Genomic DNA, 72089 nt, shown 5'->3' with positions numbered 1-72089 from the left:
GCGAACCGGGCAGCTAACCGGCAGCGTAACGGGAGTCCGCCATCTTGTGTTTTTGGAGCGTCCGGTTCGCGTACCGGGTAGCGTCCTGGTAAGCGTAACAAGGGGAAAACCAAGAGAAACAGTAAAAAAAAAATTAAGGGAATAGATTTCCAGCAAACTTGGCAAAATTGTAGGGACTGTTTGTTTGATGTGCCTTTGCAAGGCCTCAAGATATGTGCACGTGTGGATTTTGTCTAATTAAGGTTAAAAAAAATATATATATCTGTAAGCGTGCTCCGGCACGCTTACGTTACGGGTTTTGTTTGCGCTGCAGAGCCGATACGTCACGGTTATGCGACGCGTCATGAGGCGTCTCACGTGGCTACGTGATACATCACGTAATAAAGAATATATTTTACAGCTATAGATATTAGCTTTTAAAAAACCAATGAAATTCACTGAAAAAACCATAGGTTATAGACCATATATAGTTAGGAATTTGCATTTACAAAACCTTGAAAATTCACTGAAAAAACCATAGGTTAGAGATCATATATAGTTAGCTGGACATTTTATTGACATAAAACCAATGAAATTCCATATATAGTTAGTTGCACTAACTATATATCGCGCACCCGCAATCCACTGCTGATGATGTCACATATTACATCATTCATGACATGGTCAGTGACATCACTGATGACATCACTGATGACATCTCAAATGACATCACTGATGACATCATGACACACCAATACCAGTTACTACATACGCACTCACTGATTCCTACGTCTACACACACATTCACTCATTCACCCATACAATCACTCATACATACAGTCACTCATTATTACAACACTATCATATGCACTCATACACCTATGCAGACACTCACACACTGCCACTCATCCATGGAGTTACTCACACACCTAGTCAGTCCTGTAAAGAATCAATCACACTTCCATTTCCTCATCTATACAGTTAAACACAGAACACCATACTTCAGTGACATCACTGATGACATCACTGATGACATCTCAAATGACATCACTGATGACATCTCAAATGACATCACTGATGACATCTCAAATGACATCACTGATGACATCATGACACACCAATACCAGTTACTACATACGCACTCACTGATTCCTACGTCTACACACACATTCACTCATTCACCCATACAATCACTCATACATACAGTCACTCATTATTACAACACTATCATATGCACTCATACACCTAGTCAGTCCTGTGAAGAATCAATCACACTTCGATTTCCTCATCTATACAGTTAAACACAGAACACCATACTTTTCACACATATACTAACACATACTTACTCTCTTATACAATCACTGATACAAGTACACATTGATATGCACAGAGTCACACACCTCCCAGCCAGCCATACACACACTCAGTCTTCCATACATCCACTCATTCTTCAATATGTAAAACATATTTAAACTTTACAAAAACACACAGACACTAGAAGATGTCATCAGTGATGTCATTTGAGATGTCATCAGTGATGTCATCAGTGATGTCATTTGAGATGTCATCAGTGATGTCATCAGTGATGTCACTGACCATGTCATGAATGATGTAATATGTGACATCATCAGCAGTGGATTGCGGGTGCGCGATATATAGTTAGTGCAACTAACTATATATGGAATTTCATTGGTTTTATGTCAATAAAATGTCCAGCTAACTATATATGATCTCTAACCTATGGTTTTTTCAGTGAATTTTCAAGGTTTTGTAAATGCAAATTCCTAACTATATATGGTCTATAACCTATGGTTTTTTCAGTGAATATATATATATATATATATATATATATATATATATATATATATATATATATATATATATATATATATATATATTACCTACTGGCGGTCGCCAGTAGGTAGTTATAGTTAGGATAATTTTCAATGTTAAATCTCAACATTCTATTTTGAATAACTTTGGCGCCGGTTGACGAATCTGCCTGAAATTTTCAGGAAAATGGTCTCATGGCGGTCCGGTCCTTCCCTGAAAGTTTGGGGGGGATTCGTCAAGCGGGGGCCGAGATAAAAGGGGGGTCCCAAAACGCGTTTTCCCCATGTTAATTTCCATAGGGCGGTCGATTTCACTTTTAGCCCGAACGGCTGAATGGATTTCCACCAAACTTGGCAAAATTGTAGGGACTGGTAGCCCGATGTGCCTTTGCTATGTCTCAAGATATGTGCTCCAGTGGATTTTGAGTAATTTAGGTTCAAAAAAATATATATATCTATAGCCGCGCTCCCGTGCGCGCACGGGAGTGCGCTCCAGGCGCGACACGCGACTTGCGCGCAGGAAGCTGATTGGATCTCAGTTGTCTGTAAACATTCTAAACAGTGCGGAGCGGCCGCCATCTTGTGTCTCGGTAAAATCGAGACACAAGGAGTTTGAAAAAAAAAGGGGCAAATGACCATAAGGGGGAAGAGTAGACCCCCTCTGACCCCCTAGGTTTGATGTAGGGACTAAAATAGGGTCCTGCAGGGCATTAAAATTTTTTTTTCGTTTTGCGCGGGGATAGCCGCGCTCCCGTGCGCGCACGGGAGTGCGCTCCAGGCGCGACACGCGACTTGCGCGCAGGAAGCTGATTGGATCATAAGGGGGAAGAGTAGACCCCCTCTGACCCCCTAAATCCAGGACTATATTTATGAAGGCCTTGCGCTGTTAGTTTTGCGCTTCCTGTGCGTCAATTTTTGTGACGCACCAGCGGTGTAAAAAAATGCGCATTGTTATGCAATATTTAAAAAGTGACGCATCTATCTAGATGCGTCACTTTTTAAATATAGTGCAACGAGGTACATTTTATTACACTGCTGGTGTTATACGTCACTTTTCTGTGCGCACTCCTTATGACGTTCCAGATGTGTCATATTTAATGTATGACGAATCATGTTGCAGATACAATATGGCGCAGAGTTTTAAAAAGTGACCCATGTACCTAGATGCGTCACTTTTTAAAAATAGCGTCAGGTATAATGTATGCAGAGGGGGTGTTCTCCTGCAAAAAGCTTTGTAATAGCGACGCAGTGAAAGGCCGGCGCAAAATTTTGACGCAATAGCATCCTAAAAGTGACGCAGGGAAATCTCATAGATTTCAGTACGTTGTTATTACCAAGCTTTTTGCGAGGGATTGCCCCCTCTGCATACATTATACCTGATGCAGATACAATATGGCGCAGAGTTTTAAAAAGTGACCCATGTACCTACATGCGTCACTTTTTTAAAAATAGTGTCAGGTATAATGCATGCAGAGGGGGTGTTCCTTTCAAAAAGCTTGGTAATAATGACGCAGTGCGTCACTTTTAGGATGCAGTTGCGCCAAAATCTTGCGCCTGCTTCACAGCAAACCTTTCACATGGTGCTTTTTCCATGTGAAAGGACACATTACTGGAGTTGCGTCACTTTTGTGACGCACTCCAGCAATGCGTTACTTGGAATGTCATAAGGAGTGCGCACAGAAAAGTGACGCATTGCACCAGTAGTGTAAAAAAATGTGTTGCGTTGCGTTATATTTAAAAAGTGAGGTATCTAGGTAGATGGGTCACTTTTTAAAATCAAGCGCCACATTATATCTGCGTGAGGTATAATGCATGCAGAGGGGGTGTTCCCCCACAAAAAGCTTTGTAATAGCGACGCAGTGAAATGTTTGAGATTTCACTGCGTCACTTTTAGGATGCTGTTGCATCCTTTAAATATAGTGCAACGAGGCACATTTTATTACACTGCTGGTGTGATGCGCGCAGGAAGCTGATTGGATCATAAGGGGGAAGAGTAGACCCCCTCTGACCCCCTAAATCCAGGACTATATTTATGAAGGCCTTGCGCTGTTAGTTTTGCGCTTCCTGTGCGTCAATTTTTGTGACGCACCAGCGGTGTAAAAAAATGCGCATTGTTATGCAATATTTAAAAAGTGACGCATCTATCTAGATGCGTCACTTTTTAAATATAGTGCAACGAGGTACATTTTATTACACTGCTGGTGTTATGCGTCACTTTTCTGTGCGCACTCCTTATGACGTTCCAGATGTGTCATATTTAATGTATGACGAATCATGTTGCAGATACAATATGGCGCAGAGTTTTAAAAAGTGACCCATGTACCTAGATGCGTCACTTTTTAAAAATAGCGTCAGGTATAATGTATGCAGAGGGGGTGTTCTCCCGCAAAAAGCTTTGTAATAGCGACGCAGTGAAAGGCCGGCGCAAAATTTTGACGCAATAGCATCCTAAAAGTGACGCAGGGAAATCTCATAGATTTCAGTACGTTGTTATTACCAAGCTTTTTGCGAGGGATTGCCCCCTCTGCATACATTATACCTGATGCAGATACAATATGGCGCAGAGTTTTAAAAAGTGACCCATGTACCTACATGCGTCACTTTTTTAAAAATAGTGTCAGGTATAATGCATGCAGAGGGGGTGTTCCTTGCAAAAAGCTTGGTAATAATGACGCAGTGCGTCACTTTTAGGATGCAGTTGCGCCAAAATCTTGCGCCTGCTTCACAGCAAACCTTTCACATGGTGCTTTTTCCATGTGAAAGGACACATTACTGGAGTTGCGTCACTTTTGTGACGCACTCCAGCAATGCGTTACTTGGAATGTCATAAGGAGTGCGCACAGAAAAGTGACGCATTGCACCAGTAGTGTAAAAAAATGTGTTGCGTTGCGTTATATTTAAAAAGTGAGGTATCTAGGTAGATGGGTCACTTTTTAAAATCAAGCGCCACATTATATCTGCGTGAGGTATAATGCATGCAGAGGGGGTGTTCCCCCACAAAAAGCTTTGTAATAGCGACGCAGTGAAATGTTTGAGATTTCACTGCGTCACTTTTAGGATGCTGTTGCATCCTTTAAATATAGTGCAACGAGGCACATTTTATTACACTGCTGGTGTGATGCGTCACTTTTCTGTACACAGTCCTTATGACATTCCAGATGTGTCATATTTAATGTATGACGAATCATATTGCAAGGAGTTACAGATACGTCAGTATTTCTGACATATGTGTAAACATAAAAGTGATGCGAGGCCGGCGCAAAATTTTGACGCAATAGCATCCTAAAAGTGACGCAGGGAAATCTCATAGATATCAGTACGTTGTTATTACCAAGCTTTTTGCGAGGGATTGCCCCCTCTGCATACATTATACCTGATGCAGATACAATATGGCGCAGAGTTTTAAAAAGTGACCCATGTACCTACATGCGTCACTTTTTAAAAAATAGTGTCAGGTATAATGCATGCAGAGGGGGTGTTCCTTGCAAAAAGCTTGGTAATAATGACGCAGTGCGTCACTTTTAGGATGCAGTTGCGCCAAAATCTTGCGCCTGCTTCACAGCAAACCTTTCACATGGTGCTTTTTCCATGTGAAAGGACACATTACTGGAGTTGCGTCACTTTTGTGACGCACTCCTGCAATGCGTTACTTTTGTGTTTAGAGATATGTCAGAAATACTGACATATCTGTAACTCCTTGCGAATTGATTAGTCATATATTAAATATGACATATGTGGAATGTCATAAGGAGTGCGTCCAGATAAGTGACGCATCGCTATTTTCACGTAGCGATGCGTCACTTTTCAGAAATGAGGCCTCCAGTTTATTCACTGTGTCATAAATTTCTTTTCTAACACTCACCTTCTTTCAGTCCTCCTACTTCACTTCCTTTCACCTCTCATACCTTTCTGTTCTTTCTTACTCATTCTCCTTTCAATTATCAATGCACTATATTTCACTTACTCTTCATTTTTTAAGATTATAGCTCTTTGATGAGAATTGGAGGTAGTTCTGAAAAGAACTTTTGGTTTTCTTCTTTTAACTGAAGAGGAACAAAAACAGGGAATAGAAACTGCTCAACAGGAGCAAAAAGAAAAGAAAAAAATTAGGGGTGGGAAGGGCAGTGATGGTTCTCTAATGCCCGAACCATGAGCAGGACACTTTGCTCCCCATAGGTGAGGAGTTGATTGCAGTATCTGCATCTGACGACCCCATGGTTGAATGCAGGTTGGATGTTTGCCACCTGCCCCTGAGATTGATCTCTTCCGGAAGAAGTTGCTCCTCCTGTAGATGTAGAGGCCCCATCTCTAGGAACCTCCTGTGCCAGAGCCCTGACACTTTCCCGGGCAAAATTCTGGGGGTGCCTGGTCTCCACATGTCTGATCATCGTAAAGTTCCCAAAAGAGTACTTTTTTTGGGGGTTACCCCGTGACAGGACCTTTTTGCAGATCCTGCACTCTACTTTTGGTGCATTCACCTTTTTCTGGTCTGCTGGAAATTTAAAGAATTTCCAGATGAAATGTCCCTTCTTCTTTGGGGTAGGTGGCTCTTCATCAATGAAGTCATCTTCACTGCTGGATGATCTGGCAGCCATGATGAATCCAGGAATATGGAGCAGCAAAAAAGGCAGGTCTTTCAGTCACAAAAGTGAAAGAAGAAGTGAAGGAAATGGGTGGGGATTTCATTCATTGTAACAAAAAACTGTTAGCAACCAATGAAAAGTGTTATTTTAGGGTCACATGACCTGACGCGCTTACGATGCGCGCTCGGGTGCACTTCCGGGTGCGTTTACGCAGCGCGATCGTAGGCGCTTCCGGGGCGCACACGTGGCGCGACCGTAGGCGCTTTTGCGTGCGTTTAGGCGCCGCGCACGTATGCGCTTCCGAGGGCACGTACGTTGCGCGCCGAAGTGACGTCATCAATCTTTAATAGAAATGCATAATCATTTTCCATATTAAAAAAAACAAATTTTATTTGTATGGTACGAAATGTTTTGCATTATTATTAACTTTTCATTCATATTTTTTTTTCACGAACGACAGTTGCGCTCTGGGTGCGCTTTCAGATGAGCGCACGGAGAAGCTTACAGGAGAGCTTAGCTGAAAGCTTCCCCGTGCGCGCACCCAGAGCGCAAAAAAAAAAAATTATAAAAAAAATGAATACTTAAAAAAAACAGCAAATTGTAAAAAAAAAAAAGGTTAGAAACTCGATATACAAAGGAATTAGCATTTAAAAAACCTATGAAATACACTGAAAAAACCATAGGTTTCACACCAGTTATAGTTAGGAATTAGCATTTAAAAAACCTTTGAAATTCACTGAAAAAACCATAGGTTTCACACCAGTTATAGTTAGGAATTAGCATTTAAAAAACCTATTAAATTCACTGAAAAAACCATAGGTTTCACACCAGTTATAGTTAGCTGGAAATTTTACTGATATAAAACCATTGAAATTCCCACGTTATAGTTAGTCGGACTCACTATAACTTGCGCGTGCAATGCACTGCTGATGACGTCACATATTACATCACTCATGACATGGTCAGTGACATCACTCATGACATCACTGATGACACCATCCTTGTGACATAGTGACAGACCTCCTCTCAGTGTAAAGTAACCCTTGAGACACATATTCAAAAATAGAAACTGAAATTTTTAAAAAATGGACATACCTATATCAGTTACAACAAGCAATTCTGTACTTCCACTATCTATATACTCATCCACTCATTCACCAACAGTTCTATATAGTCACTCATACATATACTCACTCATCATATGAAGAGATACACCTATACATTCTGTTACACACCGACATTCATCCAAAAGTTACTCACACACATATTCACACGTGCAAATAAACTATTGAACAACCATTTATTTGAAAATAGAGTTATACACACACTTCCACCTTACTTCTATTGAAAATTACACATATTTATTCTCTTAAACAATCACTTATAGAAACACATACTTATTTAAACAGGAAATCTTACAATCTCTTACTCTCACATATACTCAGTTATATACATCAATATTCATATATACTAGATTAAAACATATGTAGTTACTGATAAAGACACTAGTGAGACAGTCATTCACTCACTAACAAACACATATAGACACTCATCCACCCATACAGTCCTGTACATATGCTGTCTTCAAAACACATACAAACAAAGAGTCAGTCACTCATGCATCTATGTGCTAAGTAATACCTCCACCTAACCATATAGACACTCATACTAATACTAATAAAAATATCAAATAACCCATATACATACGCATGTAGCTACTTATCAACACATGTAGCCACTTATACACAAAGTGAAACACTAATATATGTATTTAAATATTTAAACATAACTCACTAATATTTATTTTTCAGAAAGACACATATTCACTGGATGGTGTCATCAGTGATGTCATGAGTGATGTCACTGACCATGTCATGAGTGATGTAATATGTGACGTCATCAGCAGTGCATTGCACGCGCAAGTTATAGTGAGTCCGACTAACTATAACGTGGGAATTTCAATGGTTTTATATCAGTAAAATTTCCAGCTAACTATAACTGGTGTGAAACCTATGGTTTTTTCAGTGAATATATATATATATATATTACCTACTGGCAGTCGCCAGTAGGTATATATAGTTAGGATTTTTTCTCTATCGGATTTTTGAAAATTCTATGTCTAATAACTTTGGCGTTTGTGGACGGAATTGGCTGAAATTTTCAGGAAAATGGAACATTTTGTTTCTGAGCAGCCCCTAACAATTTGGGGGGGTTTCATCAAGGGGGGGGCGAGAAAAAAGGGGGGTCCCAAAACGCGCTTTTCCCATGTTAATTTCCATAGGGCGGTTGGGCTCATTTTTAGCTCGAACGGCTGAATGGATTTGCACGAAACTTGGCAAAATTGTAGGGACTGTTAGCCCGATGTGCCTTTGCTAGGTCTCAATATATGTGCTCCAGTGGATTTTGAGTAATTTAGGTTCAAAAAAAGATATATATCTGGGCGGAGCCTAACCACACATCTCATCTGATTGGCTGTCAGCACTTCATCCAAGAAGTGTTGGCAGCCATCTTGGGACCAATATACATGATAGCACCTCATTAAAAAGCATTGTAGTTAATAGAGGGTTTTAGGACTTTAGTTACATTATAAATCATTTGTTGATGGTACCATACTCGTTTTAGGAATTGTGGTGGGTTCTAAGGTGATTTTACCATGTGAAAAAACCTTCTGCTGTGATATCATGAATATTGTTTGAAAGAAAACTAATATCTCATGATTTTCCCACAGTGGTTTGGAAGGGGATCTATAAGCTAAACTGAAAGCATATTTTCTGTAAATTCACATTATCTTTCTCAGTCATGTGAAAATGAAGTCTGACATTCTCAGTAAAACATGTACATCCAACAAGGACAGAGACTGTCAGTTGATTCCTTTGTGTTCTACTGCAGCCTCCTAGAGTGTTCTAAAGAACAACTAAAGCGCTAACAGTCCTACTTATTACAAAGGTATGGCACACCTGAAGCCATCTTGATTGGAATAAAGTGGTAACTCTTAAAACATTTAATTTAAAAAGAAACAACATGAGGGGGTATATTTTGCCATAGAAAGTATGATTAGTGCTGCAGAATGAAAAATTAGGGCACATTTTGAGTGACTTCTCAAATCCTTTTCTATTTCATTAAAACATTCTGACATGCAGTCTCCCAAAATGGCCACCAGAGACAAAAGAGCCCAAATGTAGCCCAAATATCACCCAGATGTAGCCCAAGTATAGCCCAATGACAGAATGTCCCAGAGTGTTCTAAAGAACAACTAGAGCGCTAACAGTCCTACTTATTACAAAGGTATGGCACACCTGAAGCCATCTTGATTGGAATAAAGTGGTAACTCTTAAAACATTTAATTTAAAAAGAAACAACATGAGGGGGTATATTTTGCCATAGAAAGTATGATTAGTGCTGCAGAATGAAAAATTAGGGCACATTTTGAGTGACTTCTCAAATCCTTTTCTACTTCATTAAAACATTCTGACATGCAGTCTCCCAAGATGGCCACCAGAGACAAAAGAGCCCAAATGTAGCCCAAATATCACCCAGATGTAGCCCAAGTATAGCCCAATGACAGAATGTCCCAGAGTGTTCTAAAGAACAACTAGAGCGCTAACAGTCCTACTTATTACAAAGGTATAGCACACCTGGAGCCATCGTGATGGGAATAAAGTGGTAACTCTTAAAACATTTAATTTAAAAAGGAACAAAATGAGGGGGTATATTATGCAATAGAAGGTATTATTAGTGCTGCAGAAAGAAAAATTAGGGCACATTTTGAGTGACTTTTCAAATCCTCTTCTATTTCATTAAAAAATTCTGACATGCAGTCTCCCAAAATGGCCACCAGAGACAAAAAAGCCCAAATGTAGCCCAAATATCACCCAGATGTAGCCCAAGTATAGCCCAATGACAGAATGTCCCAGAGTGTTCTAAAGAACAACTAGAGCGCTAACAGTCCTACTTATTACAAAAGTATGGCACACCTGAAGCCATCTTGATTGGAATAAAGTGGTAACTCTTAAAACATTTAATTTAAAAAGGAACAAAATGAGGGGGTATATTTTGCCATATGAATTATGATTAGTGCTACAGAAAGAAAAATTAGGGCACATTTTGAGTGACTTCTCAAACCCTCTTCAATTTCATTAAAAAATTCTGACATACAGTCTCCCAAGATGGCCACCAGAGACAAAAGAGCCTAAATGTAGCCCAAATATCACCCAGATGTACCCCAAGTATAGCCCAATGACAGAATGTCCCAGAGTGTTCTAAAGAACAACTAGAGCGCTAACAGTCTTACTTATGACAAAAGTATGGCAAACCAGAAGCCATCTTGATTGGAATGAAGTGGTAAGTCTGAAAACACTCAATTTAAAAAGGAACAACATGAGGGGGTTAATTTTGCCATAGAAAGTATGATTAGTGCTTCAGAAAGAAAAATTAGGGATCATTTTGAGTGACTTCTCAAATCCTCTTCTATTTCATTAAAAAAATTCTGACATGCAGACTGAAACATGCACTTTGAATACCAGCAGCAGACGTCCCTGGTGAGCAGAAGCTTTACTACAGTGATCTAATGTGCAACTAGAGTGCTAACATTCAGAATTTATGGCAAATGTGTGACACATCTGAATGCCTTCTTGATGGAACCAAAGTAAACAAGCATTGAAAATGCAATAGATCTCGCCCTCGTTTAAGTTAAAGCCATTCTGTTTGTAATGAGGTGGCTTTTTAGCTTTGCTTTTATTAGTGTTTTTTCAACTTTCATGTAAATACCATGCATCTGTATGCATATAAGTATATGTATGCATGCATTTATGTTTGTATTTATATAGATATACAGATGATATATGTTTATATATGTATGTATATATATATATATTCACTGAAAAAACCATGGGCTATAGACCATATATAGTTAGGAATTAGCATTTACAAAACCTTGAAAATTCACTGAAAAAACCATAGGTTATAGACCATATATAGTTAGGAATTAGCATTTACAAAACCTTGAAAATTCACTGAAAAAACCATAGGTTATAGACCATATATAGTTAGGAATTCGCATTTACAAAACCTTATTTTACTCACACAAAACCATTGAAATTCCATATATAGTTAGTTGCACTAACTATATATCGCGCACCCGCAATCCACTGCTGATGATGTCACATATTACATCATTCATGACATGGTCAGTGACATCACTGATGACATCTCAAATGACATCACTGATGACATCACTGATGACAACATCCAGTGACTGTATGTTTCTGTAAAGTTAAAATATGTCTTACATATTGAAGAATGAGTGGATGTATAAGTGTCTGGATGAAGGATTTATTAGGTGCATGACTGACTGTATGAGTGAGTGATTAAATGTGTCTCACTGAGTGCATGGGTTAGTGACTAAACTGTCTTAATTTGTTCATCATTATGTCTGTTGTTCTGTAAACTGTTGCATGTGTTGATAAGTAGCTATATGAGTAACTATATGGGTTATTGATTGGTTGCCCAAGTATTTGTATGGGAGACTGAGTTTGTGTGTGGGCGGCTGGGAGGTGTATGACTCTGTGCATAGATGTGTGAGCAGTTGATTCACTAGATGTATGGTTTCAAAAGTGCATGTGGAAACAGCTGTATGGGCGGTTGACTGTGTGCATGAGTGTATTGGTGAGTGAATGGATATCTCAGTGCTACATGTCAAAGTAAGTACATATGTAAAACACAGTACATGTGAGAGTTGACATATATAAATAACTGCATAAGAGCCAGTGAATGTGTGAGTGGCTGTATGGATCATTGTGAACTTGTATCAGGGATTGTATAAGAGAGTAAATATGTGTTAGTATATGTTTGAATAAGTAAAGTTTGTATAACTGTATAGTTGAGGAAATGGAGGTGTGATTGATTCTTTGCATGACTGACTAGGTGTGTGAGTAACTCCATGGATGAGTGACAGTCTGTGAGTGTCTGTTTACACTGATTGTATCTAAGGTTATATTAGAGTCTGAAGAGGTTCATCGTATTATCACATGAATGATATCATCAGTGATGTGATCAGTAATGTCAAATGAGATGTCATCAGTGATGTCATTTGAGATGTCATCAGTGATGTCATTTGAGATGTCATCAGTGATGTCACTGACCATGTCATGAATGATGTAATATGTGACATCATCAGCAGTGGATTGCGGGTGCGCGATATATAGTTAGTGCAACTAACTATATATGGAATTTCAATGGTTTTGTGTGAGTAAAATAAGGTTTTGTAAATGCGAATTCCTAACTATATATGGTCTATAACCTATGGTTTTTTCAGTGAATATATATATATATATATATATATATATATATATATATATATATATATATATATATATATATATATATATATATATATATATATATATATATATATATTTGGACACATGAACAAGGGCTTACGGGCTTGAAACGTGTTGTGTTTGGGTCACTTGCAAATAAAACATCTTGCCCACTTAAAAAACCTCGGAGGTCTGTGTCTCTTTCTGTGTCTCTTTCCTCGCCTGTCTGCTGTGGCGGAAATCAGGAAGTGGTTCGAGTTTCCAGGATATATATATATATATATATATATATATATATATATATATATATATATATATATATATATATATATATATATATATATATATATATATATATATATATATGTATTCACTGAAAAAACCATAGGTTATAGACCATATATAGTTAGGAATTCACATTTACAAAACCTTATTTTACTCACACAAAACCATTGAAATTCCATATATAGTTAGTTGCACTAACTATATATCGCGCACCCGCAATCCACTGCTGATGATGTCACATATTACATCATTCATGACATGGTCAGTGACATCACTGATGACATCACTGATGACATCTCAAATGACATCACTGATGACATCTCAAATGACATCACTGATGACATCTCATTTGACATTACTGATCACATCACTGATGATATCATTCATGTGATAATACGATGAACCTCTTCAGACTCTAATATAACCTTAGATACAATCAGTGTAAACAGACACTCACAGACTGTCACTCATCCATGGAGTTACTCACACACCTAGTCAGTCATGCAAAGAATCAATCACACCTCCATTTCCTCAACTATACAGTTATACAAACTTTACTTATTCAAACATATACTAACACATATTTACTCTCTTATACAATCCCTGATACAAGTTCACAATGATCCATACAGCCACTCACACATTCACTGGCTCTTATGCACAGTTATTTATATATGTCAACTCTCACATGTACTGTGTTTTACATATGTACTTACTTTGACATGTAGCACTGAGATATCCATTCACTCACCAATACACTCATGCACACAGTCAACCGCCCATACAGCTGTTTCCACATGCACTTTTGAAACCATACATCTAGTGAATCAACTGCTCACACATCTATGCACAGAGTCATACACCTCCCAGCCACCCACACACACACTCAGTCTCCCATACAAATACTTGGGCAACCAATCAATAACCCATATAGTTACTCATATAGCTACTTATCAACACATGCAACAGTTTACAGAACAACAGACATAATGATGCACAAATTAAGACAGTTTAGTCACTAACCCGTGCACTCAGTGAGACACATTTAATCACTCACTCATACAGTCAGTCATGCACCTACTAAATCCTTCATCCAGACACTTATACATCCACTCATTATTCAAGATGTAAGACATATTTTAACTTTACAGAAACATACAGTCACTGGATGTTGTCATCAGTGATGTCATCAGTGATGTCATTTGAGATGTCATCAGTGATGTCACTGACCATGTCATGAATGATGTAATATGTGACATCATCAGCAGTGGATTGCGGGTGCGCGATATATAGTTAGTGCAACTAACTATATATGGAATTTCAATGGTTTTGTGTGAGTAAAATAAGGTTTTGTAAATGTGAATTCCTAACTATATATGGTCTATAACCTATGGTTTTTTCAGTGAATTTTCAAGGTTTTGTAAATGCTAATTCCTAACTATACATGGTCTATAACCTATGTTTTTTTCAGTGAATTTTCAAGGTTTTGTAAATGCTAATTCCTAACTATATATGGTCTATAGCCTATGGTTTTTTCAGTGAATATATATATATACATACATATATAAACATATATCATCTGTATATCTATATAAATACAAACATAAATGCATGCATACATATACTTATATGCATACAGATGCATGTTATTTACATGAAAGTTGAAAAAAACACTAATAAAAGCAAAGCTAAAAAGCCACCTCATTACAAACAGATTGGCTTTAACTTAAACGAGGGCGAGATCTATTGCATTTTCAATGCTTGTTTACTTTGGTTCCATCAAGAAGGCATTCAGATGTGTCACACATTTGCCATAAATTCTGAATGTTAGCACTCTAGTTGCACATTAGATCACTGTAGTAAAGCTACTGCTCACCAGGGATGTCTGCTGCTGGTATTCAAAGTGCATGTTTCAGTCTGCATGTCAGAATTTTTTTAATGAAATAGAAGAGGATTTGAGAAGTCACTCAAAATGATCCCTAATTTTTCTTTCTGAAGCACTAATCATACTTTCTATGGCAAAATTAACCTCCTCATGTTGTTCCTTTTTAAATTGAGTGTTTTCAGACTTACCACTTCATTCCAATCAAGATGGCTTCTGGTGTGCCATACTTTTGTCATAAGTAAGACTGTTAGCGCTCTAGTTGTTCTTTAGAACACTCTGGGACATTCTGTCATTGGGCTATACTTGGGGTACATCTGGGTGATATTTGGGCTACATTTAGGCTCTTTTGTCTCTGGTGGCCATCTTGGGAGACTGTATGTCAGAATTTTTTTATGAAATTGAAGAGGGTTTGAGAAGTCACTCAAAATGTGCCCTAATTTTTCTTTCTGCAGCACTAATCATAATTCATATGGCAAAATATACCCCCTCATTTTGTTCCTTTTTTAATTAAATGTTTTAAGAGTTACCACTTTATTCCAATCAAGATGGCTTCTGGTGTGCCATACCTTTGTAATAAGTAGGACTGTTAGCGTTCTAGTTGTTCTTTAGAACACTTTGGGACATTCTGTCATTGGGCTATACTTGGGCTACATCTGGGTGATATTTGGGCTACATTTGGGCTCTTTTGTCTCTGGTGGCCATTTTGGGAGACTGCATGTCAGAATTTTTTAATGAAATAGAAGAGGATTTGAAAAGTCACTCAAAATGTGCCCTAATTTTTCTTTCTGCAGCACTAATAATACCTTCTATTGCATAATATACCCCCTCATTTTGTTTCTTTTTAAAAATAAATGTTTTAAGAGTTACCACTTTATTCCAATCAAGATGGCTTCAGGTGTGCCATACCTTTGTAATAAGTAGGACTGTTAGCGCTCTAGTTGTTCTTTAGAACACTCTGGGACATTCTGTCATTGGGCTATACTTGGGCTACATCTGGGTGATATTTGGGCTACATTTGGGCTCTTTTGTCTCTGGTGGCCATTTTGGGAGACTGCATGTCAGAATGTTTTAATGAAATAGAAAAGGATTTGAGAAGTCACTCAAAATGTGCCCTAATTTTTCATTCTGCAGCACTAATCATACTTTCTATGGCAAAATATACCCCCTCATGTTGTTTCTTTTTAAATTAAATGTTTTAAGAGTTACCACTTTATTCCAATCAAGATGGCTTCAGGTGTGCCATACCTTTGTAATAAGTAGGACTGTTAGCGCTCTAGTTGTTCTTTAGAACACTCTAGGAGGCTGCAGTAGAACACAAAGGAATCAACTGACAGTCTCTGTCCTTGTTGGATGTACATGTTTTACTGAGAATGTCAGACTTCATTTTCACATGACTGAGAAAGATAATGTGAATTTACAGAAAATATGCTTTCAGTTTAGCTTATAGATCCCCTTCCAAACCACTGTGGGAAAATCATGAGATATTAGTTTTCTTTCAAACAATATTCATGATATCACAGCAGAAGGTTTTTTCACATGGTAAAATTACCTTAGAACCCACCATAATTCCTAAAACGAGTATGGTACCATCAACAAATGATTTATAATGTAACTAAAGTCCTAAAACCCTCTATTAACTACAATGCTTTTTAATGAGGTGCTATCATGTATATTGGTCCCAAGATGGCTGCCAACACTTCTTGGATGAAGTGCTGACAGCCAATCAGATCAGATGTGTGGTTAGGCTCCGCCCAGATATATATCTTTTTTTGAACCTAAATTACTCAAAATCCACTGGAGCACATATATTGAGACCTAGCAAAGGCACATCGGGCTAACAGTCCCTACAATTTTGCCAAGTTTCGTGCAAATCCATTCAGCCGTTCGAGCTAAAAGTGAGGCCAACCGCCCTATGGAAATTAACATGGGAAAAACACGTTTTGGGACCCCCTTTTTTCTCGGCCCCCCCTTGATGAAACCCCCCCAAATTGTCAGGGGCTGCTCAGAAACAAAATGTTCCATTTTCCTGAAAATTTCAGCCAATTCCGTCCACAAACGCCAAAGTTATTAGACATAGAATTTTCAAAAATCCCATAGGGAAAAAATCCTAACTATATATACCTACTGGCGACTGCCAGTAGGTAATATATATATATATATATATATATATTAACTATTATCCTGTTACGGAACATTCGTTTTCGAATGTCCCTAAACTGTTCTTTCCCTCTACTATCATGCACAGAGTAATCTCTTCCTCTACCAGTAACATTTTTGATGGGTCTTTCCTTTCCATTTAAATTACTCTTCTTTTTCTGAACTGAAACATTTTTGCGATAAATACTTTTTTTACTAAAAATATTTTTTAAGAATGATTTTGTGCTCTTACCCGGAGCTTTCTTGGTGTTTTGATAAGTATTTGGGGAAGAGGACTGCTGCAATGAAACATCATCCTGCTGTCTTTGACGTTTTCTAGCCTTTCTAATTCTATTTTTCGTAGGCATTTTTCAAAATAGGAAAAAATCTGCAGTTGAATCTGTGGAAAAATATAATAAAAAATGTTAATAACCACTATTACCAAACAGTAAATGAATAACAGTCATCAAAAACTTAATGCCCTACTTATTATTTAACATAGCAAATCTTTTGCACCAGCACTGCATCACAAAAATGACACACAGTGCTACAAAACATGCATAAAACAATCATAAATCTCTCCCTAATATTTTAAATGATTAATTCAGGATGACGATAAGGTGTGGCCTATCTAAAGGTTTGTTTAGGCCCAGATCTTTGGACTGGGGTGAATGTGTGCAGGGCCGGACTGGCTACCGGACAGTTTGGAATGCTGCTGAGCTGGGGACTGATTTCGCTGATGGGGGCCTGCGTGTACTAAACAAAATTCGTTTTGCTTTCATTATTTCGAAAGCACACGCAGGTTTCCATGAACGAAATCAACCCCCACCGCTGTGAAATGAGCCCCCAGCTCGGCAGCATTCCAAACTGCCCGGTAGTCAGTCCGGCCCTGAATGTGTGTCATTGATCCTCATTCAGTCCATTGCCTGTTTTGTTTATTTAAGGTGAGGCCAACACATGGTTGCAGATAAGATTTTCACTTAACAAAACAAAGGAGATAATACATGTGAAGGCCTACCAATGAAGTAAGTCATTATTTGAAATCAATTACATTTCTGGATATGTACTGCTAAAGCTTCTTAGGTTGTTTTGGGTCATATTTATAAGGCATATGAGTGTGTATGATGTTATTTTTCCTTTTTAAATGGAAAGCGTTCTTCATGGTGCAAGTTTCTTGTAAATACGCCCCCAACTGCGAAACGGAACTTTGCGATGCGAAGCTGATTGGCTCCCCGGTGTCTGTCAACATTGTAAACAGTCCGGAGCGGCCGCCATCTTATCTCTCGGTAGGATCGAGAGAGAAGAAGAGGTGAAAAACGAAGGGGGAATTTAATGAAAGGGGGCAAGATATACCCCTGTTGACCCCCTAGGAATGTTGTTGGGGTTTTTAAAGGGTCCCGTGGAGAAAATAAAAAAAATATATTTTTCACGGTAGAAGCGCTTCCCAAACACCGAACTGGGCCGCAAACTGCTGGCGAAACGGGAATTCGCCATTTTGTGCTTCGTTTTAATTAAATTACTAGGTATAAGCGGGTGCGGGAGACGTATCCTAATCCCTTATATTTTCTGAGGGTGGCTGAGGAGGCTCATATATGTTGATACATGTGTTCCAGCGGCTGTGCGTGAGCTTTTTTTTTTTTTTTGCTGCGTGACGTCTGTTAACGTTCGATTCGAAGGAAATCAGGAAGTGTTGACCACCAATTTGTCAGTGCGATAAAATATTTTGTTATAAATGAATCCTTATTGATAAACATTGTCTGTGCCATCTTGCCTTTTTTACAATGCCACAATTTTGTTGTGCACGGCAGCCATTTTACATGCCAGGCCGGTCCCAGGCTATCACCTAGCCCTGCGGATGTAGTTTATGGCCCCAGCTGTAGAGAATCCAGACATGCCAACCCTCCCGATTCAGGCGTGAGACTACTGATTTCAGTGCTACTCTCCCGCCTCCCGATTCCTGCAAACAAAAACCCGGGGGCATATTACCAACAACTAGCGATAACTTGTTTAGAGACAAAAATTATCGCCGCACATCGGCGATTTTTATCGCAGATAAACCTTGCTATTAGCAAGGTTTATCGCAAATGCGATAAAAAACGGCCGCAATGCATGAATATCGCTGAAAAGTCAGCGATATTCATGCATTATCCAGCAAATGCTCTTAGCCATGTTATCCACCTCCCATTGGATAACATGGCTAAGAACTGCTCAGGGCCCCATGAGGAACGCTTTCCATTTAAAAAGGAAAAAATAACATCATAGAAAAGAATCGTTTTTAAACACAGCATATAAATCAATTGTATACCTGCATTCAAGAGGAAATGACTGAAAATGTCCTTGAGACACATGAAAGCGTTTTCTGGAATGCCCTAGCACCATTTTTTCGACATTATTAACATGGCTATGTAACTCCCATAATCAAAATCTAAATTTGCCAAGCGCAGGTGGGAGCGTATTTACAAGACACTTGCCCCATGAGGAATGCTTTCCCTTTAAAAAGGAAAAAATAACATCAAAGACACTCAAATGCCTTATAAATATGACCCAAAACAACCTATGAAGCTCTAGCAGTACATATCCAGAAATGTAATTGATTTCAAAAATGGTTTTTAAAAACAACATATCTGTTTCAGCTTACATAAAAGACCATGGAATGGGCTTCATATACAACAATAACTTGTATTACTGTATTCCAGAATGCTACACCGAATATGCAATTACAATTTCTCAAAGTAACAAAATCTATTTCTATATCACTACAGACAAAGCCACAGTTTAAAAACACAGCTTTCTTCATCATTTTCTCCTTAATTCATACTATTCTCTATCTAAAATAAATAAATCTTTTCTCACCTTAGCAAATACTTTTTGAGTTTTGAAAACAGTCTCAGAAATACACCAAATTGTCTTCAGCAGAAGAAAAAGGATGCACTCCAGAGGCTGCAGCTATTGAAAGCACAGAAATACAGATATTCATTTCACATATCTCTCATATTAGCCAATCATAACTCTTCCCTCACTTTTTTCAAATGAAAACCCTTCCCCCCTCTGCCCTCTCTGCCTTTTTTCCATAGCAACGACCTCCTGGAAGACCTCTCATGTTTGCAAATTCACACAACAATGTTTCAATTGAACTCTGAACTCTCAGTGCACCTGCGTATCCAGTGCAATCTTTCATTAAAAGTTTCTTCCTTGACCATTCAAATTACATCTTTTGAAGAACACATCCATGCACCCTAACTTTCTGTTTTCAGAAATGGAAATGCACCAATCACTGCTAATGAATCATTAGCATTGGAAATCCACAGTTTTTTTTCTTTACAAACTCCTACTGTTTCAACTGCCCTTTCATTACCACACTTCATCTGACTGCAGCCCAACCTTCTCCCACCATGTTTAACGTCTGGATTGTTGGACATAGTTACATCCACTGGGCTCAAAGGTATGCTGAAAACAGAAATTTACACAACCTCAATTTACAAGATGTGGAAATTAAGTGGTTGGGCCAAAGAGGATTAAAATGTCACCAATTGATACCAATGGTGAAAACCTTTATGCATTTGCCAAAACCTGACCTGTTAATAGTGCACTGTGGAGGTAATGATTTGGGCACTTTGACAGGGGTAGGTCTGGAAATGCTTTTAAAGGACACCTTTGAGCAATTAATGGCACTTTTTCCTCAAACTGCCTTGGTATATTCCAATATATGCCAAAGACAGAAATGGAGGTGGTCCAACCAATTTTCTCCACAAATTGAGAAAGCGAGGAAGCATGTAAACAAATCTGTTTCAGCTTTCATGAGAGACCATGGAATGGGCTCCCTATACAACAATAACTTGCGTTACTACATGCAAGATATCTACAGAGGAGATGGAGTTCACTTCTCAGATGAGGGCAACAGAATTTTCATTCTGAATTTAAGACTGTGCATTGGTACCTACTTATAAGTACCTAAATGTACCATAAACCCAAAAGCTCTTCTCAGAGCTACCCTTCATCTGATCACTCACAATTATTATTTTTTTCTAACTTTTTTCACTAATTTTCCACAAATTACGCTCCCCGGAGCGCTACCCGGTTCGCTAACCGAAAGCTAACCTTGCGGAATTTTTTTTAAAAATGTTTTTTTTCCGCACATATAAGCCTCCTCAGCCACCCTCGGAAAACCTAGGGGGTCAAGATAAGTCTACCATGACCCCTTCTACCCATTCTAAACATTATTTGCCCTCCATCTTGTATCTTAAACCGACCGAAACACAAAATGGTGGACTCCCGTGACGCTTAAGGTTCGCTAACCGGGCCGCTTCCCAGAAAGCGGTCCTAAAAAAAGGTGGGAAAGTAATTTACAGAAAAACGACTAGAGACACTCTCACTAAATATAGATTAGCTCATACTACATAACAATCCCTTTCATTCTCACAAATTTGATTGAAATTTCATTTAGCCATTTAGCCTGTAGACCTATCTAAATACCCTGAGGTAAATTACTTCACAAAACACATCTAAAGTATTGGAATTGACAACCAATGAAAATTTTACTTTCATTTTCAATTTTTATTACCTGACATTTGATTGGTTATATACCTGAATATATATAAAGGAAGAGAAGGAAACACAGCCATTTTCACTGCTACTTCCTGAACTACATTTCAAGAGCCTTTTCACCTCCCTGTAAAGTAAATTGATAATTTGTAAGTGGCACTTTAAATTAATTTGTAAAAACGTTTTTTGATAATTATTTACTGTCCCCCTGCTATAGTTATAGATACAGATAAGCTCCTCTGTTATATTTATTGATTGACTTACACTTCTCTGCTATAATTATGAATTTACTTACTTTAACTTCACTGTTAAAAACAACAGAACTACATGTCTGAACTTAAACCCAACAGTGCCCTAACTCTTCTAATATAATTATTTTTTTTATGCAATTTACAGCAATTTAACTTCACTGTTAAAAAAACAGAACTACATGTCTGAACTTAAACCCAACAGTGCCCTAACTCTTCTAATATAATTATTTTTTTTATGCAATTTACAGCAAAAAAATGGAAGGGGAGCACGAAAAAATCAATGTTTCCTTCGACATTACAACAGAAGAGATTTTACCTGAAGAAAATATGGATGAAGATTTTATGGATGAATCTTTTGATGAACAATTTATTGAAAGCTTACAAGACATAGAAACATGCATGTTTGAGGAGATTCCAGATGATGTAATGCTGGAAGTTTTAATGAACTATGAAAATTCTGACCCATAAATTTTTTTATAACCAAAAAAAATAAATAAATAAAAAAAAACGAACAAAAACAACATATAATTAACATACAGTATTAGAAAAGTCTATCATTCTTTTATCCTTATAGTACGCTGCCCAGAACGCTTTCCGGTTCGCGAACTTGGCGCTTATCACGCAAAAAAAAAAAAAAAAAAAAATTTTTTTGACCCTCCTGGGCCCTTTTAAAACCTCCACATAAAACCTAGAGGGTCAACGAGGATCTACTATGCCCCCTTATGGTAATTTCCCCCTTTGTTTTGGCCTCCTCTTGTCTCTCGATCCTACCGAGAGACAAGATGGCGGCCGCTCCGGACTGTTTAGAATGTTGACAGACACCGGAGGGCCAATCAGCTTCGCATCGCAAAGTTCCGATACGCGAAAAGTTCGCTAACCGGATCGCTGCCCGGAGCGCTGTTACAGATATATATCTTGATTTAAACGTTAATTTCTCAAAATCCACTAAAGCACATATATTGAGACCTAGCAAAGGCACATCGGGCTAACAGTCCCTACAATTTTGCCAAGTTTCGTGGAAATCCATTCAGCCGTTCGAGCTAAAAGTGAGGCCAACTGCCCTATGGAAATTAACATGGTAAAAACGCGTTTTGGGACCCCCCTTTTTTCTCGGCCCCCCCTTGACGACCCCCCCCAAATTTCCAGGAGCTGCTCAGAAACTAAATGTGCCATTTTCCTGAAAATTTCAGCCGATTCCGTCCACAAACGCCAAAGTTATTAGACATAGAATTTTCAGAAATCCCATAGGGAAAAAATCCTAACTATATATACCTACTGGCGACCGCCAGTAGGTAATATATATATATATACATATATATATACAGCCATACACTTCCAAACAATCTCGTCAGGAAAAACGTCAAGCACTCCGGTGTCAGAATTTAAAGTTAATTAATTTCCAAACCCCCTTCACCCCCGACAGATGCGTTTCGCTCAAAAGCTTCGTCAGTGTCAGAAAAAAAAAAATATATATATATATATATATATATATATATATATATATATATATATATATATATATATATATAATGTTTTTTTAATGTATGTGTATTAATACACGCCCCAATTCAGTGACCCAAGATTCTTTACTTTCCACTCCTAAAAATGTTAAACAAACATTCATTTTATGTGCAGACTACTTGGTAGCAGTGGTTTACAGCATCTCACAACCACTGTTGGTGCATCAAGGCATGGTCAGGCAGTAAAATACGTTGAAATTGTTATTACACACCACTGCAGTGCTCACATGGTATCCATTACCCTTTGCTAGGAATCAAGTTTTAATTGTTTGTGAACTAAAATTCACAAAATCAGATATAAAATATTGTTACAGAAGCACAAGCCAAAAAATCTGTACGTATCATTGCATTAATCAGTCTTTCCCAGTAAGTCCATTACATAAAAGAACAAGCAAGAAATAAAGCAAAATTCTAAATACAAAAGTGTTGAATAAAAAATATGGTAGAAGGGATATTGTCCTTGCACCAAACCTTAAAACGAAAGTACCTTCAACATAGATCTATATCAAAACATAAAGATATGGAAAATAACTCAAATATTTCTATCCCTTTTAGGCATCAAGAAATACTGTTAACTTCAAATTCGCAGGACTTTCTATATTTGTTCCCAACTAAAACTCGCCGATTCTGGAAACTTACTGAGAAGGACTGATTATTATAACTATTCTTACAGTTTCTTGGCGTGTACTTCAATATGAATTTTTGAAATTTGCATTTTAAGTCTAATATTTAAAAATTTATTACATTTATTAATACACAAGTATTTTAATGAATACCTTACTTCCCCATCTATTGATCCTTTACATTTCGCTCCATAAATATTATACTTCATATTTCATTACTTTATTTTATATATAAGCTTAAAAAACGAATAAGTATTTTTTTAATATAAATATAAATTAGCGCATAACCCTCTAATAAATGTAATTATAAGACAATATTACAATTACATATGCTTACTTATATGTACCTATACTTGCCATTATGTCTGGTAAAGACATGCAAGGTAAAGGCGTGATTGGTAAAGACTTATGCATGGTAAAGACTTCCGTGTAAAGGTACTTTATGGTAAAGACTGCCTGGTAAAGGCTGTTTTTCATTAATGTTGATGATGTTGGGGAACGTAAACATAAATGTTCTATTAGCCCCCCCCCCACAAGTATATCACCTGCCAATGTAGTCATGAGGACCCTCCTTGTGATCTTTCCCAAAGTTTCATTTCCCAGCACTGTGGTATCTGAAAAAGACATCAAATTTATTCCATCATATATAATGGCATTGTGGGAGCAAGCAGGAGTGACTTACCAATCCCACACAATGTTTCACCACAGATCAATGGGTTAGTGGAACACTTCAATAAAACACTTAAGTGCCTGATAGGAACTCCGCCAGAAAAACTTAAGAAAAGAAGAGGCAGGATTTAGTCCCTTTGAATGATATGAGAATCTAGTGTGTGATTCCCTGACTTTGATAAGTGAGGGATTGGAAGTAACTACTGAGTCCCTTTACCTTGGTGTGGTGGACTATGGTATGGGCCTCATGAACTGATGTCTCACATCATTAGCAATGTAAAAAAGAACATTCAGGCTAGCCAAGAGGTAATGGTACAGTATGGCCGGAAGGTAACACTAACCTGGTAGGAGGATCAAGAAATGTTGGTGCTGAAAATAGTTTGCTCTCCAGTTTTATAGCAGAAATAGACTTTCCTCCAGAAAGTGATCGGGAAGATGTCTGATGTCAGTAACTTGGTTAACACCCTTGTGGCACTCATGTGAACTGGCAAGAACCATAGAGATTACATGGCCGGCATCCTGATGATGGCAGAATAAATCAAGGTGTAAAATGAGCCCCTCCCAAACCTGTTGCGTACTGACGAAAATGAAGGCTGAGTAGATGAGATGATGCCCACCTCTTACATGACACCTGGACAGCTGAACTTAGAGAGTTTTCAGAATGCCCTCCACTTCTCATCCTACCGGGATTGATTCCTGTTAGACTTGGCTTTTTCAGCGGGTTTACCCCCAGACTTTTTGCTTTTTTACCTCCTGTTTTTTTCTTGTTTTTAGGACTCTGGGCACTCTACTACTGATATTCTGTGCTAAAGTGAATATTCTCTCCAAGTAAATTGTGTATGGATTGGTGTTTATATGAATTGCTTGTGTGATTAATTACTAAGACCCTAATAATGTGCACATGTGTGCCCAGGGCCTGTAACTCAAATGCTAGTAGTGGGCCCGCAGCACTGAATGTGTCACCCATACCAGTAGCCTTTCAAAGGGGTAGCAGATCTGCCACTGAAGTGTCTCAGTGCAGTTTTTAACTGCCTTGTCAACCTGGCAAGTGTACCAACTTACCATACCAAGTTGGTGGGTCGCCACCCTCCTAAACTTGAGATGCTTCTACTTTGGGAGGGTGAAAACCCACAAACTTTGTAGGATAATTCCACACTGTGCAACCAGGCAGAGCACAAGTCGAGGCAACATGCTATAACTTCATCACTGAGCAGTTGACAATAAGTAAATCGACAAGTAAAGAAATAGAAAATACGGTGTGCATTCCATCACCATTTGAAAATTGTAAGTGCACCAACTTTTACAGACCCAAACCTTCCCTTTTCTGATATGTAAGGCACCCCTAAGGAAGGCCCAAGGTACCCCATGGGCAAGGAGTGGTATGTGGGAAAGAAAAGACATGTGATGGGGTGTGTGACATTCCCTGATAATGAAATATTGTGTATTTCATTTTCACTATTGAAAGGCTGTCTGTCCCATAGGCTTAAAATGGGAGTTGCCTTGTAATATTTTACAAGTATAACTCTCCATTAGGATAAGATTGAGAAATGGAGTTTAGTATGCCTGAAGTCAACATTTTAAAATGCATCTTTTAGTATAGACGAGTTTGATATTGTGTGTTTGAAAATACCACTTTGAGGAAGTAAATATTTTTTTTTGCCTAACCATCTATATGTTATATATCTATATGCCTGTTGTGTATTCGCTGTCTGGGATTTAGACTGACAGGGATTGGTTTGTGTATTCACACTAGACTGACACAAGGGGGGGTCGAGGTATGTCCTGCTTTTCCTGGGTGACTCATAGCCAGGCTGAATAGGCCTGGCTACATTTAGAGTAGTGGGAAGAGTTACTGCTTGCACCTGAACAGACTGTATCTGTTCTCTACAATGCTGTCTCCACCACCTGGAGTGAGCTTGGCCTGTGCCAGGCAGAACTAGATTATATATATGGCAGTAGAAGTTTGATTGTGCCCACTTCAAAGGAAAATGTGGTATAAATATTGGGACCCTGACCCCAGAACTTTAGATTACTGCTGGACTAAGGAACCTGACAGGAAGAATAGCTGGAAGAGCTGTGAGGAGAGACTACCACTTCGTTGTGTGATTTGTTGGGTATCTCCAAGGGCTTGATGTAAAGCTTGCCTCCTATGGAAGTCTCAGGTAAATCAAAGTCTTCAACTTCTTCTGGGTACTGTCTTCTGGAATTGAATGTTTCAGCTACCACAGAATAAAAAACTAACCTAATGCCATCAACAACGCCGGTATTGGTTCTGTGACCTGAAGGCACCCCTGCACTTACCCTGCAACCCTGTTCTCACAGCAAAGATGCCCGTCGCCGCCACCGAGCCGCTGTTTGCACTGTGACCTGGGGGCACTGACCTCTAGCCAGCCTCACTTTACATGTCTGCCTTGGTATCCCAGATGACACTGTGACGCCGTTACCAATGCTGCTGCCTGCACCATGACCTGTGGACACTGCTCATGGAGAACACGGAGCACCATTCGACTTTGCACAGTATCCCTGGTCTCAACAACGATTCTGCTCCATGCTGATATCAACGCAGCTGCTTGCACCCTGGTTTGGGGGCACTACTGATAAGTTACACATTTCTGCTCTGTCCAACACTGCGATTCAGAAAAGGGGGTGGTGATGGACAGAGTATTCTGAATTAAGCAGAACACTCCTACCCAGTCCAAAGATCAGGGCTTGATCCATCACCGTTTTTTAGCTCACTGCACCATCCCAGCTCAGAACCTGGCTACATGCAAATAAGTCTGTCCCTGGCCCAGTGCATCATGGGAACAGGGCAGACCAAACTACCCAGCCAATTCTTTCACTGGAAAGGAAACAAGCTTCCGGGGACTTGTTTCTGGCATTTCAGCCATCTTCGGCCCGGCTTGCTTGAATCCTGATGGTGCAGTGAGCAAGGGACTCACATCTGAGTATACCCTTCCACGCTTATGGTGGACAAAACGATTCAGAAAAGGGGGTGGTGATGAACATAGTATTCTGAATTAAGCAGAACACTCCTACCCAGTCCAAAGATCAGGGCTTGATCCATCACCGTTTTTTAGCTCACTGCACCATCCCAGCTCAGAACCTGGCTACATGCAAATTAGTCTGTCCCTGGCCTAGTGCATCATGGGAACAGGGCAGACCCAACTACCAAGCCAATTCTTTCACTGGAAAGGAAACAAGCTTCCGGGGACCGGTTTCTGGCATTTCAGCTGTCCCACACTGCAGCCTTGGCCCACCAATTCCAGCACCATCGACTCCAGTTAGTCAACTGACCCTGCTGCCTGCACTGCGACCTGTGGGCCCTGCACGACGCATTGCCCCATCTCGCACCGCAGCCTTGTGTCTACTGACAACATCGCTTCAACAACTATGACACTGCAGCCTGACCATGATATGTCAGCAGCGCAACAAGCATAGCCCTGCTTCACACCGCAGCCCTGGTCTCACCACTGCCGCTAGATGATCATCACTGAGCCATTGCCTGCACCGCTACCTCACCTCACGTTGAACTGCTCAGCTTCTCACTGCAGCCCCGATGACCTGCCGGTTTTCCTGACTTAAAACTTAAGGAATTTGACCTGCAATGCGTGTGGCTTCAAGGACCTGATGTCTCCTGCACTGACTTCCGGAACCGATGCCTGCCGATGCTGCTCCTCCGTAGCTCACTGCAAAGTCCAAAGTCCTGTATCTCCAAAGGTATTGTTTTGCTGTGACAACCCCAGACAGAGCTATCAACTTCAAGTAACTGAACATAAAGTGTATTTTTGCTGTATTGGTATTGTGGACTACTGTATGTTGGATTTTTATTGGTCTTGTTTCACACAGATAAATATTGGATATTTTTTTTAAACTGGTATGGAGTCCTTTTCTAATGTTTTAACTGTATTACTGTTTGTTATGTGCACATGCTTTACACACTGCCTCTGGGATAAGCCTTACTGCTAGAACCAAGCTACCAAGGGGGTACGCATGGTTATTTTAGATGTGTAATCCCCTTATCCTGACAAGACTGGTGGATTCTGCTTTGCTTAGGTGCAAACCCAAGCCAACCAGAAAACCAATTTCTAACAATTCCATTACGTGTACAAGACATAGGCACTGAAAATGGCAAACAAACAAAGAAAACTTAAACAGGGTGTCAGGCTAGGTTCAGGAGTGCATCAAGGCAGAGGTGGCTACGAGTTTAGACCTAGTAGTGATTGAGCACTCTATAGTTTATGGGCACATTCTTTCATTCTTGTGCCCAAGCAGTGGTTGATGGATCTTTGCTTTTGCATGCACTATTGGGCCCTCAATATGAAGACTGGTGCCCATCCTTCACTCTGAGGTGACAAACTGGTTGACATATTGGGTGCAGCCAAGTACCACAGTATATTTGGTCTGACAAGTGGCTTCTAGTAGATTACATTGGCTCTAGATATCAAATAGAAGACAGCAATGTTCGCCCCTAAGGGTATCTCTCAATTAGAGATTATGAACTCTGGGCTAAAGAATACTCCCTCCATCGTTCAATCAATCAGGTTCTATGTGACCTTCTTGGATGACGTTACTCTCTTCAGCAGTTAATGGAAGGCAACCTAAAGAAGCTATTGCTGGTGTTGTTGAGATTGAAGGGGGCCAAACTAATAGTCATGACTATGAAATGATATGTAGGTCAGTCTATCGCAGTCTATTTTGTACACAGATGGGGCTATTCAAAAAGATATGGTAAACTTGTGATAAATTTACACATGTAAATTTACTCTTCCACTTTTGAGTGACTTTATTACTTTTAGCTATTCCCAAAATCTGAGCGTAAAGTTACTCAAAAGTGACTTACTTGTTTCTAACCCTTGAAAAAGGGGATGGAGCCTAACTTGCAAGTGTAGGTTACCACTAAAAAAACAGGAGTACATGTAGCAGCATGCATTGCCAACCCCTAATACTGCAGCACTCTCCCATAGAAAATGATTAAGGCAAGCACTGAGGGGCCGATTCCGATCCGGGTTGGTAGGGCATCGAACACGACCCGGCCGGAAAAACAACGAGCCGTATGCGTGTTTTCCGCCCGACTCGTACAGCTGTATGAGCGAGCAAGTTCGATGCTACGTGAAATTCACCGACCGAGTCGTTTCCAGGTCCGAACCGCTCCGTACATCTCGGCTGTAAGCTAACCGGGGCGTGCAATGAATGCGATTTATGACCAAGACAGTACTATGCGCGCGTCGGACAGCCGGTGCAAGCCGGATTGTCCAGCTCGCAAAAAGTCCGGGAAGTTGCCTTTGGGGGTCCGCGTTGGACCCCTGTCACCTGCTGCCCCACGAGTCGGACACAGGGGGTGACCCAAGGGTCTCCCCAACACAGGCATGTACGATGCAGATGGCACCAATGCGTACCCACTGTAGGGGGCGCCCTTGTGCTAGACGTACCCATTCAGTCAATGGGAGCCCATGTACGCGTCGTATGACTGGCTCCCATTGGCTTCCATGGGAGAACGACCGAACCGAGACCAGCAGCATATGGCTGCATCATACTCACTCGGTCGGACTGCAGGACTATGGCTCGGTAGGAAAACACTCAGGATCCGCTCTGTCGGAGAGCTTTCCGACCCAGATCGGAATCGGCCCCTTAAATGTAAACCTCATCTGAATTAAGGTTAATTTAAATTAAATTTGTTGAAATATAAATTAATATAAATATAAAATAATATATATAATAGTAAAATTAAATTTTTAATTATAAAGTTTTTAAGAACCTTTTTGCATTTGCATAGTTCCACATAGAAGTATTTTTAAAACATTTTCCTTTTTGAAAAACGTTTCTACTTTTTCCATACTTTACTATATGAATCTCTCAGCCATTGAGGTTGAAATCCAACTGTGGTATAGTATAGGCAACTGTTCCCAATACTTTTCTACATGGAGATCTCCACCCTGACTACACAGTCTCCTTACAGTATCATATTGAGAGTAGAAGTAAAGAAGCTCATTCAACTTGGACAAAGTAAGTTAAAATATCTTTTAAGTAAACTATTAATGTAAATTGTTTTTAAATATGTATTTTATATGTAGAAGTGAAACAAATTCTACATAATTATTAATTACATTTTTAAACAAAATCAATTCATTAAAATATATTAAATAGCATTATAACTATATTTCTGAATGTTAAATTAAAAAATAAATCCCACCTAAAGTAAACAATTACATTGTTTTTACTATGAAGTAAAATGTATTTGAAGAGGTGTGCATATACATAATTATTTTAAAGTAATTTACTTATACTTAATGACGTTTATTGTATCAGCATTTTTAAACGCAAAAGAAGAAATTAAAATATATCAGAATTAAATTTAAAATATGTATTCTTTTTATATATTATAAATATTACATATTTGTATTTATATATTTAACTATTTCAATTAATTGTATTTAGCATTATTTCCAATGAGATTTTATTTTAATTCCCTAATTATTCTGATTGCTATAAGAGTGTCGCAGTGGATGGCCATGTGTGATGCTGTACATTCTTCTGCTCTGAGTAAAGTACAATACTACCATTTTAGATCCCTTTTTGGCTGTTGTAACTTTGGAAGGGCAGTTTATGAATGAGAATGGGCTTACTCTTTTGTGGGTAGGTAGACGTCCCTCCGTAAATCTCTTCTAGACCCTCCTGTAACACCCCGTAAATATGCCCTGTTCGCCCTCTTAGTAGTAAGTATTCTCTATTTTATGCCACTTTTCAGCTATTGTCCCTTCTCCTTCCCACATTTAATACTCAAATGTTTACTTACGTGTGCAGAGACTCCACTTAGGGCAGACATTTCTGCATAGAAAATAGGAGAAGCAGAGGTATATACTCACATGTAGGTTCGTGATTAGGGTTTTACAGATTGTTTTGTAGTACTACAAAATTTACTACAAAAGGCAGTTTCTGATTATGTCCCCAAGTGCTTAATAGAAGGATTCACCCTTTAGGTGAAAGTACTAGCGGTAGAACCTGTACTGGATTGAGAGGTTCCCGCCACTCCAATGTGGAGGCTTTCCTACTCTTCAACAGGAATGGCAAGGACATTATGGACAGCTATGGCACGTTAGGTTCTCTCTTGTAAGACTTGACCTCGAAGAAGCAGCCACAGAATTTCATAGAGACTGTTGAGTGTTCGAAAGTGTTTGATACCTTGAAAGATGTGCTGTGCAATGTATTAGTCCTGGATACCCCTCATGCAGTCAGCCCTTACTTGGTCAGATTGACGGTTCTAATAATGGAAATGGCGCCTTACTTGACTATCACAATGAGAGGAGTAAAGAGTGTCTGATTGCCTTCATTGACAGCCTCTTGCTGCTTATGAGCAGAACAAGGAATGCCATTGTAAAAGAGTGCTATGCCACAGTGTGGGCTCTTCACAGATTCAGAATTTACTTGCATAGGGTACATCACCGAAGTGCAAATAGACTTTCTCGCTTGTTTCTGAATCCAATGATCAGGATTTGTTCAGGCTTCTGATATGAGAAGAGAGAGTTCTCCCAGATACTTTGAGGCCCAGAGGGGGGAGACAAACCAAACAAGAAGGACAGAACCTCTGTAGGGACCTATATTTCTTTTACCATTGAGTGTATCCAAACGATTAGTGAAAGAGATGCCAAAGAGAGAAACTTTAAAGTATTATTTAAACATATAAGATTATTTAACTATTTTTTCATTTTTAAAAGAATTTTTAAGAGACATTTGTGCAAGAGTACATATCATTGTCACTGTGAAATTCATCATTTTTACATACATATTTTTTGTGATAAACCTATCATTCAAGGTGCCCTCTAATAGCAATTAATTCTAATGGTCAAACATACAAGCTCATATATCAGTCATACTATTTCTTAAAAAAAAAGGAAGCATACCTAACAACATAAACACATAGGCAAAATTTTACAAAACATAAGACACAGATGGCAGCTCTAAGGTGTACTTAATGGAATACGTATAGGAACCTAGATGGTGTAGTTCTACTAGTTGTGATGGAATTAACCAGTTCGTATCCAAAACAGTAGATGTTGGGCAGATTGGTTGCTGGGTAGACAGTGTGCTTGTGGGGACATAAATGGGCTGCTGCATGGTTGGAAAAACACTATAGCAAGTTTATTTTCTTTTTTGCATTTTGGCCTCTGCCCACACATGTATGTGGGCTGAAGGCCCCTGTGACCGAGAATGAGACCAAGAGTACTCCTCTGTGTTATGGAGAAGCACAATGTATGTACTTTCCTTCACTGAGTGTGACTGCTGTCAGCTCAATGGGATGTAGATGATGGGAAGCTTATTCATGCCATAAACAGATTAAAGTGGTAGGACAGGCTTTTTATACTTGTTGGTTGCCAGGGAAGTTGCCTACTGGATCTCCAGTGTTTTTTAAACTGGTTGACAATCCACTGCAACTGGGTCCTTCACTTCATTTATTTTGGAAAGGGGTGAGTCCTGTCTGGGTAAACCATTCATGTGAGGTACTATGTGCATGGAGTATCTTACTTCCATTTGGATGTGTCCACTAAGGAATCTAGTTTGATATCCTGTACTGGAGTGGTACAGTAGATGGGGGTTTGGTCTCCCCTGACAGGAGACTCCCAACTCGACCCCACTTTCCTGATGACACTATGAGACAAAGACTATGGCTAGACATTTATTTTGAAACTAGTGTATAATAGACAGGGAATGCTTAAAACTGGTACAAGAACTGTGAATGTGAAATACACAAACTCTGTGTGAAACTCAGGCATAACTATTGGACATAGACCACCAGCCAGAGTGCCAAGAAGTCTGCACCCAGTATATAGCTCCCATAGGAGTGCAGATTGAGAAACTCTTCTGTGTTCCATAGTTGGGTAGCTGACTGCCAAATCCTCTTCACCAAGGCACCTTCAAGTTCTTCAACCTTGTAGAAGGAAGGAGCTGACTGACAATTGAGGAGGTGTGTTGAAGGTACCCTTTGTCATAGAAGAAGCTGTGTGAAAGAGAGGGGAACTGCAAGAAGCTGAGGAAGAACGATCTGGAAACTGCCCACTGATGCCCAAGGAAGGCTTTGCACAGCCAGAATTTTTTTTAACCCCTTGCGACTATGGTGTTGAGTTGTCATGCCCAAAATCAGAAGCAACTGTGATAGTGAAGACACTGAAAGAAATTGCAAATGCATCTTACAGGTTTTCAGCAAAGCAATTTCAGAGGCTCGGAGATATGCCCAGATAGCTCATTGCAATCGCAGGGGCTTCGACCACTGCTTCTTGATCACTGCACAATCTGTTTCAGGCTTCTCAATTTATTTGGGTGGCAGGTTTGTGTTTCCTCGAAACCGGTCCGGTCCTCGGATGCTTGATTCCGGTCTGGGAAAGATATGGCTGTGTAGTTCGGACTGGACTGTTCCCATGGGGCACAGGGTCAGAGCTGATTTGCATAAAGCCATTATCTAACCCAGGGTGGTGTGGAGTGCAAAAAACGTTGGATTTAGGCCCAGATCCTTGTACTGGGGTGAATGTAAGACATTGATCTACATTCTGTCCATCAAATTGTTTTTTGTGTTTCGCACCAAGGAAAATGTCACATTGAAGATCCAATAGGTACAGCGGGGCTTCTTCTTCATTGGTGCTGGAGCTGCCCATCCCTTCATCCAGCAAGAACATGCATCAGCAGTCACAGATCCAATGCAACCCCTATTGTTGGACCACGTAAGTTGACACTTTACCAGAAGCAGCACAGCCCACATCTATCTATGATGCTACAGCTGCAGCCTCTGCATACGGTTTTGTGGGGCAGCACAGAGTCCTCACTGCCTGTCATCATGAGGTGTTTTGGCCTATGGGCTTTTTCTGCCTTGGAGAACCTTCTGGAAGGTACTAACTGCTAGGTGCTTTCTGTGTCAGTGGGACTATGGCTACTAGAAGGGTCGCCCTTACCTCTAGCTGACTAAGGGCCTGATTACATTGTTGATGGTCTTCCCACTTCCCATGGTGGCTGGACTGAGTACTCCACTGAGCTGCAGGCTTTCCTGCCCACTATATTACGAGTTTTCCATTGAGCTGATGGTCTTTTTGTGGCGGAGTCATGATGCAGTGACGTTACGCCGCTGGAGCTGCATGTAATATCAGTGTGGCTCTGTAGAACAGGGAACGCTGCATATTCCATTTCTGGTATAGGTGCTGGATGCACTGACAGTGTTGCCCCATGGAACAAGAGAAGTTGCACGCCCTGTCTCCTGGAATGGACACCACACCCACTGTGATTGTGTCGCAACAAGTTACAGACACTCTGGCCAGAATTTGGTGACCGTTTAACTCATTTACTTCCTTTCGCCGACTCGCGCATGGCGGTGTCTTCACCAGGAAGAGCTCAGCGGAAAGGATGATCATAATGTGCATGGCAGGAAGCTTGGTGTGACTCCCTCCATGAACCGCCTTAAGCTCTCTTGCCACTGCAGGAGCAGAGGTTTTGTGGAGGCAGTGGGACAGTGGCGGCCTGGTAGCTGTGTTTAAGCTCAGTTCAAAATCAGGCATGGAAGAAACAGCAGGAACCATCCAGACAACATTGTTATCAGGCCGTACGTCTTTGCAGACCAGACCATCAAGGCTGAGAAGCAGAGCTAGAGACACTTGCAAGTGTTGAGGCTCTGACACTGGCAGGCAATCACCGTCCCACCCTGTAAAAGATTGTAAAGACAGAAACAAGCTGAAGAAGGATGAGACACCTAGAAGGGAACAGTAATATGAGACTAGTCACACTCTACATACCAAGCTCTTTTAAGAGGAGTAAAATGGACCCGGAGGGGTTTTACAAAAATATCACCCCCTTTTTTCCACAAGAGGGCTAGTGCTCTAATTTGTACTACCGATAAAAACTGATTCCATGTAAAATGTAAATGTCATGGTAGTTATAGAGCGCACTGTCACCAGACGGTCACCTTGCGGTGTCACCTATGTGGCTTCCTGGCTCTGATACTCATACCTCTGTGGAACCCCTCCTGGCTTTCCCTGTGAAGTGTCCACTCCTGGGCACCCCCAGTGTGAAGCCAGGCATCCTTAGCGCTGTTGGGGCCAGTGTGGAGGCTAAGCAAGCTATTGCCCAGAGTTGCAGCATGGGGCCCGTGATTAGAATAGGCACCGAGGCGAGAATTAACAGGTCCAAGGAAATTGAGCCCAAGACCCCGCCGAGGTAGGAATCGAACCCTGGTCCCTGGCCAGAATTCTGCATCAGGGTCAGCCGCTCTAACCATTGAGCCACAGTCCTCCACACCAAAAGACGCAGCCTCAGTTAGTTATGGCTGTCTCTCCACTCACAGTGATTATTGCATCGATAGCTCTGTACTGTTTGTTTGTCCTTTAAAAGTAAGGTACTTTTACTTGTGTAAACCTACTGACTAGAAACTGATTTATTGGCTAACATTAGAAGCCTCATTGAATTCTGGGTTTCTACCTCATAACACCGCACAGAGGGGGATATTAGGGTGGCGGACGGACTGGAGTCTGTCCGCCATCCTGGTGTAAACCGGACCCCTGATCAGGATGCGATCGCCACCATGGAGAATGGATCCTGCTTTTTTTTTTATTTCAAAGATTTTATTAAGATTTTTTTTTTATACAGTACAAAAATAAAGTGTTGCAAGGGTACTGACGTTGTGATTGGCGCCTTCGTGGTTACATTAGGCTTACTTTAGATAGGCTTTGTTGAGAGTTACGTTTGTGCTCCCCTTGTAGTAAGGAGGCAAAGAGATAGGAAAGGAAGAGAGCGAAAAGAGTAAGAGGGGGTGGGGCGGTTCTGGCTGGCCTCCTTAGCCCAGCTTGTTTCGTGTTTTTCTTGTTGTGACTGCATATTTATGGGGGTTTATGTGACTCTAAATGTTTGTTCAAAGCCGCCCACATCTCCTTCTTAGCTGTGTGGCTTGGCGAGAGCTTTGCTGTGATGTTGTCTGCTCCTCTAAGGAAGCTGACCCAGTTGATCCAGCTCCTGAATGTGGCTTTGGCTGTGTTCTTCCAGTTGCTAGGATGGTTTTCACTGCAGCTGTAAGTAGGAGGTCTACCATGTCTCTGTCCTCCCTGTTGTGTATGTCTGGTGCTATGAGGGCTGTCACTACTCCGCTGAGCCCTGGCTGTATGTCCTTGTCTACCACTGTGCTTATAAAGTCTCCTACTCTTCCCCAGAAAATCTTAACTTTGGGGCATTCGAAGATGAGGTGTTGTAGGTCTCCTTTTGTTCAATGGCAGTTCTAACATGTGTCATCCTCCCTAATGCCTATTTCTGCTAGTCTGGCAGGGGTCCAGAATGCTCTGTGCAGGAGCCAGAATTTGGTCTGTGCTAACTGAGGCGTTATCTTGTTTTTCGTGGCTGACCCCCACAGTGTTTTCTTTTCGCCCTCACTGAGACGTCTGTTGCACAGTGTTTCCAAGAATCCCATTACCTTGGTGTTTAGGTTAGACGTTTTAGGACGGAGCAGTCTGTAAAGGTGCGCCGTCTGGTGGCCAGCCCTGTTGAGGTTGCTCCTGTATTGTATGATGGTGGGTGTTGCATGCGCTAGATTTGCTTTCGTTATGGCTGCTTTGATTTTTAGAAATCTATACAGTTCTATGTCTGGGAAGTCGTATGTTTGTTTGAGGGTAAGGAATGTAAGCGGAGTTGCGTTCTTTTCTAGTTGTGCGGGGTGAGTAATCCCTTTCTTGCACCAAGGCGATTCGCTCAGCGTTTTGCCTCTATATCGTACCCTTGCGTTGAACCAAATTGATTCCCACTTGGTGCCTTTGATGCTCTGCCTCATCTGCCTATCTACTCTCAGTAGTGCTTGTTTGGTATGTTTTAAGATGGGATTGCTCCCTGCCGGGTGTTTATTCGCCGTGAGCATGGCTATAGGATTCATACCATCTAGGATTTCCCTTTCTAGCTCTAGCCATACTGGCTCGTATTCGTGTGTCTTAGTGACCCAGGAGATACCTTGTTTTGCTAGGCATGCAGTTTGGAATGTTTTGAAGTCCATGATGTTTAGTCCGCCCAGGTCTTTGTTCAGTCTCAGTTTACACAGGCTGATCCTTGGTCTCTTTCCTTTCCACAGGAACTTGTTTATCAATTTGTCAAGTTTTTTGTGAAACTCCTCTGTGGCTGTTAGTGGGAGCTTACTTAGGGTGTAGTTGATTACTGGTGTTATCATCATTTTGATGGTCTCTATTCTCCCCCACCAGCTTATGAATTTGGGAGACCAGGAGTCTAATTTCTCATTTATTTTTTTAAGGGTGACCGCCTCGTTGTGTTCTAAGGTAGTTTTCAAGTCTTTGCCGAAGAGGATGCCTAGGTATTTAAGGGGTTTGGTTTGCCAGGCTAGGCCGGAGGATCCCAGTACTGCTTTCTGCTTTTGTTGTGTGGACGTTCATGGGTTTGCACTCGGATTTGTCCCTATTTAGTTTGTAGCCTGAGGCGTAGGCGTACTCTTCTATTGTTTCCATTAGTGCAACTATTGAAGTTGTCGGCTCATTTGTAGTAATCAGCATGTCATCTGCGTACGCTGCTAGTTTCACTGTCTTATCGTTTACTCTGACTCCCTTTATTGCTGGATTGTTTCTTACCATTGTCAGCAGTGATTCTAGAGCTAGCAGGAAGAGAGCTGGAGATAGCGGGCAGCCCTGCCTTGTTCCCCTTCCTAGAGTTAGTGTCACTGATGACCCGCCGTTCACAATGATCTTCGCTTTGGGTCGGTTATATAGAGCCATTACCATATCCTTGTATTTATTGCCTAGGCCAAATTTCTCTAAGCACCTCTCTAAGGAGGGCCATGAGACTCTATCGAAGGCCTTCTCTGCGTCGAGCGCTATCATGACTGCCTGATCTGTGTTGTGTGTTGTCTGGTTGATGAGGTGGCATAGGAGTCTGGTGTTGTCTTGGAAGAGTCTATTCTTGAGGTAACCTACTTGTGAGTTATGTATCAGTTGGGGCAGGACCCTATTCAGTCTGTTAGCTAGGATTTTGGCATATATTTTACGTTAATGAGCAAAATCGGACGGTTGCTCTGAGGGTATTGGGGGTCTTTGCACTCTTTAGGGATCACAAATATGTTCGCCTCTGCCATGGAGTCTGTCAAGCGCCCTGTGCGGATGCAGTGGGAGAAGACCTCCACCAGGGTGGGCTTCAGCTGCTCTAGGAATTTTTGTAGAATAGTGCTGTGTATCCATCGGGCCCTGGCGCTTTGTTGAGTTTGAGCTCTGTGATAGCGGTTTCAATCTCTGCTTCTACAATGTCCTCTCCTAGCGTTTCTCTCTGTTCTGGTGTCAGAGTCGGGAGGGTGAGCTTGCCTAGAAGTTCCGCGCCTCCATCCGCCGCTAGGGTCTTGTCTGCACTGTATAGCTCCTCGTAAAACTGTTTGAATACCTCTAGGAATGCCTTGTTGGTAGTTTGCGATATGTTTGCTTTGTCTGTAATGGCCGCGATCGAGTGTTGTCTCTGTTTAGCTTTCAGGTATGACGCTAGCGTCTTCCCTGCTTTATTGGCCGAGCATAGGTTAATGGATTTGTAGTTATTGATCCATGTTCCTCCGTTAGTGTGTTTTTGTCTGTGAGGTTTGCGCAGTGGCCTGATTCTAGATCTTTGATCTGTTTTTCTAACTCCGCTTTGTTCTTGTTCCTACCTCTGTTCATTCTGGCTTTGATGTTTATGAGTTTGCCTCTTATCGTGGCTTTTAGGGCGTCCCAGATGACCCCCTTGTCTACCTCTGTGTTATCGTTAAGTATCAAGTATTCCTCAATGGCCTCTCCAATTTCCTTAATGTTCCCTGGATGCTGCAGGATGTCGCTGTTTAGTCTCTATCTTCGGCTAGGCGTGTCGTTATGTTTCCCGCTTACTGAGAGTACTATGTGTGCATGATCTGATATGGTGATCAGTGCTATGTCTGTATGGTCAATCAGGTGTGTGTGTGTTGCTGACATTAGGATGTAATCTATTCTGCTGTATGAGTTGTGTGGGTTTGAGTAGCAGGTGTATTATCTCGCGTCTGGGTGTTGGGGCCTCCAGGGGTCTTTGAGTTGAAGTCTTGTGCAGATGTTCTTGAGTGTGTTGTGGTTCTGTGTGCCATGGCTCGCCTGTGTGGATGCCTATCTATTGCCTGATCCAATACCCGTTTCATGTCCCCAGCTAGCAGGAGAAGTTCTTCTTGTATGAGATCTCCTAGTCTAGTCCCTACCCTATCCCAGAAACCCTCATCTTCGGCGTTTGGTCCGTATACATTGGCAACGTGGATGTCTCCTCCCCTCTCTTTAGGCTTGTTACCAAGAGTCTCCCCTCGCTATCAGCGTAGCTACTCTGTAGGGTCAGGTTCGCTCTCTTGCTTATCAGAGTGATGACCCCTCTTTTCTTCTGTATGGTTATAAACAGAAGACCTCGCCTATCCATCTTGCCTTTAGGCGCTGCGCATCTTCCTCTGAGAGCTTGGTCTCTTGGAGTACATACACATCACCCCTCAGTTTCGCTAGGTAGTCTAGGGTCTTCTTCCTTTTTATGGGGTGGTTGAGCCCCTTCACGTTGAGGGACACCACTTTGAGGTCTGTGCTCAGCTGGCTTTGTGCTGAGTTTGTCATAGTGTATCCGTGCTATCGCTGTCATTCCTGGCGTACCCTGATTGCTTCCTTATCCTTTTCCGCTGTTGGCTTAACCCTGCGGTTGTGTGTGCGCTGTTGTGCCATTTTAGAGAGTTTGCATGTCGTGCCCCTCCTGCCTTGACTTTGGTGCCTCCCCCCGATTATAGGTGTTTGGGAACGGAGAGATGGAGATAAAGATAAAGAGAAAGCCTGGAAATAAGGAAATGCGTACCCCTGTACCACTAGTGACTCCCCTCCCCCCTCCCCTCCCCCCGAATCTAGAACTGTAGACGTGCGACAGCAAGGGTCCTCTCTCCCCCCACCCCCGAATACAGTGCCATCAGCCCCTTGTGCTTGTTCAGCGTTAGATTGTCCTGTGTGGCTTGTATATCAGTCCGCTACAAAAATAAGAAGTTATTTTCTTTAAAAGGATATGTTTGTAATCTTGCATCTCTTTGGGTGCTGCTGTTCTTCCAGCGATGTATGTTCATTGTCTGAGGTAGTTGTGGTGGTTGAAACTGATGTGCGCGGCCTTATGCAAGTTGGCCTGAGGTAGATCGTGATGTGAGTAACACTAGTGGCATTGTCTGTTGTCTTCCGTTTAGTCTGTGGTGAAAGTGGGCATGCCTATACGGCTGGCCTGGAACCCGAATAAAGATATTTTGATTTGATTTGAGGTCCTGCGGTGAGAGGCACCTATGGCAATGTCTCTAGTCTTTAAGTTGCCTATTTGATCCTAGGGTCTTCATTCCTCTGTTCCTCCCTCTGCTGCATCTGACGAGGCTCTTCTCTTGGCTGCTCCCGGGCTCTGCGCTTCCATTCCTTCTGGCTCCGGGCCTCTTAGGTATCTACTGAGATCATCTGGTTCATCGAAAACCAGGGTGCCTCGACTGTCCGGCCCAGCGAAGTTGAAGGTGATGTTTCCATTTCGCAGTTTGTCTCTCATGGCTAAGAAGCCTTTCCTCCTTTCGACAGTGTGTCAGGAGAAGTCTTGTGTTATGATAACCTTATGTCCGTTAATTTTGACATTTTGACCTTTCCTTGCAAAGGCGAAAATCGCCTCTGTGTGGCTGGCACGGAGCGGCTTGCAAATTATCGCCTTGGCCATTTGTTATGTGGTGTTTTGTTTGCCGGGACCCTGTAGGCTTTGTCAACTTCGAAGGGTCTGTCAAACCTCAACCCTGTCAGCCTTGGCAGTAGATGTTCAAGTAGGGCTGCACATGATCCCGGGGCGTCTTCCTCTCCTTCTGGTACCCCCAGGAGCCTTATGTTGCCTTTCCTGCTGCGGTCGTCTTGTTCCGCCAGCAGCTTCTGTAGGTTGTAGGTTTTCTTTATGACCAGGCCCAGGTCTTTATGTGCAATGTGTGCGGTATCCTCTATATCGCTAAATCTTTTCTCCACTGCGGCAATTCTACAGTTGGTCTTGCATTGGTCTGAGCTTATAGCTGCCAGCTCCAATTGCATATTGTCTATCATTTTTTTAGTAGCTTTTGCTAACTCTTTGCCTTCCTTGATTTTCTTTAGTAGTGTGTCCAAAGTTGTTTAGCTTTTTAGGTCAATTTTTTGCTTTGAGGGCGAGTCTGGAGAGTCTTTCCTAACCTTTTTGGTATCGTTGGCGTGCTTGTCCTCACGTCCTGCCATCATTCCGACCCCTCTTTTGTTGAGGTGGGTATGTAGTCTGTCTTGTATCTGTTGTCTCGCCTTCATGGTCTTATGCGTTTGGGGCGGTGTCGGTGCAGAATCTGCTTGGCCACCTAACCGTTCTGGTTCTGGTCTTCGCCCCCCCCAGTTCGGGCGTGGTCTCCGCTTGCCCGGGGCGGTTCGCTTATGTGACTGTGCTCGCCCTTCTCTCCTACCTGCTGTTGTGGTCTCTCCCTGTATTCCTCATTGTGTGGCATCTGTTGCCTTGTTTGCGCAACCTGGGTGTGCCCTCTTGTTCCCCCTATTTCCCTTTGACTCGTTCGTGCCCGCCTGCCGGGGAGGGAGCCTCACCTCAATTTAGGCACCTCGAGGGCCCCGCTGTGTCCTCCGTCTGCTCCCTCGTTCGAATGTGTTCAGGTCCTGGGGTTGCCTTCGCGGTTTACTTGCTGTTAGTTTTAGGCGTGCCGGCTGGGCTCGTCTCTTGCTTTGGTGTTTCTTCTGATGCTGTTCCGCACAGACGCACAGTTGTTCTGCACTCTCCTTAATGCGTTGCACTCTCCAGGGCTCTTCCTCCAAAATGGCTGTGCCCTGTTTACGCTTCCGGTTTCGTTTCGCTCTTTGATGGTGGCGGTGTGTCAGGTCTGTATTTCTTCTTCTTCTTGGGGGCCCCTGCTTGTGCTATGCAGTAATTTTGCCTGTTTGTGCCCCAAAACTCGCAATTTCCGGTGCGTTGGTCTGGTGCACTACTGCTCGGCGTGCTGTTTATCTTTTAATGCCTGCTTCAAAATGGCTGCTCCCAGTGGGACTTTCGGTTTCGTTCCCTCATAGTTCACGATCTCACCTCCATGTTCGAAGTGTCCCTCACCTCCGCATGTCTCCTTGTGTTGGCAGGCTGTCGGGCACCCTTGTGCACCGTTCACCATTCGTGAATTTGCTGGTTCTGCCAGTCTTACTGTGCACGGGGCTGGGTCTGTGAGTTTCTCCGATCTGCCTTCTGGTCCGCCATCTTGTACTATTCCTTCCAACTCCTCTTCCGCGCCTTGTCGTCTCTCCCTTGCTCATTACTCCTTCCTTTGTGGGATCGTTAAGCTCACTTTGCTCCCTGCAGCTCCGACGCCTTCCCCTCTGTTTATTTGTCTTTTGGGGCTAAATCGCCGCTTTTCTCGCCCTTCGTTTGTTCAGGGTGGTGGTGGCTCCGGACTCAGGCGTCTATCCTCCTTGCCATCCAAGCCACGCCCCCCATGGATCCTGCTTTTTAACATTGCAGCCGGTGTTGCTGACAGCAGCAGCCACTGCAATGTTAAAATGCCATGTTGTGCATTTCACTGCACTACCTTGCAGACACCACACGGGGCCTGCCACGTTCTGCTGTGAAATGTAGAGGGTACCATGGGTACCCCCAGTACACCCTCACCTCCTCCTCACACAAGGGGGGCCCGCAAAGGGCCCCTGTCACTAATCCCCACCAGCCTTTCCATGGCAGCATCCCCGCCATGGAAATGCCGGCTGTAGTCAGCATCCATATTTTGGTGGACGGTGCCTGCTAGGCACCGCCACCATTGCTGTCTGAAAGGACCGTTTGCCAGACAATCTGTAAGATTGCTTTTGATGGACCCATGGCGGACGGTCTTTGCTTTCTCCATGGTCCGAATGCGATTCCCTCCGCCATCGTTATGTGGCGAGGAAAAAATCGCGGTACGATTGTGGAAGGACCACCACTGCATGGCTGACAGTGATGGGCCTTCCCTAATCATAATTGGCCCCAGAGTTAGGCTTTTACTGCTCCACTTCGTCATCTGGAGGCTCAAGTGCGTGTTTTGTGTGTATATTAGTTTAGAACTGTGTATTTTACTTCTCTTATTTCTACCATTGGTATTTTTTAGGATAAATATAGAGGAACATTGTATATAGAGGTGTTTTTGGTAGCACGTCGCTAAAGGTGAATTAATCCATGTACTTTACAGAAGTTAGATTATTTTGATGTGAAACACTTTGTACTCCATTACAAGAGGCAAAAAGGTATGTTTTGCTATAAATGTTATACATATTATCTACCAGGGAAGGAAACACAGGCAGGTAAGATTGACTCAGAAACATTTCTCATAAAAGCCTTCTGTAATAATAAAGCTATCATCCAGCAAAAACGCTAGTATGCGCAATTTGACCAATCAGAAGAACGATTTTCTCCGAAAAACACCTTGAACATTTTATGGAATATAGTGGACTGTGTAGCCATCAATTGTCGATTTTTTTTCTTTTTATGACTGTCTACTCAGAAAGGTCAATCTCTTTATTAAAGGCAAACCTGGGACCGAAAAACGGGAATCATGGGCCTTTTTTGGTCTAAAACTTTAATGACATCTTAAAATGTAATAGGTTTAAAGTCCATTATCCATCATAACGTTCACATTGGAAAGTCTCAGGACAGACATAGATATGATATACCTTAGGAAAGAAAATTACAAGACCGGAGAAAATAATGCGATGTCTTGAATTTTACAGCTGGCAATCTAATAAGTGGGTTAAAGTGGACGTTAATGCTGCTGATGCAACTGATTCAGAGGCGCTTCCCAGAAGCCAAACATTTCCCACACGAGAAGGTATATACTCTGACGAAGAGGTCTCGGGGGTGCTTCGATGTGGTTTCACCATCTCGACAGGCTTAATTTTTCCATGTTTGCAGCATATGATAAATATCGGATGTTTAAATGGGCGTTAGTTGATAATGATCTGCCCTATAGTTACACAGATTGCAAGGATTTAAGCTTCACATTTCCTCACGTTTTAATATAATACTTTAAAAACGGTTATCAATTTTTAGCAGGGGATTGTGAAATGTATTTTTTAATAGTGCTGGGACTGAGGTTGGAGTACCAAATGGCTTACCATGTGTATAATCAGCACATGACTTTCAAGTGGTAGTTCCACACGACCCAAAGCTCTGTAGCCATGCCGAAATGCCACATCGTGGCAGGTGAATTTGAATGCTCTGTGAATGGGTGCATTATGGGATGGCGCTGGAAAGGATCAATCAATATTTTCAGGAGACCACCAAGTTTTGTTTAAAGCATCCAAACATTGAACATACCTTTGGAAAAGCAATCGACAAACTGAAACATTGATACTTCGCTTGGTAAGAGGACAATCATTTTGAGAAGAGAGGTGTAGAAACTGAGGGGAACTTGTTGGTTTCTGTTTGCAAGCCAGAATTGTAGAGCAAGGAGTTGGTGCTGCACAACCGTCTCATATGTTGTACGGAGGTGACGATGCATGCACACACAATATCATGCAGAGGAGAAGGAGCTCCAGCAGACAGCAGTGCAGGCAGCAGTGCAGGCAGGCAGGCGGCTTGGCGTTTTCAGGCACCTGGAACCCAGACCTTGGGCCCTCGCTGACCGGGCGGCCAATTGCCGCCTCCCCCTCTGCGGTTTCAGGCTTCTGGCTGCAAGCTGCCCCATCGACCAATAGGCTGTTTTGGGCCTCTCTTGTGGTGAGCTGCTTTCAACAGCGTCCCCCTCCCTCATTTGCTGGAGCTCACAGATTACCTCAGACCACATGGACCACACAGTACCCTTCTATTGGTTCCGGGGTTGTCCTGCTCACGGACTGTAGCAGGTGCCCCGGGGGGATGTGGTGAGGAGGCAAGAGGCTGTAACACAGGAGCATAGAAAATCCTGCGGAGTACAGAGGCGTCAGAGTCTCTGTACTATATAGAGCCCCTTGGCCGCAGAGGTGGACTGCCTAGGTGTGGGTGTGGTTTGTGGTCAAGGTGTGCTACCGCCTCCTGTGTTTTCTCAAGCCTGGAGCCACTACAAAACTGACAGCGGCCTGAAAAGGGGGAACGACAATCCTGTTTTTAGTCCCAGTAAGTGTGGCTACTTGAGTCACTCCATGCCATGGGTCATTAGCTGTGCAGGAAGAAAAATAGTAAACCAGCCTGAGTCTCATGAGTCGCTCTGATGGCCGCCTTGAAAACTCTACGTTTACTAGGGCCATCAAGAACGGCCCAGGGGGTGTACATCGGGAAGTTAGAGCCACGTGCTTCACAGCAGGCTGAACAGTTGCTCATAGAGGCTTCTAGCAGAGAAGATTAATGTACATAGGCCTGGCCCTATAGAACCCGTTCGGACTCTGGCCTCGGGCGTCACGCAGACCACTCAGGCAGGCCACTAAGACTTAGGGTCCCTTGTCACATTCTGCGAAGAGGGGGGGGGGGGGGGTATAAAATTGCGTTACGTCACTCACGAGCACTACCAAGCACCACTCGTTTTTACGTATAAAAGGGACTTGTCTGTTCGAAGGACGCTGACCTGACAGCCATCACAGGAGTCCTGAGGAACAGACGTCTGGCATAGACGGCCACGGACCGCTCCCGGTTTGCAACCACACAGCAGGACAGCCACCACACTATTAAAAGACACATGGCAGACAATAGACTCCCCATTGAGAAAAATATATTTTCAGGCATAAGTGCACATGGATGAAAGTGCACCTCTACAAACGCAGCCATGTGTGTTACTGTGCACAGCACTTTAATAGATATGTGGTACTTTTCTCATAATCCCTAATCGGCTGTAGGATTTGCAGATTGCTGAAAAAAAGATTTCAAGATCAAAGGGTCAATAGTTATGAAAAATAACTGCAGGGGTGGTGCAATGCAGTGGAAAACACTTTGATAAAGTTTGCTGGTTTCTTCTGTTAAACAGGCACTAAAGAGGTAAACATTTTCGAAAGATAGTATTAATGCCCTAAATGATGAAGTGCGGGTGATGGCAAGTGCCACATGTATCACATGAAAACATCCTTTAATATTTAGGCACGGTGTAGGCGTGGCAAAAGACGGATAACCCTTTGTTTTACACATGTTCTTCTGTGATTGTGTAAGTTCATTTACACTCCAGACAGTATGATTAAAGTATCAGTCTGTTCAAAATAGGACTCGCTGTAGGAAAACTAAACAAATAAATCCTTATTTCTCTCCTCAAGTTCTGATATTTTGTACCTTACAGTGCTTCCAGGTTAGATACTTACACAAAATATTTTCAGTGCACATTACTGGGGATGGGGGGGGGGGGGGTCTAAAACCAGGTTGCATTGCACAGAATAAAAGAGGCACACCCGTTATTACAAGAAGTGTGCACTCGCATGCTTGTGCTCTGCTGATTAGAATGTTATATATTTACACAAACCATGTAATGCAGCTGTTACAATCGATAGTGGTAGTCAAATGATGGTTTTGTGCTTCGATCTAAAAGAAAAAGCAGTATCTATTGGTAAATAACATTTTGAACAGGAGCTGCTAAAGATGCACAGTTGTCTTTTTTAATGAATATTTTAATTTTCTATAGCATTGGTGCCCCATTCTCTGCCAATAAATGTAAAAACAGGAACAGGGCAATGCTTCACAACATGCTGCACTGTATTTTCTTGCCACATAATTCAGTCAAGTGTGTCCCACAATGTGGCCCTTCACTGCCCAGTGGCCAAAAAAGGCGGATTGATCCCCCAAAAACAGGCATAAGGAAGAACCACCAAGCCCTAATTTGATGGTTACAAAAATGAAAACAATTAAAAAGGTCGCTCCGGCCTACTGGGCCTCAGTGCCACTGCTACATTGTTGATAGCTACTTCGCTGTGGGGTAATTCCAGTGGTCCTGAAAGTACCTAATCTTGATAGGTTCAAATGTAAGTTAAAGCCTTTGTGTTATAACGTCCCTCCTCCTGCGCAGAGGCCAAACGTCTCTGTAGAGGTGGTGCTTGCACACTACTCATGATTCAGAAAAGGGGGTGGTGATGAACAGAGTGTCTGAATTAAGCAGAATTAAGGACACTACTCATGGTATATACCGCCCTCCATCACAGGCGACCCACACTTCTGTACATCTAATGTGCATAGAGATTATATATGTGGTGAACGTGATCATGGGATTGTGGTCGCTTTCGTTATTCCAGCAAATATTGGTTGAAATGTAAGTTTCGCCCACTTTTATCTGCTGGCCAACCACCCTCCCCGAAATCATCAATCTGTACAAAAAATAGCAAGGAACCCAGGGTAGTGTGTGTAATATATATATATAATACACGCATACACACACACACCCACATACATATACACACCCGTGCTCGTTATTGGGTTGGTGGATTGTTTTATTTATCTATCAGCCATTTGGAAATGCGCCCTCGCTGGAAGATGCCTCTTGCACAACGCAGGACTCCCCCCCTCCCCCCCCCCCCCCATTGTCGCACTCCGTCTATGCAATGCTGCCTCAGATAAGGGTCTGTGCTGCCAGGCGAGTAATTGTCGGAATCAGCCCACGGCCGGGACATAGAGACCCGGATCAGGTTTCCGTGCATGGGGGGTGCACACAGGGTTGGTCCCTGCCACACACCGCAGGCAAGGCACAGCCTCTTCGTACTCTGGGCTGCAATGATTCACACAGCCCAGGGGCTTCTAGGGGGAGAGCACTGGGGCTGAAAGGTCCCAGGAGAGAACCCCCGCATAATGTGTGGGAGAACGCTCACTGTGTGGAAATAAATACGGACAGCTCACACCAGTTTCGCAACACAAAGTTCTCAGACAGGAGGGGGTGTCTATCGGTGTACGTAGGATGAATGAGAATCTTGCAACACATAAGCTTGTCAGCATGCCTACAGCGCCAACCACGGGTCCTCTGGGCGCTCTAATAATAGGGATGTTGTTTTTAGCCACGGGACAGACACGCTTCTATCGTTTCACTAAATGTTTGATTTACTCCAGAACTTCGGTCAATGTTCATCTGAGTGGAAGTAGGGTAAAATAAGGAGCTATAGAGAGTTCACTGATATGGGGTAATGAGCCCTCCCCAACCTCTATCACAGTCTGCAAACTATGCAATTGTTGAACGCCCGAAGTACTGCATAGAATATCTTCTTTCAATGGCAGGTACTTCTTTCATACTGTCGCATTTACATAGCGCTTCACTACTCTTATGCAGTGACGAAGTGCGCACATGGGATTATCCATTTTAATCTGCCATCACAGCGCCTCGACATCAAGCACAGGAACTAAATTACCGCCTGACCACCGGACCTGGAATACTTGGAAAGCCACCTGGTCACTGGTCCTGCAAAATGCGATGCAGTGCGCACTCCAAAATTTGCTTTATTAATTACATTGTTTACTTACCTCCAATTATCCATATTCCGGTTTTTAGCACCCCCCACCCTGCCCCTCCCCCACCCCGCCTTCCTGCTACATTGTAACTCCCTCCACGGGCCCTGGCTGGGAAAAACTTCAGCACAAACAAGTATAAACAGCTTCCCTTCTCCCACATGTCTTCGGATTGCCCTTCTAACAAGGGTGTGCCTTGCGCTACAAGTGGGAGGGGTGGGGGTGTGCGAGAGCACACAGTGTTTCCCTTGTGGGAACGAGCCAGGGGCACCATGTGTTTGTAAGTTAATTACAAACATATGGTGTCAAGCTCGCCCCCGCATGGAAATCTCCGACAGGCACGCGTTGCCATTGAAGGCAATGGAACGTGTGCACGTTTTTAGGGCAAAAGCTGCATCGATGGCTGAAGGTCTTTTTCCATGCAGCGCATGCGCGCTGCAAGGCAAGACCTAAAAAGGATCTCCCACGTTTTGGGAATTCACCAAATGATATTTCACAGGCTCAGGGTGAATTACTCTACTTTGCTGTTTTCTTCTAAATTTGGTAGTTACCATTTTGCTGCCCCTTGTGAATAGACATCATATGGCCATAAAGATAAGAAAGCATTCCCTTCGTTTTATTGGGGGGGTCATTGGTGATTTAACCATACATGTGAGATAAGCTTTTTACCCATAATATGATGTGCAAGCACCACACATCGAAAACATTGGCATAGTCAAACAAAAATATTGGAGACACAAATAAGGTTAAGGATGACTGTGCACATGGATTAAGGAGGATTCTGCTGATGGATTAAGGAGGACTGTGATGATGGATTAAGGAGGACTGTGCTGGTGGATTAAGGATGACTGTGCTGATGGATTAAGGAGAACTGTGCTCATATATTAAGGAGGACTGTCCACATGGATTAAGGAGGACTGTGCTGGTGGATTAAGGAGGACTGTGCTGACCTTCCGGAATTGCATTCCTCAAAAGAAACTTGTGCTTTTACAGAATGTTTCATAACCCTGAAAAGGAACTAACAATGTGGCCATCTGCTGTGTCAACAGTGTCTGCATAGGGACACCATTCAACCCCGCGACTCATAAAGAGTGAGTACTGTCCAATGTTAAGTGTTGTGAGGATGTGAACTGATAGTAGGTTCAGCACAGCTCTACTGTATTCCTTGAGGCATATGTGCTAAACGTACAAACTATCTAAGACCCTCAACCCAGTTAACCTCTGTAGTTGAAAGAAGAAGATGTCTTGGCACTATGCCATATCTCACAGTTTAAAAGGAGATGCTCAAGAGTTCAGTCATTTCAAATGTTCTTTTATTGTTATACAGTCATGTACCCACAGCTAACTCGTGTCTCTCTCTGGCAATAGTGCTGTTTTGCTTTTTCAATGAAATCGTTCAATCGCTAGTTTGTATCATAAGCATTTCAAAGAGCTAAGAATAAGCATTGGGGACCCTAATGGCGAGAGTAGCTGGGTCGGATGACAGAACACCTGTTTATTTGCGGTTCCCCCACGCCTCTTTTACTCCTGCCCTGTTAATTGTCTATTTGATGTCAGTCAGAACCCCTGGTTGAAAAATATCGCCATCATCCAGTTACTTGATTATAAATGTATGCACATGTTCCACATTCCCTGGAGACTGTGTGATGCACGTGTCAACTCTTGTCAAACTGAGCTGAGCATTTGAAATTACATATAAGTGAAATGCACTTTTCATCGTGTAAGGGGAAGACGCCCATAATTACAGTATCCAAGGGCAGGGGGTGTTTTCCATTAACAGTAAAAGACAGGCCTCATTCAATTCTGCCACGTTTTGTGTTCTGTGTCGCATCATTTTATCACTTCATGCATATGAATTGCAGAGGCTACATTTCTCTCTGAGTCGGAAATAAATGTGAGCGAATAAGCAATAATGCGAAGGCCAGTGGGCTGACCCCGGCATACAATGGAATTCCATGCAGCTTTTAAATGATTTTCTCAACAGCTAAGCAGCAAAAGATCGGAAAACAAATTGGGGGCCTGCTGCTGCTTGCAGAATATGCCTTGAAACTGCATTGTGTGCAATGTGGTCTGCAAGCAATGCCCGCTGAGATAAACCGCCTCTTTTCAATTGGTTGCTCGCCAGCCTCGCAGCAAACAGAAATAAACACAATGTGGCCCCCTGCAAAATTAATACAAGTTATCAAGCAAGACAAATAAAACACCAGAATAAGTGAACGAACTCGGTTCAGTTCATAGCACCGTTCAGTGTTGTCCCATCATAAAGGGAAAAAATTACACTTGAGTATTACTGAAAATACTAAAGGAAGTGGCAGTGAGCTGGTTCGCAATGCAGTGCAAACCCGCCCTAGATATATTATTTAATATCCATTGCTTGTGCCCTGTTTGTAACAAATATCTTTCTTTTTTAATATGTTAGAATGTATCCATTACTTCATGCAGCCAAGTAAAAAATGAACTGATTTCTAATAACTTGCATTATATAGCGCTCCATATCAGCTTTTTTTTAACGAACGTGGGTTTTGACAGTTAATATTATCCAGTTTACTTGTGCTCATTTTTTTCGACCCCAGAAGAAAGAAAGCCAGAGTTGACGCAGCCAGGATTCACATTCGAAAACTTTTGGTCAAACATAAATCTTCAGCAGTTAGCATTTCTCATACTGAGTCATCTTGTCATCGGTTTGATTTTCCTAAAAGGTATGTACTCATATTTTCATGTTTCAGTTACCACTCCTCATAGTTAATCGTAGCACATGTTGTCTTAATAAGAAACGGAAAAAAATGTGGATTCAAGGGCTAAGTAAAAGCTAAGTTGGCATGATTATTAGTTTGCATGGTCACCTGTATACCTACTTGTATGAACAATTTTATCATCCGAGAGTTTGCACACTGAGGGGCGTATTTACAAGGAATTAAAGCAGCGCAGTGCCGTGAGCCATTGGCTATACCACGCGACGGTAATTCCGAAGCAGAGGGATGCATTATATCTTCACCGATATGACTGATTCCTTTGCTCTCCACTGAGCAGGCACACAATTACCTGGCATGTGCTGATGCAGGCACACTTGCACCAAAGTGCAAGTGTGCCTGAGCCACAGGGATGAATACTTTTGTGCAGGAATGGACCCCTTCCTGCACAAAAAGAAGAGGTGCACAAGAGGTGATTTCCTCTATCTATGTGTGCTGCAGAATGCAGCACGCAAAGAGAGAGGAACAAAACAAGGACAAATTAAAACATTTATTCTTGTTGTGATTTCCTAAGCTTCCGCTGTGGAAGTATTGCATTCTGATGAATTTTTAGGTTTATGATTTCTTGTAAGTCTGGAAATGTGGCAGTAGCCATGGGTAATGCCTGGGAACATCCACAGCAACACCCATGGGACGCCCCTTTCACGCAAAGTGTTGCGCATAAAGGGGCCATTTTTACAAAGCCATGAAAAGCCACGCAAGGTAGCTTTATGTATGTCCTTGTAAATATGGAGCAGCAGGTTGCGCCACCGGTGTGTTACAAAACGTCATTCACCAGTGGGCCAAGGGACTTGTAAGTAAGCCCCTAACTGGCCAGGATTTTTACATTTCGCTATGGCGTTATTCTAATATGTTATCTTATTTTTCTTTGTTGTACTATCAAAACAAACTAAACTGGTATCTTTTGGTACAAGCAGCATTTATCTATCTTTGCTGCAACCTCACCAATCACCAAAGCTAACTTGTTGATCAAACCATATATCATACTGCTTACAAACACAGGTAAAATATTGGTCAGTGACTGGGTGAAATTTTACTTCCACCTTTCTAATTTTGCATAATGTCTCTATGGCCCACATGCATCATTGTGACATTTTGCACTTCCTAATTTGCGAAAAATAAGGAATCGCAAATTAAGAAGTGCAAAATGCTATGCATCATTATTTTCGGTATTCATTTGTGATTCGGTAAAAATCGCAATTTTTACCGAATCCCAAATGAATACCGAATTCTTAAGTTAATTTTCGCAATTCCCATTGATTCCTATGGGCCAAAAGGCCCATAGGAGTCAATGGGAATTGCGAGTGGCACTTTGAAAATTTCATGGGTGCAGGGGGGGTCCAAAGGACCCCCCCATGCACCCCTGAAATGTATTTTTCGCATCATGTTTCACACACACATGTCCTAAGGACATGTGTGTGTGAAACATGAATGTTGAAAAAAAAACATTTTAAGCATTTTAAACACTTTTTCCAAATTTACCGAGTGGTTCAACCACTCGGTAAATTTGGCACCCTAATTGCGAATTTACAGTTTTAAATTTAATGATGCATTGCTTTTAAGAAATCGCACATCTGCGACTTCTTAAAAGCACCCGCAATTTTAGAACTCGCAAACATGTTACGAATTCTAAAATTGCTTCATGCATCCCAAAAAGCACTTTTGCATTCGCAAACGGCCGATTTTAAGGAATCGCACCGTTTGCGACTACAAAAATGCTTGATGCATGTGGGCCTATATGTATGGTGTAAATGCTATCCCAGGAGAACAGGAAGAACACAAACGAATGAAACACAAGCTACTATTGTTCATGCAAGCACAATTTTGCCATGTTTGTTAGTGTAAAATCTGTCCTAGTGTGTCCAAAATGGGTATCTGGATACATTTCTCACAAAAAAATAGAACACAATTGTGGGATCGGTATTTCAAATAGTAGCGCAAAATTTTGTATAATTTGTTTGGGCATTTCCTGTAACTTCAGCTAAGGACATTTTGCCAGTTACACCCAGGCTTACAACAGACCCTCTGAGAATGGATGGTAAGTTCTTCAGTTGTGAGAGGACAAAAATATTGTTTTATTTCTGCTCAATCAGCTGCCCTAGTTGACTCACTTCACCATATAGAGAAGTAAGCCAAAAGGTGCATTTTTCCTCTCCCAAAGACTCTTCCAATCAATCGATCAATTATGGGCGTGTCCCAACATGACATTAATAGGGTGTGCAAAAGTGGAAGGTCATTTATTTTTTACAACCTTTGAGAAAGTTTTCCATGTAAACCTATTGGCTTGTTTTTCTCTAAAATGGGGTTATTTGGAGATATACAAAAAGCAACTGATGGCAGTATTCATTGTAGGCTGCACTGTCCTTGCTTGAGCCATGGTGCACCTTTAACCATGTGTGCTAGGCTCAAACGGGGAAAGTGTGCCCTATTACAATGCATGCTGCTCTGGGGCCAGGGCCGGACTGGGAACCGGACCCAGCCCTGGCAAAGTGCTCGGCCAGCATACCCCCCCCCCCCCTGTCGGTTTGGGGTTGCGACGGTGCTCTTTGCCAGGGCCGGTTTTCGGCCAATTTTGTTAAAGGGCCCTGTAACAAAAAAACGGCCCCCAAAGGCCCAAAACTGGCCCTCACCCTTGTGGCGCACCGGGGAATTGCCCGGTGCCCGCAACAGCCAGTCCGGGCCTGTCTGGGGCTGTATATTTATTGAAATATAGAGCGGCAGCTTCAAAAGCCGCTCCGTTTTTCCTGTACAGGCGGAAACACACATGCTCTTTGGAGAGGAGTTAGAGATCACCCTATAGGCAGGTGCAATGAGTGACTGTACTGCCCTGCAGGAGAGTGTCCTTTCACCCCTCAAGAGAGTTGCCCTCAGGGGGAGCACTGACACTGCAACAATTTGTTGTGGTGCCTGTCAGTGTGCCTCCTAGGAGCATGTTTGCATCTGCACCTGCATCAGTAATACAACCGGGGGACAGAGGCAAAGTGGTTCCCTCATTTGCATGGGGCTATGCACCCACACAAATAAGGGAACACTCTCTAAGGATAGCGCTAGCCCTACATGTGCACCATTGCTCTCAGTATTGCAAAAGGGGCTGCTCAAGCATTTGTGGCCCCTTCTGGAATATAATAGTGCCCCAGGGATGCAGAAAGCAGCCACACATGCCTGTTGCTCCCCTGAGGCTCTGTGTGTACAACCGCCATCTGTGTTATTTTCCTACCCGATGCCATTGTGTAAGGAAAAACTCTGCAAAAATGGAAACTTGCTGAGAAACAAACCTTCATATATTTTCCATGCTGAAAATATGTTGTAAAAACGAAGTGCTAAGCAGCATTAACCATGCACCATGAGTTTATTTTGCTTGGCTTGAATCTATTGATGTGACATTGTCCTGTTATGTGGAGAAAAAGCTTTGCAGCAGCAAAGGCGAAGGACAAACAGGAAAGTATGCACGATTCTAAAAGGGTGAGAGCCAACATTTTGCTAAACTTTTCAGGCGGAACACAAACTTTGGTATTTACCGAATACAGGGGCATATTACCAAGCAATAGCGATAATTATCGCTATTGCTTGGTTAGAGACAAAAATGTACCGCTAAGCGGCGGCGATTTTTATCGCAAATAAACCTTGGTATTACCAAGGTTTATCGCAAATGCGATAAAAATCGGCCGCAATGCATGAATATCGCTGAAAAGTCAGCGATATTTATGTATTACCGAGCTAATGCTCTTAGCCATGTTATCCACCTCCCATTGGATAACATGGCTAAGAACTGCTCACGGCAGGTGTTAGCTTTTGGAGATATTCGCGCTTAGCGCGAATATCTCCAAAAGTTGGTAATAGGAGATAGCGATGGTAGCGACTGTTTCCAGTCGCTAACATCTTGGCATGCCCACTTTGCATGTCATTAGTGATAAATATCACTGACATGCAAAGTGGGGCCCAAGATGGTCGCTATCTCCTACTAGCTGTCACTAACTGGTGTTAGCGACAGCTAGGTAATAGGGAGATAATTTTATCTCCGCTTTCTTGGCTTTTAAAGCCAAAAAAGCTGAGATAAACACCTTGATAATAGGCCCCACAGTGAGAAATGGCTTACAGCCTGAAGATGTTGCAACTGCTTCAATTTAAGGCCCTGACTTTTTACATGTCAAAGAAGTTTATAAACATCACTTCTATATGTAAATGTGAAGCTGTTCCAATATAGGTTTTTAAGTAGGGGTGATAGGAACGTGCAGAGGTATATAAAACCTTTGTGAGTTCTGCCAACAGGTGAAAAATTTGCATTTGCGCTGCTCATTCTGCAATTTAGCCCCAGCAGCATGAGCAATGATAAAAAATCAGTGTGAACAGCACCATGCTGGGCTCAAGAGCATGCAGCCACTCGAATGGAAAATCTAGTTGAGCTGCAACAAATTTACTCAAGAAGCAGTCTAACCGCATGTGTTAGAAAATGGGGCTAGGGGACGCCAAATCTCACTCACATTTCTAGAGCCTCACAGAAAAAAAATCCACCATGCAGCAAATGGAAGAATTTGGCCGGAACTCTGCGTTAAAAGAGTAACGTAAAGTTGCCAAATTTCTCGGGCAGCATGAAACATTACGACCAACACACATTTTTAGGATTGAATTCAGGAAACCCTGAGTCCATTGGCCACACTGAATGTTAACTTAAACCTTTGCAAAATTAAACCATAAGGCAAAAAAGGATATAAATGCTGTTTGGCAAAAGAAGGCTTAGGAAAAAATGCTTTTTACCAAAATGAGTTGATTGGTCAGCAGAGCATGTCTGTTTTCAAATCCAATTGCAAAGGGATGAGTAAAGTGTTTACAGACCCATAAAAAGGTGGAGCACTAAAGGTAGAGAAATTCAAAAAATGAGATGGAATACATTGTTAGCCTCTTCGTTCCACTTGAAAAATCTTCCAATTTCCAGACTCAGGAAGGTTGCAGCGCTGTGTAGTTGTTTTGATAATAAACACCACTACAACTGTTTATCAGAAGCCTTCTAGTCAGCCCACAAGACTGTGGGTGTTCGGGAGTATCCGATTCTGGCATCACTTATTGGGAGACTATAACCTAATTGTACGGATGAGCCCGTGAACACCCTGGATCTGCTCTCCGGAGTTCCTATTGGGAGAGAAAGAGATGCAGGGTAAATCTGGGCAGGACCTGAGAAGGGTCACAAGCAGTAACGAGGGACCACTCTGTCCCAGAATAAGTGGGCGTGCAACAATAGCTGTGATTCAATCTGAACTGCAGGACAGAGGTGTTAGATGTGGGATCCCTGGCTGGCCAGGGCTTGCGCCAAAGTCAGTCAGAGACCACCACTCCTAAGTCAGGGCAAGGGAGTTACACGCCAAGATAACCCCTGCTCACCCTCTAGGTAACGTGGCGCGAGCAGCAAGGTTAACTTGGAGGCTATGTGAGTTAAGTATTTGCGCACGCACCCCAGCAACAACACCCAAGGCCCACCACAAAGGAAACTCCACACAAGGTTATATATAAAAATAGCCTTTGTATTATACCAAAACACATTAGATAAAAACACACACTTTACAATGTGCCAACAGGCACAGGCAGAATTTACAGGGGATATGTACAAGACAGGGCCGCCTGGACCACTGTCAGGAATCAGCACTTTTAGAACTTAGCATTTGGTAGAATTAGCACTTAGAACATGGAATATAAATCACTGTAGCAAAAAAATAGAACATAAAGCACACAACCAGTAATCACTGGTAACTGGTAAGTACCACCTACGCAATCCTAACCACCTTAGGAACAGGTAACGCAGGGAACCAGGACCTCACAAGCACCACCTGTACTAGCAAGAAAACAACCACCTAAGTATCACAATACCTGTAGGGGTATAAGCACATAACACATGATGCATAACATACATTCAGAGGTGTAAGGAACAAGGCACATGATGCATAAACAACACATTCAGAGGTGCAGGAAAGGAAAACACATGATGCCTAAAATCATTCAGAGGTGTATCAAAGAACACATTTGCGCAAAACTCACATTATTCACCACCTGTGCCTGTCCCTAGGCCAACTGGCCTTGTTGGGGATAGGACGCCCTGTGTCCCAAATTCAGGGGTGCCTAAAGGTGGCAGCTGCCCACGAAGTGCTGGGCAGCTGTGTGGCAATGATGGGGGCTGACGAGGGAGCCTCGCAGGCTCTGCAAAGAAATGGCCCTCAAGAGCCTCTCTGGGCTCGTAGCAAGGAATGCCCCCAGAGCCTCTCACAGGGCTCTAGAACACCAGGGGGGGGTGGGAGCCTCGGGGCTCTACAATAACGAATAGGGCGCTGTGCGCCTCTCAGGCTCTAAAACAAATGTGGCGCCTGAGCCTCTCGGGGCTCTCCTACCCAATGGTGCCTCGAGCCTCGCAGGCTTGTAAATATAAGGCTCCTGGGGCCCCTCGGGTGCTCGAAGGAAATGCCCTGAAGTGTTGGAGCGGCCCTCTGCAAATTGGGGCCACTCTGAAAACAAGGAGAAACTGCCCCCACACTCACCAGGACCTCACTGGTGCTGCGGGGGGCGGGAAACACTGCCGGCCTGTTCTCTCTGGCAGCGCGGGGCTCCTCTCCTCGCAACAGAGCCTTCTCGTGGGCTGCGGTGGGGGCAGGCACGGCACTGTGCCTCGCGCCCCTCCTGGCAACGGCAGTCCTGGGAAGCGTCTCCTCCCCGGGGAGTCTCTGTGAACGCAGGCGCCGCTCTCCCTCTTCACCGGACTTCTACTTTTCTCGGCAGCAGGCGGGGCTCCTCTTCCACCACGGAGCCCTGCCGGTGTATTCTGCTGCTTCTCCTCTCTTCGCGCTGCGGCGCCAAGGGCGGGACTTCCGGTCCTTCTCCCGGGCGGTCGCTCTGCAATTGGCCGGCTGGCCAAACACTTCTGCGTTCCCGCGGGCAGCGCGGCGGCCCTTCTCAGGCCCCGCAGGCGGGGGATCAATTTACCGAGGGGTCGGCTCCCTCAAAGTAAATCAAAAAATAGCGGCACGGTCCCTGGCAGGGTGGGCACATGCCAGGGGACAAAATACTCGAAAATAAGCAAGGTGGGCACTCGCCAGGGCAACCACGAGCAGGGTGGGCACCTGCACAGCAATGGACACGCTCCCAAGCGCTACAAGCCAAATAAAGCGCTCATAAGCGTTAGAAGCAAAACAAAGCGCTCCCAGGCGCCAGGGGCAAGTCAGAGCGCTCCCAAGAGCTAGGGGGCAAGAGCAGAGCTCCAGCAAAGTTCTGCAGGTGGGCAGGGGGGCAAGGCTGGGCCCAGAGCCAGCTCACTGGGTCTCCAGGCAGGAAGACAATCCAAGTGGCGGTCCTCATGGCCCCAATAACAGCAGCAGCCCCCTCAGGCAGGATCCTGGCAGAGAACAACTGATAAGGGGACACAGCACCTTCTTATACTACTAAATCCTTTGTCTGTAGGTGCAGGGTGGGGGGGAAACCTGTCGCAGCTGGTTTTGGAGCACCCTTGATGGCTCAACCACCCCTTTCATTCACTAGGGAGGCTAGGGTCGTTAGACGCACCACAGGGGGCGGTGCCAGCATTGTGTGGGGAAAGCCCAGCCCCATTCAGGAACCAGGTGCAGCCCCTCCCTCACACCAGCATGCTAATCTCACACTCACCTCCGGGCAGACCCATCCAGACTTCCTGGAGCCAGGCTCACCAGCCAGCTCCAGCCAATCACATGCCAGGCATATTTTACACTAATATGCCAGCTCCTAGAAGTGGCACTTCTACACAAGACATAATCATCCCACATACATCATTGCAAAGCATTCAATCACACGAGGTCACACATACCAAACTCGAGCATGCACACCTCACGCATCAGGAACTACCACGGACACAGACATTCCCCATGCATTCTTATGGGAGGGCAGGCCAACCTCACTCCACGCACTCAAGAGTGCGCACGCACTTTCCACTGGGACACAGTGAAAGTGCGCAGAAACAAAAAATCACTACCACCAATTCCCATTCATAAAGCAAAATGTTTAGGGGTGAACCTGCCAGAAGGGCCAAGTCCAACTGGAGGGAACAAAAATGCCAAGTGTGGAAGAACCAGGAAGGAGTGAGGCATTGTGAAACTCCATGAAGGAGAAGAATCCTGCTGCAGATTACCAGAAGAGGAGGATGAAGGAACCCAAACGGGAGAAGACATTGCCACAAGCGTTGATGAGTTCCAGGAGGCATGGACTGCAGAGTTGTGGATGCTGCTGTAGGCCGCTGGTTGGCCCCAGGACCAAGAGGAAACTTAGTGCTTTTCAAGTATTTTTATTTGTGGGTGTTGTTGCACTCTCTTCAGCTCCCCCACCACAACACTTAAGAACATGAGGGTGGCACCCTTGTCCAAACTTAGGGCACCACCTCCAGCAAAATATAAGTAAATTACTCCATACAGGGCATCATCGGGCATCCCTGGCTAGCAGCCGCGGCCGGTAGTGGGAGTACCGGCCAGGCGGTGACGTGGGGAGGGGCAGGGGGGGGGTAGTAATGTATGGATTACGGAGTTTAACAGGTAAGTAAACATATAAATAATGAAAACGAATTTCGTTGTGGGCACTGCATCCCCAAATGCGATGCAGTGCGCGAAACAAAATTAGTTTTATTTATTTATATGTTTACTTACCTGTTAAACTCCGTAATCCATACATTACTACCCCCCACCCTGCCCCTCCCCACGTCACCACCCAGCTGGTACTTCCACTACCGGCAGTGACTGCTTGCTAGGCACAGTGAATTGTAAATGAGTGGCTCCGATCTCACATTTATTATTCTCCTCTTTTTCTTTTGTTTTTTATGTGCATTCTTGGTCCCACCCGGGGCTCCCATAGCTTTAATTTTTGTTGGGGTCTTCACAGGAAACTCCAGGGGCCGACAGCCCTGCCAGCTCCCTGCAAGAGGCCCTATTCCATGGCCCATGCTGGAGACAGCAACACTTTTTGAGTTGTCCTAATCTCTGGGGTGCTTTAAGCCCACCTCGGTGAATCCTACCGCCGCAGGGAGAAGGAGCTTTGCCGCTGCCTCCATCGTGGTCTTCATCTACTTCGGATTTTCGGGTCGTCTCAGGCTCTCTGCCTTTTTGTCTTAACTTCGCCTCAAGTTCGTGCCCATCGAAGCTGCCTTCCCGTTTACAAAGGATATGAGCCGACCGTATTATTGAGGTCCACCGAATATTGATTCCTGGCCCTTCTACTAGTTTTTTCACCTATCTGGAGAGTTTTTACCAGGCTCTTCTGGAACCCTTTTAAAAGTGGTACCTCAGCTCCCTCCCTGAATCTCGCCTGGATTCTCTACAGGCCCCTGAAATTGTGTTGCTCCGAATTTCGACCATCCAGCGAGCGCATGCACCTACTGGATTCCTTTTATACTTGTTGTTGCCAATTACCTGCTATTCCTCTGAAACATCTCAGTGGTCCCGTCTTTGAGGGCCCCTAGAATACCTACCCTCAGCCTTTGCTGCTACTAGGACCGCTCCTCAGGACCTTGTGCCAGACATCATTATTGTGTCTGCCTGTTTTCTATTCCAAGTGCGCCCTAATGAAGGAAGCCTGTATTGGCACTTGTGCGAAACGCGCGTCGGCGCTTTTGTGTGTGGTGATATGTATGTGAATGTTTGCGTATGTATTTGATTGTACAAAAGGTGTGTTTGAGTGTATGAGTGCATGTACTTTGTGCCTTTTTTGAATTATCTTTGCATGTCCTAGTTTTTATATTATATTTCTGTATTTCTGTTTATGATTATGAAAAGTTTTCCAGATACTATTTCACTGTCTTAATGAAACTATTTTTCTATGAAAACAATGTATATATATATAAAAAACTAAAATTAAAAAAAAAATTTGAATAAATAAATCTTCCTTGTGGTTGTGTGGGTTAGCCGAATGTTTGATTAGAACTTTGTTCTTTTGGTATTTAGGGAACACCCATTTCCATGTTTCTTCCTAGTATTCTCGCCCTGGCGGGTTGCTTCCCTTTTGTCATTAATCTTTAGATTCAGGGTCCCTCTTTTGTTTTTCAATTGTCTTCACAGGAAACTCCAGGGGCCGACAGCCCTGCCAGCTCCCTGCAAGAGGCCCTATTCCATGGCCCATGCTGGAGACAGCAACACTTTTTGAGTTGTCTTAATCTCTGGGGTGCTTTAAGCCCACCTTGGGCACCCCACATCATATTTCAAGTTCGGGGGCAGGAGAGCCTAAGGCTCCCACAGCCCTGCTAGCTCCTCTGCCAGCACCCATCCCAGGTAGGGCGGGAGCGGGGCCATCTTCATAGCATTATGGGCCCTTGGGCAAAGCAGCGCACTGGGTCCTGCCTACACAACTCCTCCCAGGAATATAAATGTTTACTGGAAAATGTGTGTTAAATTCTGGTCTGCATGGGGCCCCTATGCTCATGGGCCTCCCGGCCAATCTGTTTGATTTAGAGTGAACTCCTTTGAATATAAGGTTTAATTGGTGGGGCAGTCTACTGTAAGAAGGATTGGTGTATCACTGGCAACACAGGATGGGGATGGGCAAAGGATGTTTTTACTGTACTTCTGTCCCCTTACACTTAATGCTAAATGTAGGCCTTCATAACAAGTAGGGTGAGGTATTTACCACACAAGGCAAAAGCCACTACATATGAGTGACATATTTAACCATGTGTGGTAATCACCTACTATTGTGAGCAACCTTACTGCGCTGCCCTGTGTCACTGGGAAATGGCAGGAATGTGCCTTATTTAGCCAATACGATGCATTCCTGCCCTTTCCTCTTGTGCTGGCGCCGTATTGGTAGCCTAGCTCCAAAATAGGTACCCTTGCAACATGGTGCAAGGGTGTCTCTGATGCATGCAGAATTCTTTTTACACAGGAACGAGCACCTTCCTGCACAATAAACAATCCAGAGAGGCATTTTCCTCTTTTGTATGTGCGCTTCAGAAAGCAGCACAGATAGAAAGAGGAAACAAATAGAAGAAATAAAGATATTTCTCCTCATTACGCCTAACCTGGGGAGACATATGATTTTGGCACATTCCCTGGTTTACAAGTCCTTGTAAATCTACGAATGCATGAAAAACCATGGGAGTTGAGTGGGAACACCCACCTCTACACCCATGGAACGCCTTCATTGTGCAGAGTAAGGCAACGCAGCGATTTGGTCTGCATTGCCTTACTCAGATTTTATAAACCATACAAAGCCACTCAGAGTGCCTTTGCATGGCGTCATAAAGCTAACTTAGAGGTTGCGTTATTGCATGTACTACTTTGTGCAGGGAAAACGCGATGCAAGCCGCTCATAAATATGCCCCTTAGTCCTTAACTCGTAGGGAGGGCCTAAGTAGACAGATATGTTTTCCTAAAGTAGAAAAATACTCAAAGAATTAACCTTATCTGTGTAATCTAATGCAACCATAATGTCAATGCCATTATTGATCCTTGGCAAATCACTTTACCTGCACTGGCCTAGAACAGTGTGTTTATATCACTGTCCTAATAACCACCATCACCTCCTGCTTCTGTAGACCAGCCTCCTACTGCCCTGTGAGCAGCATCAAATGTCTGACATCTCCTTAATATAATTCCACCGAGTTCTGTAAAGTGCACCAGATAACTTGATGTGATATAAAATACAGATAAGTAAATTCTGCAAACACTGAGCAAAGCAATTTTGACTTAAGATGATGGCAGCTCTTCCAGTAAAAATCGCATGGCTGGAGGAGATGAATGAAGAATTAGCAGCATTGTTTTGGACTTCCCTATCAACTGATTAAAATTAAAACGAATAATTAGCACTGTTGATGCAATCCTGAGATTGGCTCAACGAAAGACGATGAGAAAACGGGCATTAACTGCTGCCCTTAGCCTGCAATCTATGTGAAAGTGAAATGAGAGCAGGGGAGAAGTGTGGCAAATGATGACGTTGTGTGTGCTTGTGTAGGGGTGACCCGTGCTAATAGATTTTTTTCCTAAATGCTGTCAGGCGTTTTAATGGGTAATTACCCTTTAGACTCCAAAAGCGCCTTTGTCTTCTGTCCATATTTGCAATTAACACCCAATAATGCCCTCGGCAGAGGGCAATAACACGTAATTAATTAAATCGAGTTAATTCAAATCCGGATCACAGTTTGTGGGCCGCAGTGAGCAGGACTGTCGCCTACGGCCTCCCATTTTGTCACTAGTTCACACAATTAATACTCGCTTTTGAACTCATTTCCAGTTTATTTTTCCTTTCTTAACCTTGAGCAACAAATATGTCTACAGAAGATAACGGAATTAGTGCGACAGCGCGAACTTAATCACTTTCAGAAGCAAATAAAGACTGCTTGACTACTAATTGTATTCGTTTACAACAAATACCGTAGAATGTGCTTAACACAGGAAATATAACAATGGTGGTCTCTTGTTTTGGTCGCTTCCTGCTGAGTTCAGCATTTTCTTTCTCAGTAAAGTGGGAAAAGGAAACTCCCCGCATAGGTTCGAAAGTTGCTGAAATATTGCAAGCACAGTCTTATTATTTAATCCATGCCTCCACAGGTTGGTAACTAAGGGGCATATTACCAAGCATTAGCAATAATTGTCGTTATTGCTTGGTTAGAGACAAAAATTTACCGCTGAGCTGCGGCGATTTTTACCGCAAATAAACGTTGGTATTACCAAGGTTTATCGCAAATGCGATAAAAATCGCCGCAATGCATAAATATCGCTGAAAAGTCAGTGATATTCATGCATTACCGAGCTAATGCTCTTAGCCATGTTATCCACCTCCCATTGGATAACATGGCTAAGAACTGCTCAGGGCAGGTGTTAGCTTTTGTAACCAAAAGTTGGTAATAGGAGATAGCGATGTTAGCAACTGTTTTCAGTCGCTAATATCTTGGCACGCCCACTTTGCATGTCATTAGTGATAAATATCACTGACATGCAAAGTGGGGCCCAAGATGGTCGCTATCTCCTACTAGCTGTTGCTAACTGGTGTTAGCGACAGCTAGGTAATAGGGAGATACTTTTATCTCCGCTTGCAAGTATGAAGCTTCATGCTAAACATTCATTCCAATTTTGGAAGACTTCTCATGGAGTCTTTACTATGCTGATACATTCTAGCACTTTCGAATTTCCTTGAGACCATATTCCACGAATCATCCTTATTCTATACTTATAGCCTTGATTAGATGAATTTAGAACCTATTCATGTTTGGAACAGAGAATCACCATTTTTGTGAGGAACGCCTACTCGTATTTCTCAGTTCTTGTATGGCTGTGGCTGTGATTATTTCATATCTTATTCTACTGAGGCTGAACCTATTGCTCTATTACAGTTTGACAGCTGTAATTCTGTATAATTTTAATATGCATATATTACTGGTCTGATTATCAATTGGCAATAAAACTACTTAACTTCAATTGCTGACTCCTGGTCCCTATTGTGGCTCCAAAAGGGTTTTGGGAAAGTTGCATTGTTTTATTCAATGAATCAATTCTATTTATTTGGATATAATAATATCCATAAGAGTACCACAATGACAATGTAAAATATATTTAAAATACATTTCCTTCTGTTTCATTATTAAAAGCTCAACAAGGTTAAAAGAAAAAGAATTCTTAATAAAAAAACTCACAAATAGTGCTGATTCAAAAATGACTAGGAAATCCCAAGTTACAGTACATTACAATTCATGAACCGTTCTCTTAAAATAGTGTTTCCATTGATAAAAAGCTTAAATGAAAGTAATAGAAAATACACTAAAAACTACACCCCTATATATTATTAGGCTCTTCCTTAATATCTTGAAAAGCATCACTAAGATCAGATCTATAACATATTATGTCATAGTGCAATACTAGTTCATTGCCCACCTTCATATATTAACACTTCCAAAAATGAGAGGGATTTCCTTTTAGAGATGTCAGGTGCAATAGGAGACCAAATAGCATATACCCAGGCTCTCGAATGCCCGTATGTACTTAAAAGCTTCCTGGTAGTGTATATACCATTCAACTTTAAATAACGGTCTTAAAAATGTCTTTCTTAAATCTTTCTAACATTTACAAAAGAGGATAAAGTTCAAAGTGGATTGGTTTGATGTGCCATCACATGGACATTTGGGCAACGTCTGTGACCAAGCCTTCATTTTTGGGAAGGCAACCATGAAATCTAAAGTGCCCAAAGATAGTCTAGTGAGCTAAAATCTATGTTGCACATTTCGTATGGTTAATAAATAGTTTGGTATTCCTTCTTGTACAGGGCCTGAGAGGTAGCTACGAACTGTATTCATACTACTTTCATGGTTGTCCCTTCTGCCACTTTTGTTCCCATTCATATATTTTTTATTTTATTCTTACTGTAACACAAAAAGCTGCTAGGATACTCAACACAGATGTTTTCATCCACCATTTTCAAAAGGCTGTCAGTATTATTATTTTATTGTTAACTCCCTTTGTGTCTCAGTCAACTTGAAAAGATCCATGAATACGAGATTGTAAATCAAGCACCTGCTGGCTCTCAAAACCTTAGCTGCCATAGTGGAGCTTCTGCAATGGATGACAAAAGTTGTATCAGCGTTGAGGCAAGGACTGTTTTCCAGCACCATTTCATGACTTGCTTTTTTAAAGTTGCAATTTTTCATTGATGATGTGAATCTTCTGACAAGTGCAAAATCATCCTTGGAACTGCTTGGTCTGTGAAAACAAAACAACATTAAGGACTATCAGGTCGCCTGAAACGTGTATGCTGATGCCTGTACAAAAAATTATGGTGAAACAATCTCTCAGATCTACGGATGCTACCGCAAAATACCCTATGCACTGCTGCACTCTACATAGGTTAGTGACCAGCGTGCTACAAATCACCAACTTGTGGAGAAGTGTGGCTCAATGATTAGAGCGGCAGACCCTGTTGCAGAGGTCTAGCCTGGGACCTGGGTTCAATTCCTCGGCGGGTCTTCGGCTCAAAATTCCATGGACCTGATAATTCTCGCCTCGGTGCCTTTTCCAATCATGGAGTCCCACTCTGCAACTCTGGGCAATAGCTTGCTTAATCTCCACAACGGCCCCCACAACGCTAAGGATGCCTGGCCTCCACCTTGGGGGTGCCCAGGAGTGGACACCTCACAGGGAAAGCCAGGATGGAATCCACAGCGGTATTAGTACAAGCGCCTTGAGAACCTTGCGGGTGAGTAGTGCCTAGACAAGTATCAATTTACCAAGTTGCTGCGTTGCGCTCATGATATTAATCAACAAACCCATTGTCATTTAAAGAAGACCCATGCAAAATGCAAATATGGTTGGTGTCACACTTGTTGCTGTCCATTCCTCTAATTATGCTACGTTCTTATTTGGCAGCAAAATTATAGCACAGACCTGCAGGAACAATGAGAAGGACCAGAATGGAGCAGCTGTTGTTTGAGGCACTTGTACATTGCCACTCCTTTTATCACAAAATGAGTCCTCACATCCGAAATAAACTTGAGGATGCATATCACACTATTATATAGTGCCAAATGCCAGATTTGTGTTTATCCTAAAGCGGTGTTATTTTTGCGTCATTTCCTAAAAATGTCACGAATTATTCGAACATAACACATCCCAGGGTGGAGTAAAACAAAATGACGGGACCCACGCCATAACGTGGCAAGGACCCTCAATATTCCCGCATCCATAAACTTCAGATTGTCAGATGAGCACCCTGAAGAGTGGAGGCCTTCCTTCACCGCAGAGGCTGCCGGGGCCAAGATGACGTTCGCCCCTGCAATTATATTAACATATAATTCAATCTATAACAGTCTTAAACAAAACTTTTGCTCTCTTATAAGGCTCTCTAAATTACTATTTAACACCACATGGCGAGAAATGACGTTGTAAACTGAGAGAAGGTCTTTCAAATTCTAATTTGTTTGCAACAGTTGGAGCACCAACTGAAGGAGGTGTGTTCTGTGTTTGAAAAAGATGAAGAAAACCAAGACCCTTTTGTTCTGGCGGAGAAATTATTAGAGCACCTACAAGGTGATGAACGTCTTAAAATGATACACTAAATTATACACTAGTACACCAACACCTACCGCTTCCATATTTCTTCCTCGCAAGAAGGGACCTCCATCCACCTCGACCTCAATTAGTGGTGGTGAAAGTGCAAAACGTACTGAAGTTCGGCAATCCACATCCTCCACTTCATCTGGCATTAGCAGCAGGGCCACCACCACCAGTATCGCCGCCTCCGCCGGCCCCGAAAGACATTTCAAGTCTGCAGTTTGGGACTTCTTTAGTGTTTGCCCAAAAAAGGAAAACGTAGCCATTTGTAGCATTTGTAAGCTTCGAGCTAGTCGTGGTAAGTTTGGTACCGACTATGGTACCGGAGGCCAGAGAGGTCATCTTAGGAGACAGCACGCTGTCCAATGGTTTGCGCACCTAGAGGCGATCAAGGAAGCCCGAATTGCACGTAATGAAAACGTTGATGTTTCATCTGATGATGACGAGGAGGAAGAAGACATGTCAAACACTTCACTTACACCCAGTACCCCTGTCAGCAGCACACCCCATGTGAGCCACACTAAGAGTGTGGGAGAGAGTGAGACACCAATGCGAAAAAGTTCATTAGCGAGCGTAACTGGGTCGAAGATATCATCATCATCATCCCGTAAATCCTTGGTCCAGGGCAACATTAAAAAGATGTTGTTTACAGAAGCGCAATATGAACGCAACCACCCACTGACGCGTCTGTATAACACTAAGCTGGCTAAAATGCTAGCTCTGGACCTTCTCCCTTTTTCTTTTGTAGAAGGGGTTGGTTTTCTAGAATTAGTGGCAGCGCTCTGCCCTAAATGGAAGGTTCCTAGCCGGTTCTATTTTGCCCGAGTTGCGGTTCCAGCACTACATGAAGATGTTCTGGAGGTGATTGGGGCAGCTTTGCAGAAGAGTGCTGTTCACACTATACATCTGACAACAGACATGTGGACCAGTGGCGCAGGCGCTGATTACATGTGCATCACTGCACACTGGGTCTCTTTTTCAGGGGTTAAAGCAAAGCTAAACGCAGGGTTTGACCCGGACCAAGTTTTTAAAGCTGCTCGGAAACATGCAACACTAGCCATGTTTGGTTTGGAGAAACGTCACACAGCACAAAACATTTTGGATGTGTTTAACACAAAGGTCCTTGACTGGCTGTCCCCAAAAAAACGCCAGGTTGGTTATGTTTCCACGGATAATGGCGCCAATGTAGTTAAGGCCATGTAGCTGGGTGACTATTTCAGAGTGCTGTGTTTGGCGCACTGTATAAACCTGGTTGTCAAAAAATTATTGAGTGATAAAGACAGTGCCGCGTACAGGGTAGTGGACACCTGCCGAAAAATGTGCAAACATTTCAGCCATTCTTTTAAGGCCCGGAAGCATCTGAGGAGCCTGCTATATGAACGTCAAATGCCAGTGAAAGCACTCATCCAGGAGGTGGCAACACGTTGGAACTCAACCTTCTACATGCTTGAGCGTCTGTATGAGCAGTATACGGTACTCGATCACTATTTCTTAACACAGGGTACAGCTCAGAAGGAGGACCTGAGGATGGGTGCGGCGCAATGGAACATAGTTAAAAGCCTGACACGCATGCTTTGTCCTTTTGAGTTCTTCACGCGTGCAGTCAGCAAGGAGGACTGTAATTTGGGAAAAGCTATCCCATTGTTGTACATGCTGGAGCACCAACTGAAGGAGGTGTGTTCTGTGTTTGAAAAAGATGAAGAAAACCAAGACCCTTTTGTTTTGGCGGAGAAATTAATAGAGCACCTACTAGGTGATGAACGTCTTAAAATGATACACTCAAACCAGCATTACATTTGTGCTACTATTCTGGATCCACGCTACAAAAAGGCGCTGGCAGGCCAAGCATTCTTTCCTTTTGCTGATGAAGATGTTACAAAGTACAAACAGTGGCTAGCCTCCTCAGCCAAGAGGTTTGAAAGAGAACGGCAGCAAATTGAAGGAAAAGGCAGTACATCAGCATCAGCAGGCCATCCCCAGTCACAACAATCCACTTCTGCACCTGTGGCTGCGGCACAAGTGACCTCTCAGCCGTTAAAGAGACCGGCAACCGGATCATCTGCACCACCAGACACAACAGTGACATTGGAGGCTGAAGAGGATTGGCTAGCTCGGCTTGGGTTTGGTTCTCAAAAGGTCACAGCAACAGCTAAGCAAAGTGGAGGAACCTTGGAGGAGAACCTTGAGTCGATGGTGAAGGACTATCTGAATGACTCAACAGAGGTCTATGTTAATGCTGACCCATTGGCGTATTGGCATGGGAAAAAGAATTGTGGCCACAGCTCTCCAACCTGGCTTTAAACTACTTGTCTTGCCCACTCGCAAGCGTGTCTTCTGAACGTGTTTTCAGTGCTGCTGGTGGCATTGTAACTTCCAAACGGAGCCGCCTCTCGCCCAAAAATGTGGAGAGGTTAACAATGATCAAGATGAATCAGCACCTCATACCACCAGATTACAGAGTACGAGAAAGCACGCAGGATGAAGACGAGGTGGACAGCAACATAGATGAGGGAATTTCTTCTCTGTCAGGTGACACTGAGCTCACCCTGCCTGAATTCGCAGAGTATTATGACGAAGCCTTATTCTTATTCATGGACCGTGACACCGAGCCCTGAAAATGAGACAATGAATCAATAACTTTCTTTTTCGTCCTTACTCACTTTTCTTCCTGTGTGTCTGTCTTTCTTTGTTGTGCACAGTTAATATACTTCAAACTTTAATCACCTAATCACAATAACAAGCCCATCAGTAGAACTGTCTTCACTTGTTTGCTTATTGATTTGAAGGTGCCACAGTCTGCATTCCTCAAGTTCACAAGTTCAGAAGAACATGCTCCTCTATCCTCCTCCTCCAGACTCCTATTTCCATCAAAGCAGAGGGCTGGTTTACGCCCAATGAAGAAAGACTCAGCACTTGTGGGGGTGTTGTTCTACCTCTTTGCGGGTGAGTTGACGGCTCTGGGGCCATTGCTGGGAAGCTCTAATACTGGATAAAAGTGGTTTGGACCAAATCCGAGGCGGAATTTTTTTTGTGTTTTTGCTGACTTGCTTGCCTTTGAGGTGCTCTTAGGGGGGGGTTCCGTCTGTTTGTGGGTGAGTTTCGGGGTCTGTGAGCACTACTGGGATACTCTAATCTTGATTGCATTTGCTTTTCAGGAAATCCGTGGTGGTAAACCGGACTTATGGCCTAGCTACACAGCGCGTTTGGACCGAAGGCCGAGAAATATTGTAAGTATGAGATTTTGCTTTTGGCCTGTTTGGGGGTGTTATGCTTTTTGGCGGGTGGGTTGGTGGGTCTTGGGGCATTCCTGGGAAGGTCTAATACCGGATAGAAGTGGTTGGGACAAAATCCGCGCTGATTTTTTTTTGGCTATTTCTGACATTTTGCTCAATGTAGCTTTTTCGGGGGCCTGTTTGGGGGGCTTCCTGGGGTTTGTGGGTGGGTTTCGGGGTCTGGGAGCACTGCTGGGACACTCTAATCTTGATTGCATTTGCTTTTCAGGAAATCCGTGGTGGTAAACCGGAGTTATGGCCTAGCTACACAGCGCATTTGGACCGAAGGCCGAGAAATATTGTAAGTATGAGATTTTGCTTTTGGCCTGTTTGGGGGTGTTATGCTTTTTGGCGGGTGGGTTGGCGGGTCTTGGGGCATTCCTGGGAAGGTCTGATACCGGATAGAAGTGGTTGGGACAAAATCCAGGCTGATATTTTTTTGGCTATTTCTGACATTTTGCTCAATGTAGCCTTTTCGGGGGCATGTTTGGGGGGCTTCCTGGTGTTTGTGGGTGGGTTTCGGGGTCTGGGAGCACTGCTGGCTATAGATACTTTACTTTGCAAGAGGTTTGAAGCAAATCCATGGTGGCAGAGGGGAGTTAGGGCCTAGCTGCAGAGCGCGAGCGGAGTGATTTGGGAAAATTACAAAAAAATGACTAAGTCCCCATTTTTGTAAATTTGCTCTTTGGCTGTTTGGGGGTCTTCTACTCGTTTTCTCCTGGGTTGACGGCTCTGGGGCCATTGCTGGGAAGCTCTAATACCGGATAAAAGTGGTTTGGACCAAATCCGAGGCGGAATTTTTTTTGTGTTTTTACTGACTTGCTTGCCTTTGAGGTGCTCTTAGGGGGGGTTCCGTCTGTTTGTGGGTGAGTTTCAGGGTATGTGAGCACTGCTGGGACACTCTAATCTTGATTGCATTTGCTTTTCAGGAAATCCGTGGTGGTAAACCGGACTTATGGCCTAGCTACACAGCGCGTTTGGACCGAAGGCCGAGAAATATTGTAAGTATGAGATTTTGCTTTTGGCCTGTTTGGGGGTGTTATGC

This window comes from Lissotriton vulgaris, chromosome 1_1, assembly GCF_964263255.1.
Source record: "Lissotriton vulgaris chromosome 1_1, aLisVul1.2, whole genome shotgun sequence".
In the NCBI taxonomy this organism is placed as follows: domain Eukaryota; kingdom Metazoa; phylum Chordata; class Amphibia; order Caudata; family Salamandridae; genus Lissotriton; species Lissotriton vulgaris.
Note: the sequence above shows the minus strand (reverse complement) of the source record.